The sequence below is a fragment of the Salmo salar genome, chromosome 12 (genome assembly GCF_965601325.2).
Source record: "Salmo salar chromosome 12, fSalSal1, whole genome shotgun sequence".
Lineage (NCBI taxonomy): Eukaryota > Metazoa > Chordata > Actinopteri > Salmoniformes > Salmonidae > Salmo > Salmo salar.
The window spans coordinates 12340229-12412317 of record NC_138302.1 but is presented as its reverse complement, the minus strand read 5'-3'; the positions used below and the strand labels follow the sequence as shown (position 1 = coordinate 12412317).

At 43.1% G+C, this 72089-nt stretch overlaps 1 protein-coding gene and 1 long non-coding RNA gene across 2 annotated transcripts; one reads left to right on the top strand and one right to left on the bottom strand.

The window, feature by feature from the left end:
* Positions 1–29258: 29258 nt before the first annotated feature.
* On the bottom strand, positions 29259–49011 carry LOC106596400 (myosin heavy chain, fast skeletal muscle). Its single transcript, XM_082958576.1, has 40 exons — positions 48965–49011; positions 48611–48838; positions 47517–47663; positions 47166–47322; positions 46780–46807; positions 46407–46515; positions 46161–46253; positions 45725–45785; positions 45419–45517; positions 44981–45084; positions 44448–44586; positions 44072–44190; positions 43770–43919; positions 43505–43675; positions 41530–41833; positions 41105–41169; positions 40924–41011; positions 40690–40807; positions 40411–40534; positions 39836–39972; positions 39119–39374; positions 38680–38922; positions 38176–38352; positions 37937–38082; positions 37668–37758; positions 36875–37264; positions 36627–36753; positions 36321–36439; positions 34398–34594; positions 34080–34263; positions 33778–33943; positions 33489–33613; positions 33019–33327; positions 32594–32797; positions 32315–32440; positions 32016–32186; positions 30439–30543; positions 30247–30342; positions 29698–29829; positions 29259–29376 (listed from the first exon to the last, which is right to left on the bottom strand). The coding sequence occupies exons 2-40, from the start codon at positions 48824–48826 to the stop codon at positions 29356–29358; spliced, it is 5814 nt and encodes a 1937-aa protein (XP_082814702.1). The 5' UTR covers positions 48827–48838; positions 48965–49011; the 3' UTR covers positions 29259–29355.
* On the top strand, positions 39313–39873 carry LOC106564200 (uncharacterized). The gene is made up of 3 exons (XR_001319428.3): positions 39313–39403; positions 39519–39592; positions 39787–39873. It is a non-coding gene; the product is annotated as an uncharacterized LOC106564200 (long non-coding RNA).
* Positions 49012–72089: the final 23078 nt, after the last annotated feature.

Below are 72089 nucleotides of genomic sequence, written 5' to 3'. Positions count from 1 at the left end.
GTGAATGATAAGTGAAATAATCTGTCTGTAAACAATTATTTGATAAATTACTTGTGTCATGCACAAAGTAGATGTCCTAACCGACTTGCCAAAACTATAGTTTGTTAACAAGAAGTTTGTGGTGTGGTTGAAAACTAGTTTTAATGACTCCAACCTAAGTGTACGTAAATTTCCGACTTCAACTGTACATATCCCAACCAGAATCACGGATTACAGGCAACATCCGCACTGAACTAAAGGCTAGAGCTGCTGCTTGAAATGGAGCAGGACATTGATCCGGACGCAGATAAGAAATCCCACTACACCCTCCGATGGACCATCAAACGGGCAAAGCATTAATACAGGACCAAGATCTAACCCTACAACACTGGTTCTGACGGTAGTCGGATGTGGCAGGGCTTGCAAACTATCATAGATTACCAAAGGAAACCCAGCCGCGAGCTGTCCAGTGACGCGACCTTACCAGATGAGCTAAGTACCTTCTATGCTCACTTCGAGGCAAGCAACACTGAACCATGCAATAGACCACCAGCAGTTCCGGATGGCTGTGTGATGACTGCTCTCCGTAGCCGATGTGAGTGAGACCTTTAAACATATGTATGTACGGTCACAGGGCCAGACGGAATAGCTACAGAGCATGCGCTGACCTGCTGGCAAGTCTACTTGATTAGAAGGCCTAGACTACTTCACCCTAATGTAAGCCTAATGTATTGGATACAAAACAAACACTGGCATATTGTAAAGGAGAATGTCCAATTTTAATTATATGCATGCATATCAAACAGATAATACAGTGCATTCAGAAAGTATTTAGACCCCTTCACTTTTTCACGTTTTGTAACATTACTGCCTTATTCTAAAATTGATTCAATCGGTTTTTTTCTTCATCAATCTACACACAATGCCCCATAATGTCAAAGCAAAAACAGGATTTTAGAAATGTTTGCACATTTAAAAAACAACAACTGAAAAATCACGTTTACATAAGTATTCAGACCCTTTACTCAGTACATCGTTGAAGCACCTTTGGCAGCGATTACAGCCTTGAGTCTTCTTGGGTATGACGCTACAAGCTTGGCACACCTGTATTTGTGGAGTTTCTCCCATTCTTCTCTGCAGATCCTCTCAAGCTCTGTCAGGTTTTTAGGGAACGTTGCTGCACAGCTATTTTCACGTCTCTCCAGAGAGGTTTGATCGGGTTCAAGTCCGGGCTATGGCTGGGCCACTCAAAGACATTCAGAGACTTGTCCCGAAGCCACTCCTGCATTGTCTTGGCTGTGTGCTTAGGGTCAATGTCCTGTTGGAAGGTGAAACTTCACCCCAGTCTGAGGTCTTGAGTTCTCTGGAGCAGGTTTTCATCAAGGATCTCTCTGTACTTTGCTACGTTAATTTTCCCTAGATCCTGACTAGTCTCCCAGTCTCTGCCACTGAAAAACATCCCCACAGCATGATGCTGCCACCACCATGCTTCACAATAGAGATGGTATTGGCCAGGTGATGAGCGGTGCCTGGTTTCCTCCAGAAGTGGTGGTTGGCATTCAGGCCAGAGAATCTTGTTTCTCATGATCTGAGAGTTCTTTAGGTGCCTTTTGGCAAACTCCAAGCGGGCTGTCATGTGCCTTTTACTGAGGAGTGGCTTCTGACTGGCCACTCTACCATAACGTTCTGATTGGTGGAGTGCTGCAGTGATGGTTGTCCTTCTAGAAGGTTCTCCCATCAGAGGAACACAGAAGAACTCTGGAGCTCTGTCAGAGTGACCATTGGGTTGTTGGTCACCTCCCGGACCAAGGCCCTTCTCCCCCGATTGCTCAGTTTGGCCAGACGACCAGCTCTTGGTGGTTTCAAATATCTTCCATTGAAGAATGATGGAGGCCGCAGTCAGCCGCGACCAGGAGACCCATGAGGCGACACACAATTGGCCCAGCGTCGTCCTAGTTAGGGGAGGGTTTGGCCGGCCGGGGTGTCCTTGTCCCATTGTGCTCTAGCGACTCCTTGTGGCGGGCCGGGCGCATGCACGCGGACTTCGGTCGCCAGTTGTAATGGGTTTCATCCGACACATTGGTGCGGCTGGCTTCTGGGTTAAGCGAGCGGTGCACTTATTAATGAAGCCGGTGACTGACGTGATAAATTCCTCAATGCCATCGCATTTTTTATGTCTTAACCCTTTTATTGTTTTTCCTGTATCTGTGCATGGATTCTTAGAACACAGTCCAATATACAACATAAGTCAGGTGTCAAGTTTTATTAGTCGTATGTACTTGATACACATGGTCGAAAGAAATGCTTACCTGCAGATTCGTTCTCGACAATGCAACGCCAATAAGAAATAAGAAAAGATAATACCACCTTCAAGAAAATGGCTCAGTAGAATAGAAAACATCCCAAGTGAGGGACATCAAGGAGATTAACATTCAAAAAGCTTGTTCAGTACACCTCATTCAACTAACTGTGGTCTAAATTGTAGACGATGAATAGCTGAACAAGGTAGATAATCACCCACGTCTGTATTTTAGAACGACCGTCATATGTTACAATGAGCTGACAATTCTGCATGATAGAGCATAAAGTGTGGATCTACTTTTAACATAGTGACGTTGCACACTGCTGAATAAACTCCTGGGATAGGGTGATTTTCCTAGTGGATGGGTGGTTACAAGTTCCTTACATTTTACATTTAATCATTTAGCAGACGCTCTTATCCAGAGCGACTTACAGTAGTGAATGCATACATTTCATAAAAAAATTTCCCCGTACTGGTCCCCCGTGGGAATCGAACTCACAACGCTGGCGTTGCAAACACCATGCTCTACCAACTGAGCCACACGGGACCACAGGACCACAGCTGTCTGGGTGATGGGGTGGGATGTGCTTCAACCTGAGGAGAACAGAGGGAGAAACATAAAGGCCAAGGGAGGAGAAATTAACCTCACTGCACATTTCAGTGTTGGTTCAAGTTGCTGAGAACCACACCTACCTTTGTTAATGTGCAATGGTTTAGTAAACAGTTTTGCATATTCATAGGCTTGATCAAGTTGTCACTGATTTACTTTAAATTGAGAATTTCATTATTTATATGCAATGTTGAAACACAAGGGGAGGGGAAAGTGACAAGTGGAAATGTTAGGTAAACATACACTGCATGCATGTATTGACTGATCATGTAAGAATGCACAAATAACTTGGCTGGCTAGTAAGCCAAGATTAAACACAACACAGCTAGCTGCATTTCCTTTGTTTTTAATTAGATGTTAAAATGTCTTACCTCCAAACCAGTCGGGCACGACTCTTTTGTCCTGCCACGCCAATGCCATTGAGTGAAATGAATGCATCAGTTACCATTTGTCACTGAAAACAAATTGAAATCAGCTGGCTAGCAAGTTCACCTTTTCAGAATAAAAAAACTGTCGACATTGCTGATTTTATGTTTAGTTCATTTAGTTGTTCATTCCTAAACAGCTGATAACTAGGACGAGATTGCCTGCTAGATAGCTAGCTAGCTAGCCATCGCATCTGACGAGCTATCTTTGCTTGGCTAGCAGGCTGATACACAGCAGTGACTTAACATTTGAATTCAATATGAAAGTAATTTGCTGAACATAATTTGCTGAATAAATAAACATAATACTTACAAAGTTATTCATTATTCCTCAGGAACATTTTCTCCCAAAAGTGTCTTCAGTCTGCCATTGATATAGAAGTTTTGGGAATTTTCGCTGTGTCGCAAGGTGTCATGGGATAGCTTCCCCATCAAAGGGAACGAAAAAGTATGCTGCCATGCGTGCTTTGTTTTCCAGCTCTCTCAAGTACGCTTAAAGAACTTCCGATAAACTTAGTACATACTTGCCTTTTTGCGTTCCTATGTTTGGAATAGCACTTGAAAAGTTACAGTTGACTTCCGTACCGCCTTTGTATGCATTTTAGAAGACAGCCCTCCCACAGGTAGTGAGGATAGGCAACAACACATTCGGCAAACTAACCCTCAACACGTGGGCCCCTCAGGGGTATGTCCTTAGTCCCGTCCTGTACTCCCTGTTCACCCACAACTGCTTGGGTGTGCACGACTCCAACACCCTCATTAAGCTTGCCCACAACACGACAGTGTAGGCCTGATCACCGATGACAATGAGACTGCCTACAAGGAGAAGGTTAGAGACCTGGCAGTGTGGTGCCAGGACAACAACCTCTCCCTTAACGTCAGTGACACCAAGGAGCTGATCGCGGACTACAGGAAACGGGGGGCCAAGCACGCCCCCATTCAAATCAACGTGGCTGTAATGGAGTGGGTCGAGAGCGTCAAGTTCCTCGGTGTCCACATGACTAAGGACCTATCATGGTTCGAACACACCAACACAGGAGGCTGAAAAGATTTGGCATGGGCCCTCAGATCCTCTCAAAGTTTAACAGCTGCACCATCGAGAACATCTTGACTGGCTGCATCACCGCTTGCCATCCAAAATCTCTATCACAGGCGGTGTCAAATACTTTTCACACATACTGCTGCTACTGTGTTTATTATCTATCCTGATTGCCCAGTCACTTTTACCCCTACCTACATGTACATAGTACCTCAATTACCTCAACTACCTCATACCCCTGCACATTGACTCGGTACCGGTACTCCTTGTATATAGCCTCATTATTATTATTTTATTGTGTTACAATTTTTTTTTTTTGTAGTATTTATTTATTTGCTCATCTTTTCTTACTTTTTAACTCTGCATTGTTGAGAAAGGGCCCGTAACTAAGCATTTCATGATAAAGTCTACAACTGTTGTATTCGGCACATGTGACATTTTTATTTTATTGATTTGAGTTTTTCCTAGCCACTGTGCTTATACATCTGCATGGCTTGGTCTGTGGGGCTTTAGGCTGGTAAAGTATAGCACTTTGAGACAACAGCTGATGTAAAAAATTGATTTAGAAAATACACTTGATTGAAATGTCATGTAAACATATTTAAAGATTGTCCTTTTACACACACACATTTTGGTGATCCACTGTCTGTTTCCTAAAGAGCACACACACCACGGTAGTCCATAAATCCTGCCAGCCAGCCCAGGGGAAGCCCTTCTTGAGAACTGCCTTGATCCCCTGTTTCCTAAAACACTTGCACATGTTGTCTATAAATAGGCCAACCAACTGTCAGGGGAAGCCCTACATGCTGAATCAAAGACAGACAGTCAGGGTGGAGACGATAATTGTGGTTATTTAACAGTTTGTTTTGGTAATGCTTTAGGCTCCTCCAATTTCCCTATGATTTATGCTCCTCCGATTCCCCTCCAGGATCTCTTTCAGGCACCTCCAATAAACTTTGAAGTGGCAGGCAAAAAAAGGCCTGTCATGTAGCTTCTTCTAGCCTTGGTGTTTAGTGCCCTCTATTGAAGAATAGTTATACTACATCAATCAAATCAATCAAATGTATTTTTAAAGCCCTTTTTACATCAGCAGATGTCACAAAGTGCTTATACAGAAACCCAGCATAAAACCCCAAACAGCAAGCAATGCAGAAGTAGAAGCATGGTGGCTAGGAAAAACTCCCTAGACAGGCAGGAACCTAGAAAGAAACCTAGATAGGAACCAGGCTCTGAGGCGTGGCCATTCCTCTTCTGGCTGTGCCGGGTGGCGAAAGTACATGGCCATTAAGGCCACATTATTCTTCAAGATCTTCAAACGTTCGTAGATGACCAGCAGGGTCAAATAATAATCACAGTTGTTGTAGAGGGTGCAACGGGTCAGCACCTCAGGAGTAAATACCAGTTGGCTTTTCATAGCTGAGCATTCAGAGGTCGAGACACCAGGTAAAGTAGAGGGAAAGAGACAGGGAAAGTTGAAAAGAGCAGGTCCGGGACATTCTGGTTAGAGCCAGTTTGCGCTGTTCTATGAAGGGAGTAGTACACAGCGTTGTACGAGATCTTCATTTTCTTGGCAATTTATTGCATGGAATAGCCTTCCTTCTTCAAAGTAGCCACCCTTTGCCTTGATGACAGTTTTGCACGCTCCCAGAATGATGCAGAAAAGCTAATCCATGCTTTTGTCGCTTCTAGATTAGACTACTGCAATGCTCTACTCTCTGGCTACCCTGATAAAGCATTAAATTATACTTCAGTTAGTGCTAAATATGGCTGCAGGAATCTTGACTAGAACCCCAAAAATGTATCATATTACTCCAGTGCTAGCCTCTCTGCAATGGCTTCCTGTTAAGGCTAGGGGTGATTAAGGTTTTACTGCTAACCTACAATGCAGTACAAGGACTTGCTACCTATCTCTCACCGATTTGGTCCTGCCGTGCATACCTACACGTACGCTACGGTCACAAGACGCAGGCTTCCTTAGTGTCCCTAGAATTTCGAGGCAAACAGCTAGAGGCAGGGCTTTCTCCTATAGAGCTCAATTTTTATGGAATGGTCTGCTTATCCATGTGAGAGACTTAGACTCGGTCTTGACCTTTAAGTCTTTACTGAAAACTCATCTCTTCAGTAGGTCCTAAGATTTGAGTGTAGGCTGGCCCAGGGCTGCGAAGGTGAATGGCAAGGCACTCGAATGACAAACCGCCCTTGCTGTCTTGCCTGGCTGGCTCCCCTCTCTCCACTGTGAATCTCTGCCTCTGACCCTATTACGGGGCTGAGTCACTAGCTTACTAGTGCTCTTCCATGCCATCCCTAGGAGGGGTGCATCACGTTGTGCCAGTCTATTTTCTGCTATACTCGACCTGACTGGGTTAAGTCATTGACGTGATCTTCCTGTCTGGTCTTGCGCCCCCTCGGGCTCGATCTTTGTGGACTATACTCAGCCTTGTCTCAGGGAAGTAAGTTGGTGGTCTGTTGATATCCCTCTAGTGGTGTGGAGGTTGTGTTTTGGCAAAGTTGGTGGGGTTATATACTGCCTGGTTGGCCCTGTCCCTCGTCTCAGCCTCCAGTATCTATGTTGCAATAGTCTATGTGCCTGGGGCTAGAGTCAGTCTGTTATATCTGGTATCATTCTCCTGTCTTACCTGGTGTCCTGTGTGAATTCAAATTCTCTCTTTCCCTCCCTCCCGGAGGACCTGAGCCCTATGACCATGCCTCAGTCGGAAGTTTACATACACTTAGGTTGGAGTCATTAATACTAGTTTTTCAACCACTCCACAAATGTCTTGTTAACAAACTATAGTTTTGGCAAGTCGGATAGGACATCTACTTTGTGCATGACACAAGTCATTTTTCCAACAATTGTTTACAGACAGATTATTTCAGTTGTAATTGTCACGCCCTGACCTGAGAGAGACGTTTTGTTTCTCTATTTTGGTTAGGTCAGGATGTGATTTGGGTGGGCATTCGAGATTTGTAGTTCTTTGTTCTATTCTATGTTTTCTATTTCTAAGTTTTCAGGTTCTAGTTAGGTTTTTCTATGTTGGGTTTTGTTTGGGATGATCTCCAATTAGAGGCAGCTGGTCCTCGTTGTCTCTAATTGGAGATCATACTTAAGTAGGTTTTTTTTCCACCTGGGTTTGTGGGAGATTGTTTTTGAGTAGTGTATGTTTCACCTCTGCGTCAAGGTTTGTTGTTTTTTGTCATTCAGTTTATTTATGTATTGCATAGTTTCACAGTATAAATAACATGTGGAACGACACACACGCTGCACTTTGGTCCGCTCATTCCTACGACAGCCGTGACAGTAATTCACTGTATCACAGTTCCAGAGGGTCAGAAGTTTACATCCACTAAGTTGACTGTGTCTTTAAACAGCTTGGACAATTCCAGGAAATGATGTCATGATTTTAGAAGCTTCTGATAGGCTAATTGACATCATTTGAGTTAATTGGAGGAGTACCTGTGGATGTATTTCAAGGCCTACCTTCAAACTCAGTGCCTCTTTGCTTGACATCATGGGAAAATCAAAAGAAATCAGCCAAGACCTCATAAAAACAATTGTAGACCTCCACAAGTCTGGTTCATCATTGGGAGCAATTTCCAAATGCCTGAAGGTACCACGTTCATCTGCACAAATAATAGTATGCAAGTATGAACACCATGGGACCATGCAGCCGTCATACCGCTCGGGAAGGAGACGCTTTCTGTCTCCTAGAGACGAATGTACTTTGGTGCTAAAAGTGCAAATCAATCCCAGAACAACAGCAAAGGACCTTGTGAAGATGCTGGAGGAAACAGGTACAAGAGTATCTATATCCACAGTAAAACGAGTCCTATATCGACATAACCTGAAAGGCCCCTCAGCAAGGAAGAAGCCACTGCTACAAAACCGCCATAAAAAAGACAGACTACGGTTTGCAACTACAGTCATGGCCAAAAATTTTGAGAATGACACAAATATTAATTTCCACAAAGTTTGCTGCTTCAGTGTCTTTAGACATTGTTGTCAGATGTTACTATGGAATACTGAAGTATAATTACAAGCATTTCATAAGTGTCAAATGCTTTTTTGACAATTACATGAAGTTGATGCAAAGAGTCAATATTTGCAGTGTTGACCCTTCTTGTTCAAGACCTCTGCAATTCACCCTGGCATGCTGTCAATTAACTTTTGGGCCACATCCTGACTGATGGCAGCCCATTCTTGCATAAACAATGCTTGGAGTTTGTCAGAATTTGTGGGGTTTTGTTTGTCCACCCACCTCTTGAGGATTGAACACAAGTTCTCAATGGAGAGTTTCCTGGCCATGGACACAAAATATCGATGTTTTGTCCCCGAGCCACTTAGTTATCACTTTTGCCTTATGGCAGGGTGCTCTATCATGCTGGAAAAGGCATTGTTCGTCACCAAACTGTTCCTGGATGGTTGGGAGAAGTTGCTCTCAGAGGATATGTTGGTACCATTCTTTTTCATGGCTGAGTTCTTAGGCAAAATTGTGAGTGAGCCCACTCCCTTGGCTGAGAAGCAACCCCACACATGAATGGTCTCAGGATGCTTTACTGTTGGCATGACACAGGACTGATGGTAGCGCTCACCTTGTCTTCTCCAGACAAGCTTTTTTCCCGGATGCCCCAAACAATCGGAAAGGGGATTCATCAGAGAAAATGACTTTACCCCAGTCCTCAGCAGTCCAATCCCGGTACCTTTTGCAGAATATCAGTCTGTCCCTGATGTTTTTCCTGAAGAGAAGTGGCTTCTTTGCTGCCCTTCTTGACACCAGGCCATCCTCCAAAAGTCTTCGCCTCACTGTGCATGCAGATGCACTCACACCTGCCTGCTGCCATTCCTGAACAAGCTCTGTAACGGTGGTGCCCCGATCCCGCAGCTGAATCAACTTTAGGAGACGGTCCTGGCGCTTGCTGGACTTTCTTGGGCACCCTGAAGCCTTCTTCACAACAATTGAACCACTCTCCTTGAAGTTCTTGATGATCTAATAAATGGTTGATTTAGGTGCAATCTTACTGGCAGCCTGTGAAGCCCTTTTTGTGCAACGCAATGATGACGGCAAGTGTTTCCTTGCAGTAAACCATGGTTGACAGAGGAAGAACAACGATTCCAAGCACCACCTTCCTTTTGAAGCTTCCAGTCTGTTGTTCAAACTCAATCAGCATGACAGAGTGATCTCCAGCCTTGTCCTCGTCAACACTCACACCTGTGTAAATGAGAGAATCACTGACATGATGTCAGCTGGTCCTTTTGTGGCAGGGCTGAAATGCAGTGAAAATGTTTTTGGGGGATTCAGTGTCACGAGTGCTTTCTTCAAATTCCCTGTCATAAATCAGCCAAGGCGCAGCGTGCCGGTAGTTCCACATATTTTATTTGTGAACTCGAACAAAACAATAAACAGGTGAATACTGAAACAAACGTGACGTTCTGGGGCTGCACAAACACAGCTCCACAAAAACAAGATCCCACGAAAACACAGGGAAAAACAGGCTGCCTAAGTATGGCTTCCAATCAGAGACAACAAATGACAGCTGCCTCTGATTGGAAACCATACCCGGCCAAAACATAGAACACAAAACATAGAATGCCCACCCACCTATCCCACCCTGACCTAACTAAACAGAGAAAACACAGCTCTCCTAGGTCAGAGCGTGACATTCAGTTCATTTGCATGGCAAAGAGGGACTTTGCAATTAATTGCAATTCATCTGATCACTCTTATTAACATTCTGGAGTATATGCAAATTGCGATCATACAAACTGAGGCAGCAGACTTTGTGAAAATGTATATTTATGTCATTCTCAAAACTTTTGGCCATGACTGTACACAAGGGGACAAAGATCATACTTTTTGGAGAAATGTCCTCTGGTCTGATGAAACAAAAATAGAACTGTTTGGCCACAATGGCCATCGTAAAGTTTGGAGGAAAAAGGGGGAGGCTTGCAAGCCGAAGAACACCATCCCAACCGTGAAGCACGGGGTTGGTAGCATCATGTTGTGGGGGTGCTTTACTGCAGGAGGGACTGGTGCACTTCACAAAATAGGTCTTCCAAATGGACAATGACCCCCAAGCATACTTCCAAAGTTGTGGCAAAATGGCTTAAGGACAACAAAGTCAATGTATTGGAGTGGCCATCACAAAGCCCTGACCTCAATCCCATAGAAAATTGTGGGCAGAACTGAAAAAGTGTGTGCGAGCAAGGAGGCCTACAAACCTGACTCTGTTACACCAGCTCTGTCAGGAGGAATGGGCCAAAATTCACCGAACTTATTGTGGGAAGCTTGTGGAAGGCTATCCGAAACGACCACCAAAATTCACAAGTTATAGGTGTCCTTGTTACAAAGGCATGACCCGACATACTGATTTCTAATACAGTTCCATCAGTGGTGATGTCCTTATATTCCTACAGTGAGTGTGTGCAGTTCTGTACATGTACTTTGATGAGCTCATAAAACATTTTATTTTTATGTTTAGGGTTCTATTATAGGATGTTTTTTCTAAAGCAAAGTGACTGATTGTAAGTGCTTACGTTTACTGGCTATATTCCTTCATTATTAAGGCATAATTCTATTTTGTCTGTAAGAGATGTATTTTCAAGTGTTGCCTATTTGAGAATCCACTTTTTTTTAATCTGAGCTCTTCTTGCATCCGTAAGACTGTTCAGAAAAGCTCAAACCAAATAAAAGATCTGTCTCTACTGCTTTTTGGATTTACGGCTCTTAAGTATCAAAACTAAAAGTACATGTTATGCATTAAATTCCTTATATTAAGTAGTGGTGGATGTACTTAAGTATCAAAAGTAAAAGTATGAAACGTAAGTACATCCACCACTGCTTAATATAAGGAATTTAATGTATAACATGTTCTTTTACTCAAGTATGATGATTGAGTGCTTTTTACACCACTGTACATAAGTACATTTAAAACCAGATACTTTTAGACTTTTACTCAAGTAGTGTTTTACTTGGTGACTTTTACTTGAGTAATTTTCTATTAAGGTATCTTTACTTTTACTCAAGTATAACAATTTAGTACATTTCCCACCACTGATGGTAACACTGACAGAGCTCCAGAGTTCCTCTGTGGAGATGAGAGAACCTTCCAAAAGGACAACCTTCCAGAAGGACAACCATCTCTGCAGCACTCTACCAATCAGGCCTATATGGTAGAGTGACCAGAAGGAAGCCACTCCTCAGTAAAAGACACATGACATCCTGCTTGGAGATTGCCAAAAGGCACCTAAAGGACTCTCACCTAAACGACCATGAGAAACAAGATTCTCTGGTTTGGTGAAACCAAGATTGAACGCTTTGGCCTGAATGACAAGCGTCACGTCTGGAGGAAACCTGGCACCATCCCCACGGTGAAGCATTGTGGTGGCAGCATCATGCTGTGGGGATGTTTTTCAGAGGCAGGGACTGGGAGACTAGTCAGGATCGAGGGAAAGATGAAGGGAGAAAAGTACAGAGAGATCCTTGATGAAAACCTGCTCCAGAGCGCTCAAGACCTCAGATTGGGGGGCGGGTTCACCTTCCAACAGGACAACGACCCTAAGCACACAGCCAAGACAACACAGGATTGGCTTCGGGAAAAGTCTCTGAATGTCCTTGAGTGGCCCGACCAGAGCCAGGACTTGAACCCGATCGAACATCTCTGGAGAGACCTGAAAATAGCTGTGCAGCGACGCTTCCCATCCAACCTGACAGAGCTTGAGAGGATCTGCAGAGAAGAATGTGAGAAACTCCCCAAATACAGGTGTGCCAAGCCAGTAGCATCATCCCAAGAAGACTCAAGGCTGTAATCGCTGCCAAAGGTGCTTCAAAGAAGTACTGAGTAAAGGGTCTGAATACTTATGTAAATGTAATATTTCTGTTCTTTTTTGTAACATGAACAAAAAATCTTAAAAACTTTTTTTGCTTTGCCATTATGGGGTATTGTGTGTAGATCGATGAGGGGGGAAAAAAACAATTTAATACATGTTGGAATATGGCTGTAATGTAACAAAATGTGGAAAAAGTCAAGGGGTCTGAATACTTTCCGAAGGCACGGTATGTGTGTTGTGGTGCCCTATGACAGTGTTATGACCATAGAAATAGAATGATTAGAATGGTCCTGGAACCTCTGACCTTAGCAGTTTGACAGGTGAACTCAGGCACCATGTTTTGCGGTGATATGCACGGTGTCTCCAGTGCGCATTCACAGCCCAGTGCGTCCTGTGCCAGCGCCCTGCACTTGCCGGGCTAAAGTGAGCATCCAGCCAGGACGGATTGTGCCAGCCCTACGCTCCAGACCTCCAGTACGCCTCCACAGCCCAGTACACCCTGTGCCTGCTCCTCGCACTCGCCCTGAAGTGCGTGTCACCAGTCTGGGGCCACCTGTCCCGGCTCCACGCACTAGGCCTTCAGTGACTCTCCAGACCGGTGTGTCCTGTTTCTGCTCCCCGCACTCACCCTGAGGTGCGTGTTACCAGTCTGGCGCCACCTGTGCCAGCCCCACGCATCAGGCCTCCAGTGCACCTGCCCAGTCCGGGGTGTCCTGTTCCTGCTCCCCGCACTCGCCCTGAGGTGCGTGTTACCAGTCTGGCGCCACCTGTGCCAGCCCCACGCATCAGGCCTCCAGTGCGCATTCCCAGTCCGGAGCTTCTGGCGACGGCCCACAGTCCGGAACCTCCTGAGACGGCCCACAGTCCGGAGCCTCCTGAGACGGCCCACAGTCCGGAGCCTCCTGAGACGGCCCACAGTCCGGAGCCTCCTGAGACGGCCCCCAGTCCAAAGCCTCCAGCGACGGCCCCCAGTCCGGAGCCTCCAGCGACGGCCCCCAGTCCGGAGTCTCCAGCGACGGCCCCCAGTCCGGAGCCTCCAGCGACGGCCCCCAGTCCGGAGCCTCCAGCGACGTCCCCCAGTCCGGAGTCTCCAGTGACATCCCCCAGTCCGGAGTCTCCAGCGGCGTCCCCCAGTCTGGAGTCTCCAGTGGTGGTCTGCAGTCCGGAGTCTCCAGCGGCGGTCTGCAGTCCGGAGTCTCCAGTGGTGGTCTGCAGTCCAGAGCCTCCGGCGATGATCCACGGTCTGGTGACACGAAGCGGAGGGATCAGCTGGCAGAGCGGTGGCTACACCCCGAACCAGAACCACCTCCTATGCTGGGGGATAAGCAGGAAGAGGGGGTTCTTCGTCCCGCACCAGAACCTCCTCCGATGCAGGAGGATTCGCGGGATGAGAAGGTTCTTCGTCCTGCACCAGAGCCGCCACCGACATTAGACACCCATCCTAACCCTCCCTGTCTTTTTTGTTTAGGGTTTTGCGTTCGGAGTCCGTACCTTTGGGGGGGGGGGGGTACTGTCACGTTATGGTCATAGAAAGCTTTTATTTTCTATGGTAGAGTAGGTCAGGGCGTGACGGGGGTTTTATCTAGTTTATTTATTTCTATGTTGGTTCTAGTTTCTTTTTCTATGTTGGGGTTTTGTCTAGTTTCTGTACTTCTATGTGGGGTTCTAGTTTCTATATTTCTATGTTGTTGTTTTTTGGGATGATCTCCAATTAAAGGCAGCTGGTCAATGTTGTCTCTAATTGGGGATCATATTTAAGTTGTTGGTTTTCCCACTAGGTTTTGTGGGAGATTATTTTGAGAAAGTATATGTTGCACCTCTTCGTCACGGTTTGTTGTTTTGTTCATTAGTTTATTTGTGTCTTGCATAGTTTCACAGTTATAATAAAATGTGGAACGATACACACGCTGCGCTTTGGTCCCATTCTTCAGACAACCGTGACACTTAGCAATAGCAATGTCTTTCTTTGAAAGAACAATATTCCTAACAAAATGTAGAATTCTATACTTTAAGAAAAGCATATGACATTTTGATCTAGGCATTTAATGTATACTGGCTATATACTCTATACATTACTGTATACCCCCCATGGCTTGACCTAGAAAGTCAGAAAATAGGTTTGAAATACAGCTCTTCCTTTCTTCTTTTCAACAAAGAGAATTCATGGATTCTCTCATAGTTCGAACATTTACAAAAAAAGATAAATTCCCCTCAAATCAATGTTTTGTCATGCTCACATGAATTGACCAGGGCCTCGTTTCCCAGTTGCGATGTAACTTAAGCATTGCGATGATCGCACCAAATGCATCGTTATTTTACGAGCCAATTTTTTAAGTGTTCCCCAAACAAGCACGTAGAGAAAGCGTTGCATCGTTAGACCATTTGATTGTTAAGAGACACGTTACTAACAAAGGCTCTGGGAAACACCTTGACTATTAAGGAGACATTGTAAGAAGGTTCTGAAGATTATATTAATGCTACAAAAGCTCAGAGAATTCACACATTTGAACCTTAAAAATATTACACAGCGCCATTTAGATTGGGAATAATTAGCACTCTGACAACCAACCCGTGAGACAACCAACCCTGGTATCCCCTACAAGAAGCCCCAAAGGGGGGTGAGTGACAGGATGCAATAGATGAGCAGGGGCCGGACCATCTGGAAGAACCCCATCTAGGCCTTTTCATTTCTTGGACTGTGCTCTCATCTTCATTGCAGCCAAGATTTATTGTTTGATATATCTGCCAAAGCAGCTTAATTCTGGCACTGATGCCACTGTTATTCGACAAGATATTTACTTGCCATGTTTGTGGTTGGAGAGAACATGAGCACCATGCAAACTAAATGTTTATGACATTAAGTTATTTTAATGTGCAAAGATCTTGTATGATATATGACCTGTCGTGTACACCCGGCATGAGCGCCAAACTTGCTCTGGGCAGAAGTTACCCTCAGGGAAATAAACCAAATTTGAACTTTGATTGAAAATGCAGTGATAGACATTTGGGTGACATTAAACCATAAACCAGATATCATTTTTTCATTGGAATTTGGTTATGCTTTAATTAAGATTTTTGAAAGCATAATGATCACACATTGGAAATTCAACTATCTTTTGGCTGTCTTTATGAGTGCGTGAATATAGGTTGTAATCTCATTGATTAACATCTCAACCAAATATTACCCAATTATCCACGTTGAAATGACGTGGTGTGCCCAGTGGGATGACCCTTCACAACAAGTTGATTTAGCTGAACCGGCTGAGTTAGTGCTTGGGGTGGAACAAGAGCCTGAAAACCATGTGGATGGGCTGTCCAGAACAAGAGTTGCAGGCCCCTTGTATACTGTTATTAACTGCCAGATGTCATTAAGCAGTTGAGTAAACTGTCATTATAAAACTGTTTTGTACATATTGGCACATGGGGGAATCGAATAGTAACTCTTGATCCAATACATTTTAAGGGTGCTTTAAACGATCAGTCTGTGCTTGCAAAGTAGTTTTATCACTACAGACAGGTATTTGGCTGAGACACCCCAGCTCCTTGGCTCAAGTCAGCATTTCTTTTACATGAATCAATCCATTAAAATGTCACAGCCAGTAAAAATCTAAATCTGGATATGAAATGTCAGATGCTTGTGGCATGGATCCACAAAACAACCAATCTTGGCTCAGTTAATTCAGATCTTATTTTCCAGGTCACATGTCTTGCTGTAAATCTATTACGGTGTCAGCAATGTGAGGACCGTCTGGTTGACTAATAAGGTCAGAATAATGTGCTGGCCTGTATCAGATCTCTCTGTGGTCTACAGTATAGGTATGAGGTCTTCACCTTTCAGCATGCAGTGTGAAGTCAATGGAGGACTAAATGTAATATTAATCTAATACATTTACAAGAAGAAACACTTGGATCAAATGGGGAGCTGTTGTGTTTTTCAGCAAGCTGATCAGATCTTTAGTCCAAATTATTAAAATGATTACCCCCTTTCAGTGACCTCCAACCATGTCCGTATGAAACTGCATGTCAGAAATACATGCAGCCTGAAGTCAATTGGGAGGGATTTATGACCCTCTGGGATTGCTTCATCATACCTGCTGAGCTGTTCTTGAAACTAACATTTGATCCCATACAGTCGATGGCAAAGTTACAAGAAGTGTACCAAAGCAACAGATCATTTACAAGCCCAATATGTCCATGTTCAGAAGTACGTGTGTCAGAAATACATCCAGCTTCCACAGCAATGTATCTCAGGTCATATGGCTTTGGTTTATTGGCAGATCTGCTGCAATTTGAGCTGTACACTAGAGGATATGGCCATATAGGAAACAGACGTTTAACTGATATGGCCATTAAACGGACCAGTCAAATACCTGCTTCTTTTGGACAGCTTTATTTTTAGACTTTCAAATGTAAAAACAGCAGAGATTGCAAAAAGACACAGTCAAGGACAATATGAGTAAAGTCCATAACAGAGAACATCAATAAAACTGGGAATCCCACACCCTCCCTTCAGCTGCAGCTGTTGGAACACAAGCGTCTCTGGGAGAGCAGGGGACTCTTCCTAGCCAAGCCTTTTAGAACAGAAAGACACATGACAGCCCAATCCACTAGATGGCCCCACCAAGGATCAATGTTTAGAAGTTAAACCCTTCACATCCAGTCGCACAATTGGAAGACTGATTTAAATCATGGGGGAAATGGGAAGTGTTCCTGTCTGCCAGTGAATGAGTTGAATAGAAGGTGGTGAATGGAAATTGTCCAGTTTAACTGCTGCTTTGGTAATATCCTTGACATCTATAGCAGCTGTTATATCTGGGATGACTGAAAACCTGATGATAGGAGCCCCTGCTTTATAGTCCTGCAATTTATGAACCAAAAAGTGATAACATGTCAAACAGTCATAATAACAGTCAACTTTAATATTGCAATTATATAAGTAATGTTGTACTCAACTTGTTGGATCAGAATCAGGGTTGTGTTCATTAGGTACAGTGTAGCAAAACATTAAGAAGCTGGCGGCCACAGGCTTCTTAATAAGGCATTGTTCAATGCTCAATGTTAAATAAAAAATCTTTATACCATTACATCTAAGCCAATATGTCAACAATTTCAATGAAATTCAGCAAATGAACCTGTATGGAGTTACACAAAACACTGCTCACCTCTCATGTTCTGTTCAGCCGTTAACGATAACCACATACCAGATTTTTAAACAGGATTGTTAAATGTCACAAATGTTCCAACTTAAATGGTTAATTTATAAAATTATGCTCTAAGATGCAAATGTCAAATATATGTCAACAGTCCTTCTTCCAAAGGACCCTACTATGGATTAAATGTGAAACTCCCAAAATCTTTTTTTTTTCTAGTTTGGTGAGGAATCACCCCAATAGCTTTCTAATAGCTACAATAATGTGGCATACAGACTGACTTTCTAGATAACCTTCCTTTCTCAAGTAGTTAATGTTTCCTCTTTCAGAACCTATTCATAATCCACTTCATTTTTATATGTTGAACGCTAAATATGTTCAAAATCACATTGAAGTGACATTAGTGTGGGACCAATGTGTCTGATCAACTTCCCCTCGCACTACATGGTCCTGAGGCAGGACCTTTCTCCTTGGTTTGGATTGGTATACAGCTCTATGTCAGAATTGAATTTTTGAAGCAGGTTAGAATTTACACAGCAGGTTAGGATAATTAGGTTAAGGTTAGGAAAAGAGTTAGGGTTAGCTAAAATGCAAAATGTTTAAACTTTTGATGTCATTTTGACATAAGCTGTATCCCATCTAGCCTGCAAATAATGTAAGCTTACAGAGTGGGTAACTGCTCACTGCTTCAAAAACTGCCTAATGACACCATGTATCAAGTCTGTGTTGACTGACTGTTTGGCCTACATTCCAACCTCTCCCGCCACTGTGGATTCTATTTATAGCCTTATCATAAAACTGTGAAGCCCCAGTTATGTGTTTGGTAGACCAATGCTGACAAAGTGATCTAGCCTCCAACTCATTGCAATTTGAACCCTTTGGTAAATGTGGATAAGTGTAACATTACCGAATACATGAAATGCTTTTTTCCTAAACGGGTAAAGACTTGTTACTGCTTGTCTAATAATATATTATCGAATTATTGCAAGCACCATTACGCAACAACCAAGCCAGCCTCTGGGAGAAATTCCTGCTGCTGCCACTGCATCACATGCTCTCTGCGCCTTTTAATACACCAATGGTTCACAGAATGAGTTACTTACATAGCTAGCTAGTCTAGTGGTGCCTGCAGAGTGTTAGCAAAGATACTTACGTTGCCCTATTAATTTGGGGAAAATGGTGTAGTCGACACGGATGTATTAATTTAAACACTGAATAACGTTATGCATAGAATTAAATATAGATTTTCTCTTTGAATTGCATGCTGGTACAAGTTCTAAAAAAGATGTATGCTCAGCACACGTGAGAAGTTCTTCAAGACTGCTGGAAAAGCATTCCAGTTGAAGCTGGTTGAGAGAATGCCAAGAGTGTGCAAAGCTGTCATCAAGGCATAGGGTGGCAACATTGAAGAATCTCAAATATAAAACATACTTTTTTTGCTTACTACATGATTCCATATGTGTTATTTCATAGTTTGGATGTCTTCACTATTATTCTACAATGAAGAAAACAGTCAAAATAATGAAAAACCCTTGAATGAGTAGGTGTGCCCAAACTTTTGACTGGTACTGTATATACAGTCATTGGTCCAGATACATCATTCGAACAAAAACAATTAGCCAGCTTGCTAGCTAGCCAGCCACACCATAAAGAGTTAACCTAACAGACATCTGGTGTCATCGAAACAATTATTGGTACCATGATTGTCTTTAAAAAAAAATGTACACAAAGATTGATCTCCCCTGATCAGGACACCGCGCCAGCTTTTTTGTTTCACCTGGCTAATGGTTCCTGATCTTTTGAACAGATAATACAGTGCATTCAGAAAGTATTCAGACACCTTCACTTTTTCAAATTTTGTTACATTACTGCCTTATTCTAAAATGTATTAAATCGTTTTTTTCTTCATCAATCTACACACAACACCCCAAAATGTCAAAGCAAAAACAGGATTTTAGAAATGTTTGCACATTTTAAAAAACAACAACTGAAATATCACATTTACATAAGTATTCAGACCCTTTACTCAGTACTTCATTGAAGCACCTTTGGCAGCGATTACAGCCTTGAGTCTTCTTGGGTGGGACGCTACAAGCTAGGCACACTTGTATTTGGGGAGTTTCTCCCATTCTTCTCTGCAGATCCTCTCAAGCTCTGTCAGGTTGGATGTGGAGCGTTCCTGCACAGCTATTTTCCGTTCTCTCCATAGATGTTCGATCAGGTTCAAGTCCGGGCTATGGCTGGGCCACTCAAGGACATTCAGAGACTTGTCCCGAAGCCACTCCTCCATTGTCTTGGCTGTGTACTTAGGGTCATTGTCCTGTTGGAAGGTGAATCTTTACCACGGTCGGAGGTCCTGAGCGCTCTGGAGCAGGATTTCATCAAGGATCTCTCTGTACTTTGTTACGTTCATCTTTCCCTCGATCCTGACTAGTCTCCCAGTCCCTGCCGCTGAAAAACATCCCCACAGCATGATGCTGCCACCACAATGCTTCATCGTAGAGATGGTGCCAGGTTTCCTCCAGACGTGATGCTTGGAATTCAGGCCAGAGAATCTTGTTTCTCATGATCTGAGAGTCCTTTAGGTGCCTTTTGGCAAACTCCAAGTGAGCTGTCATGTGCCTTTTACTGAGGAGTGGCTTCTGACTGGCCACTCTACCATGATGGTCTGATTGGTGGAGTGCTGCAAAGATGGTTGTCCTTCTAGAAGGTTCTCCCATCAGAGGAACACAGAGGAACTTTGGAGCTCTGTCAGAGTGGCCATTGGGTTGTTGGTCACCTCCCGGACCAAGGCCCTTCTCCCCCGATTGCTCCACATGAATATTTTTTCCCCAAAAGGGTCTTCAGTCTGCCATTGATCCAGAAGTTTTGGGAATTTTCGCTGTGTTGCAAGGTGCTATGGGATAGCTTCCCCATCAAAGGGAACGAGAAAGTATGCTCCCGTGCGCACTTTATTTTCCAGCTCTCCCAAGTACGTTTATTGAACTTCCGGTAAACTTAGTACATACTTGCCTTTTCCCGTTCCTGTTTTTGGAATCCCACTTGAAAAGTGACATATGACTTCCGTAATCCTTTTTACGCTCTAGATAGAACACAGGCATGCATTTTGGAACATCGCCGTGGACTTCCTGACGGGCCTCCCCCAGGTGGTGAGGGTTTGCAACAACACATTCGTCACACTGACCCTCAACACGTGGGCCCCTCAGGGGTGCGTGCTTAGTCCCGTCCTGTACTCCCTGTTCACCCACAACTGTGTGTCTGCGCATGACTCCCAACACCCTCATTAAGTTCGCCAACAACACGCACACACACACACACACACACACACACACACACACACACACACACACACACACACACACACACACACACACACACACACACACACACACACACACACACACACACACGATCCACTGTTTGTTTACTAAAGACCACATACACCACGGTAGTCCATAAATACAGCCAGCCAGCCCAGGGGAAGCCCTTCTTGAGTACTTTCTTGATCCCTTGTTTCCTAAAACATTTGCACATGTTGTCTATAAATAGACCAACCAACTGTCAGGGGAAGCCCTCCATGCTGACTCAAAGACAGACAGTCAGGGTGGAGAGGTTAACTGTGGTTATTTAACAGTTTGTTTTGGCAACGCTTTAGGCTACTCCAATTTCCCTATGCTTTATGCTCCTCCGATTCCCCTCCAGGATCTCTTTCAGGCACCTCCAATAAACTTAGAAGTGGCAGGCAAAAAAAGGCCTGTCATGTAGCTTCTTCTAGCCTTGGTGTTTAGTGCCCTCTATTGAAGAATAGTTATACTACATCAATCAAATCAATCAAATCAATCAAATGTATTTTTAAAGCCCTTTTTACATCAGCAGATGTCACAAAGTGCTTATACAGAAACCCAGCCTAAAACACCAAACAGCAAGCAATGCAGATGTAGAAGCATGGTGGCTAGGAAAAACTCCCTAGACAGGCAGGAACCTCGGAAGAAACCTAGAGAGGAACCAAGCTCTGAGGGGTGGCCATTCCTCTTCTGGCTGAGCCGGGTGGAGATAGTACATGGCCATTAAGGCCACATTATTCTTCAAGATGTTCAAACGTTCGTAGATGACCAGCAGGGTCAAATAATAATCACAGTTTTGTAGAGGGTGCTTCAGCTAGTGATTCAGACCCCATCATAGGGTTAGAGGCAGAGAATCCCAGTGGAGAGAGGGGAGCCGGCCAGGCAAGAAAGCAAGGGCTTTTTGTCATTTGAGTGCCTTGCCGTTCACCTTCGCATTCCTGGGCCAGACTACACTCAAATCTTAGGACCTACTGAAGAGATGAGTTTTCAGTAAAGACCTAAAAGGTCAATACCGAGTCTAGGTATCTCACATGGATAAGCAGACCATTCCATAAAAATTGAGCTCCATAGGGGAAAGCCCTGCCTCCAGCTGTTTGCTTAGAAATTCTAGGGACAATAAGGAGGCCTGCGTCTTGTGACCATAGCTAACGTGTAGTTATGTACGGTAGGACCAAATCGGAGAGATAGGTAGCAAGTCCATGTAATGCTTTGTAGGTCAGCAGTTAAACCTTAATCACCCCTAGCCTTAACCTCTCTAGGGTAGGGGGCAGTATTTTCACATCCGGATAAAAAACGTACCCGATTAAATCTGGTTATTACTACTGCCCAGAAACTAGAATATGCATATAATTGTTTGATTTGGATAGAAAACACCCTAAAGTTTCTAAAACTGTTTGAATGGTGTCTGTAAGTATAACAGAACTCATATGGCAGGCAAAAACCTGAGAAGATTCTGTACAGGAAGTGTCCTCTCTGAGCATTTCTTGGCCTTCTACACTCTCTTTATTGAAAACAGAGGATCTCTGCTGTAACGTGACACTTTGTAAGGCTCCCATAGGCTCTCAGAAGGCATCAGAACGTTGAATGATGACTCTGCTGTCCCAGGCTGAAAAACAGTATCGCATTTGGTAAGTGGTCGATCTGAGAAGAATGAGACGGGGGCGTGCGTGCACATGACGACTCCATTTTCAACTTTGAGTCTTTGAACGAAAACAGGGTTTCCCGGTCGGAATATTATCGCTATTTTACGAGAAAAATCGCCTAAAAATGTATTTTAAACAGCGTTTGACATGCTTCGAAGTACGGTAATGGAATATTTTGAATTTTTTTGTCACGATACGCATCCGCGCATCACCGTTCGGATAGTGTCTTGAACGCAAGAACAAAACAGAGGATATTTGAACATAACTATGGATTATTTTGAACCAAAACAACATTTGTGGATGAAGTAGAAGTCCTGGGAGTGCATTCTGATGAAGAACAGCAAAGGTAATCCAATTTTTCTTATAGTAAATCTGAGTTTGGTGAGTGCCAAACTTGGTGGGTGTCAAAATAGCTAGCCCGTGATGGCGAGCTATCTACTCAGAATATTGCAAAATGTGCTTTTGCCGAAAAGCTATTTTAAAATCGGACACCGCGATTGCATAAAGGAGTTCTGTATCTATAATTCTTAAAATAATTGTTATGTTTTTGTGAACGTTTATCGTGAGTAATTTAGTAAATTCACCGGAAGTGTTCGGTGGGAATGCTAGTTCTGAACGTCACATGCTAATGTAAAAACATGGTTTTTGATATAAATATGAACTTGATTGAACAAAACATGCATGTATTGTATAACATAATGTCCTAGGAGTGTCATCTGATGAAGATCATCAAAGGTTAGTGCTGCATTTAGCTGTGGTTTTGGTTTTTGTGACATTATATGCTAGCTTGAAAAATGGGTGTCTGATTATTTCTGGCTGGGTACTCTGCTGACATAATCTAATGTTTTGCTTTCGTTGTAAAGCCTTTTTGAAATCGGGCAGTGTGGTTAGATTAACGAGAGTCTTGTCTTTAAAATGGTGTAAAATAGTCATATGTTTGAGAAATTGAAGTAATAGCATTTCTAAGGTATTTCAATATCGCGCCACTCAATTCCACTGGCTGTTGAGTCCCACATACCCTAGAGAGTTAACAGGAAGCCAGTGTAGAGAGGCTAGCACTGGAGTAATATGATCATTCTTTGGGGTTCTAGTCCAGATTCTTGCAGCCGTATTTAGCACTAACTGAAGTATAATTTAGTGCTTTATCAGGGCAGCCAGAGAGTAGAGCTTTGTAGTAGTCTAATCTAGAAGTGACAAAAGCATGGATTAGCTTTTCCGCATCATTCTGGGAGCGTGCAAAACTGTCATCAAGGCAAAGGGTGGCTACTGTGGTGGTTTATTTCTTTACTATCAAATGAGGAGAGACAAACTTATCACACAAGTCAGAGTTATACTTAAACTACATCTTTAATAATAAGAGCTTTGCAATAGCAATGACTTGTCAACGATTCACCATTTCCTAATGATCCATTGAGAGTGGCAACACAATGGCTACTGAGATCTTTTATAGCAAAGATCCACCCCCTAGTCGACATAACAAACCACAGATATTAGGAACAATTCACAAAGTGAGACTTTATAAGTGAGAAAGGAGTATCCCGTAGCCAGATAACATTCACTATAAATTATCGTTCAGTTTGGCCCCTAATATGAGGTTGCTATCTTGTTCCTCTTACTCCTAGCAAAAAACACCAACTCATCCAATGGCATATATCAATTGTCAACTCTAGACACTACCACACACATCCCCCAAAGCCAAAGGAGGGAGTGACTGGCGCACAGACATTGTGGAAACCAGTTATTGGTTCCCCATTAATCACACCCTCCCATCACATGGTTTAACAGATATAATCACATATGAAGACAATGTTCCCTCCTGTCCTCTTCCCTTTCTGATATTCTGCATAGCACCAGGGACATGTAAAAGACAAGCCTGACCTCAGCAGCTCAACCAGGATATGAAGATGGTGAAGAGGAACAAGAACAGAGTGAAGAAGTGGAGTTTGTTGATCCTGAATGAAGATAATGGTTTTAAGTAACAACTGCCGAAGCACCAGCGCTGTGCTTGCCACCTACTCATCTTAGTATCTACAGTTGATGTCCTGAAAGCAACATCCAGTGAGGCTTACAAAAAAGTATCCCATTCAACATTTGGCAAGTGCCAAGCACTTTGGAACAAACGCGGAAGATCCACACTTGCAGCCGAAACAGTTGAAGATACTTGCGACCTCCAGCTGATGCACCCAAATGCTACAAGGTGGAACTCCTGGTTCATGGCTGTAGAAAGACTCCCGAGGATCGTCAAAGTCAAAGGAGATGCAGCCGTCAGAGTTCTCTGTACAGACTTCGAGGTTCCAATGTAAGTAAGGATGATGTATTATTTTGTTATAATTTAAGGTCTTGAATGTTGTCTAAATCTGTTGCAGTGTTTCCTGACCCTTTGCTTGGGGACTAATAACTGTTTCACATGTTGTAGCCATACACTATCATTGATCCATTGAGTTAACTACTCATCCAGCCGTTGATTACTGTAGTTAAGTCAGGTGAAATGGTTAGTGGTCCCCTTTTGTATAGGGTTAGGAAACACAGTATTATTATACTTTTTTTTCTTAATTGGTTCAATCCAGCTGAACTCGCCTTCCTCACAAAGTATGCTGTCACCATGAGCCCAGTCACAAAGGCCATCAACGTCCTGCAGGCTGAAACCAATGTCCAGATGGGGTGGCTACTTCCAACTATCAACATGCTGATCACAAAACTTGACCGAATCAAGTTGTCCCTGAAGTACTGTAAGCCTCTGGTGGATGCGCTACAACTGGGACTGAAGGAGTGCTTCAGCCACATGTTTAATGACCCTGAGCTGATAGCAGCTGCAATCCTTCTCCCCAAATTCAAAACAACGTGAACAAAGGATGACGCCACTATCAGAATGGGTAAGACACAATGTGGTTTATTAACAGTATTTTATTACTCATAAACAAATGTGTATGGTGTACATTTTGACACTTCAAAGATTTGAGAAACACCCATTTAAACTACAATCCTGACTTTGTGGTTCAGTCCAATGGGTAGCCTACTTAGCCCTGTTGCTTGGTTTATATTGTTGGGTTCTGAGAATATGAAATATACTTATTCAAGTCACTGAGGGAGAGAGAGTAATGTATAGCATTTACATTATGTCAGGATATGTTATTGTTAGCCATCAGGGATCCTATGGAAGGGATCCTCTGGGAGGAGAAGAGACACAGTTTGGTAGCAGGCACCATGGCAGCCGTGTGTTGAGTGCAGGGAAGCGATCACATGTGGCAGACATTGATAAGAGGAGAGAGCCATGGATTAGTGATGGAGGGGGTCGAGATCAGGTCAGGTCACGTTAAGGGAGAAATAAAAGTTTATGGCCCGTGTCACTTAGTGTCCTGCCTAGCAGTAAAGAACGATGTTTGTACAGATGTGTAGGAGGAGACTCAGCCTATGAGGAACGTTTAAATAGTCTATCACAGTGCCATTCGTTTTGTCACCAAAGCCCCATATACTACCCACCACTGCGACCTGTATGCTGTTGTTGGCTGGCGCTCGCTTCATATTTTTCACCAAACCCACTGGCTCCAGGTCATCTATAAGTCTTTGCTAGGTAAAGCCCCACCTTATCTCAGCTCACTGGTCACCATAGCAGCACCCACCCGTAGCACGTGTACCAGCAGGTATATTTCACTGGACACCCCTAAAGCCAATTCCTCTTTCGGCCTCCTTTCCTTCCAGCTCTCTGCTGCCAATGGCTGGAACGAACTGCAAAAATCACTGAAGCTGGAGACTCATATCTCCCTCACTAACTTTAAACACCAGCTGTCAGAGCAGCTCACAGATCACTGCACCTGTACATAGCCCATCTGTAAATAGCCCATCCAACTACCTCATCCCATACTTATTTATTTCATTTTTTTTTTTCCTTTGCACCCCAGTATCTTTACTTGCACACTCATCTTCTGCACATCTATCACTCCTGTGTTTAATTTCTATATTGTTATTATTTCGCCACTATGGCCTATTTATTGCTTACCTCCCTTATCCTACCTCATTTGCACACACTGTATATAGACTTTTTCTATTATATTATTGACTGTATGTTTGTTTATTCCTTGTGTAACTCTGTGTTGTTGTTTGTGTCGCACTCCTTTGCTTTATCTTGGCCAGGTCGCAGTTGTAAATGAGAACTTGATCTCAACTGGCCTACCTGGTAAAATAAAGGTGAAATAAAAATTAATAAAATAAATAAAAATCAGTGCTTGTGTGAAAATGTTTTTTGTCTAATGCAGCTGTATTGATCCTCTGGGAAGAATAAACTTGGTTAAGCTTTCATAGTGTTTGTTGAATTTTTTACTCTGAGAATTAGAACCTAACAACATATATTGTGGATGGGGATCGATTAATGTTGGCTCATAACTGCATGATTTCTCATGTCATCTTCCTTGTATTTCAGGAATGGACTACATCAAAGACCACCTGGAAGAACCCTTGCTGCAGCTAGGTGATGGCACCAGTTCATCAGATGAGGAGGACTTCTTCGCTGCCATGAAAACGTCTCAAGCACAGAAAGCTCCAAACAGCTGGACGGACACCTGGCCTGTTCAGCTGATCATATGGAGTTGCTCAAGTCCTTCCTGGCAGTCTGTAAGCTGTGTCTGAGGTTAAACACACCATTACCTGCATCAGCTGCCTTTGAAAGACTGTTCAGCATTGCAGGACTTGTTTTCAGCCCCAGGAGAGCAAGGCTGGATTCCAAAAACTTTGAAAATAGCTTTTCCTGAACATGAACCATAAATTCTTACGTTTACAGGCTATATTCCTTCATTATTAAGGCATAATTATATTTTGTCTGTAAGAGATGTATTTTGAAGTGTTGCCTATTTGAGAATCCCCCTTTTTTTTATCTGAGCTCTTCTTGCATTCGTAGGACTGTTACCTTTCGGAAAAGCTCAAACCAAATAAAAGGTCTGGCTATTTAGCTTTTTGGGATTTACGGCTCTTAAGTATCAAATTAAATTCCTTATATTAAGCAGTGGTGGAGGTACTTAAGTATCAAAAGTAAAAGTATGAAACGTAAGTACATCCACCACTGCTGCTTTAATATATGGAATTTAATGTATAACATGTACTTTTACTTTGTTACTTTTACTCAAGTATGATGATTGAATACTTTTTACACCACTGTACATAAGTACATTTAAAACCAGATACTTTTAGACTTTAACTCAAGTAATATTTTACTTGGTGACTTTTACTTGAGTAATTTTCTATTAAGGTATCTTTACTTTTACTCAAGTATAACAATTGAGTACTTTTTCCACCACTGATGGTAACACTGACAGAGCTCCAGAGTTCCTCTGTGGAGATGGGAGAACCTTCCAGAAGGACAACCTTCCAGAAGGACAACCTTCCAGAAGGACAACCATCTCTGCAGCACTCTACCAATCAGGCCTATATGGTAGAGTGGCCAGAAGGAAACCACTCCTCAGTAAAAGGCACATGACAGCCTGCTTGGAGTTTGCCAAAAGGCACCTAAAGGATTCTCACACCATGAGAAACAAGATTCTCTGGTTTGGTGAAACCAAGATTGAACGCTTTGGCCTGAATGACAAGCGTCACGTCTGGAGGAAACCTGGCACCATCCCCACGGTGAAGCATTGTGGTGGCAGCATCATGCTGTGGGGATGTTTTTCAGCGGCAGGGACTGGGAGATTAGTCAGGATCGAGGGAAAGATGAACGGAGAAAAGTACAGAGAGATACTTGATGAAAACCTGCTCCAGAGCGCTCAGGACCTCAGACTGGGGCGAAGGTTCACCTTCCAACAGGACAACGACTCTAAGCACACAGCCAAGACAACACAGGATTGGCTTCGGGAAAAGTCTCTGAATGTCCTTGAGTGGCCCGACCAGAGCCAGGACTTGAACCCGATCGAACATCTCTGGAGAGACCTGAAAATAGCTGTGCAGCGACGCTTCCCATCCAACCTGACAGAGCATGAGAGGATCTGCAGAGAAGAATGTGAGAAACTCCCCAAATACTGGTGTGCCAAGCCAGAAGCATCATCCCAAGAAGACTCAATACTGTAATCGCTGCCAAAGGTGCTTCAACAAAGTTCTGAGTAAAGGGTCTGAATACTTATGTAAATGTGACATTTCTGTTATTTTTTTATGGGGTATTGCATGTAGATTGATGGGGAGGATACAATTTTATAAGTTTTGGAATAAGGCTGTAATGTAACAAAATGTGGAAAAAGTCAAGGGGTCTGAATACTTTCCGAAGGCACGGTATTTGTTGTGGTGCCCTATAACAGTGTTATGGCCATAGAAATAGAATGACTAGAATGATCCTGGACCCTCTGACCTTAGCAGTTTAAACTGGTGAACTCATGGCTGCACATACAATGGCAAAGCTGGTACTGTGATGTAAAATGTCATTTAGAAAGTTTATACTAGGACTATTTGCTTCCTGTCTTATTTGGATGAACAAATGTTGATTACATAAAGTATCTTCTCACTGACTTTTCTGTCAAGATATCAGTTAAATCAGTCTCTGTCAGCCATTGAATAGCCTTGTGTTGTCAGACATCGCACCGTAAACGACTGGGGGCAAGGCTAGAAATTGACATGCATATTTAGTCAGTGTCTGATTTTTACACACTAGTCATTCTCTCCAATGGCAATCTACCAGCATTACCTTGAAAAAAGCAGAAGCTTAAATGCAGAGGATGGCTGAACTACATTGAATTCAGTAAAAGTAAGGCTAAGCAACAACAAACTTGCATCCAAAGCTCAGTCTGAGAATTTGGGTGGTTACATTTCTTCAGCCTCATCCCTCAGCTGTTTACAAAAAACAAACTGCTTTGTTGGGTGACCACTATTGTTGTTCAAATCACAGGTTGCTCCTTTAATGAAAGTAAAATATTTGATGTTATGAAAAATCTGTTTGCGGAGTAATAAGTCCACAGTCACAAAGGAAGTGTATGTAGGCCTACATGTTTTTAATCAATGCTCAACATTTCACCATGAAAATCATATTTTATGGAACACAGGTTAATGATAAGACTTTGGTCTTGTTTATTCAGCAACTTCTTTTCCCTGTAAGAAGAAAGAAAGAATATAATGGATCAGTAATAATAATGAACATGATACGTATATGGATAGAATATAATGGATCAGTAATAATAATGAACATGATAAATATATGGATCATGCATTTAATGCTCAGTGCTCAGCTTGAAATTGTCAATTTTGAAGTACCAACTTGAAATAATATTTTGAAATGTTCTTTTTAGAGATCTTAAATACAGTTGAGTGTAAAAGGTCAGTATTGACCTCTGTGAAGACTGAATCATAGGTGGTGTTGATGTGGTCATATCTGAACATGAATCAGGTATAGGTTGAACAGCAGTTCTGTACCTTTCCAGAGTCACGGGTCTTGGCTCTGAGCTTGTTGACCTGAGTCTCAGCGATGTCAGCACGCTCCTCAGCCTCCTCCAGCTCATGCTGAACCTTCCTAAACTTAGACATGTGCTGGTTTGCTGCTTCCTCCTGGGTGAGGAAAAGAGAGGGAGAGCAGAACATCAGCATTTAAAGTTTGAAGCTTCAGGTAGGAAATTAAAACATTATTTTCAACAAAACACATATTGGCAGATTTAGGAAAGCAATGTATACAGGGAGATAGATGATAGAGCAGAGAAAGTGAGTGTCAGAACGGGATCAAACCGCTGCCACCAGCACTACCACTAGACCAGCAAATTCATGTTCAACCCCCTCTCCTTTAAGTTTGTAACACATAGGAATAGGAGGCACTCATAAATGTGTATAATTTCATCAGCATTTACTTGCACTATCAATTATCCCTGTTGACTGATGTGCTGTAGCAACACTTCAACTAAATCGTATGGACATTACGTTTTGTAGAGAACAACTACATTTTCGAATGTATGCTTTCAGAGTCTGACTCACAGCTTCCTCAGCCTGCCTCTTGTAGGCCTTCACTTTCATCTGCAGCTTATCTACCAGGTCCTGAAGTCTGTTAACGTTCTTCTTATCCTCCTCAGTCTGTGGGAGATGAGCAAAGAATCAATGTCACAATAGTTTTATACACAAACCTCTCTGTGTTAGTGTCAAGTGTGTAAAGAATGCACTTTATCTTACCTGGTAAGTGAGCTCCTTGACTCTGCGCTCATACTTGCGAACTCCCTTGACCGCGTCTACACCTCTTCTCTGCTCTGCCTCCACCTCAGTCTCGAGCTCACGCACCTTTGTGGAAGAAATAAACGTAGGAGTTTGCTGGAGGTGGTGAAATCAGACGTAACAAATATTTGTAAAGCAGAGGTTTAGTCTTCTACCCAGTCAAGGGGGCACAGTTGTTATCTGTTCCTATGTACTCTGTAATAATAACAACAACTTTTCATTATCTAGGTCAATGGTTCTCAAAGTGGAATTTACATTTCAATTTGTTTATGTATATTTCTAGCAAGAATAGATTAAACACCCAGGGATCTTTGGAAAACGTTTAGAGGGTGCAATACAGTACAATGTAATATTATTCATCCACAATTTATGTTATTAACTCTTAGATAAACAACGGGTCTGGGAGGCTCACAACTCAATTATTCTTGTATTTGTATCCATGTTGTCATGTGCTTAGTGGCGTATGGTGCAGTACCAGAATGGCCACTAGATGCCGCCACTCGCATGTTTTAATGTTGGGACATTTCTTCTATTATGGAGCTCGTGCTATGGCAGTTGAGAGAAGTTCGCCAATTGAGCCAACAGAAAGTCAGAAGCACCGACAAATACATTTTTATATATTTATTTTGAAGGTAAGCGAGTGTAAAATCACTATATTCAAGACGGTAATGTTTCTGGAGTATGTACATATGTTTGTTGAGGTGTTATGTTGTGTTTTTAGGTTTTATGAACTTATTAATGTCCGCTAGCCTACAAGCTAATTCAGCCATTAGCCTGCTAGCTGGTTGCCCCGCATAGCAACGCTAGCTTCCCTAGCAACGGCCGGTGAATGAGACATGTAACTATAGAGAGAGAAATTATTACTATGAGATTAATTCGATGAATGTATATTATATTCTGTGTTGATATTTATTGTGAATTATTATTATTATTATTATTATGAATGAAATGGCAGATTAGAAGAAGTCTGCTGAGACAATTAAGTCTGAATGAAGCATTTAGATGAATACATTTGAATTTATTTAAAGGTATTGGACCAACTCCACTAAATAAGTGTAAAAGTATTATAATTTGTTTTGTTGTGATCATAAATTCACTTAAATTTAAGCTTTAAAACAGCAACATTTTCTTTTTGCCCCAAGGCAAAATGTGTAGAATGACAGGAAATGACCTTTAAAACTGCAACATTTTCTCTCTGATGCAAAGAGGGGGGACTTAAGAATGTTGTTTCCCAGGGCCCGAGACTTGATTAGTCCAGTCATGCACTGAAGAAGTCAAAGGAAATCTGCGTGGATGCTATTTTTATCGCACTTTAATGTAGGAGTTGTGTTCTGATGTTATGAGGGGGGGGTCCCTGATGAATTCGCTATCACAAAAGGGGTGGTCCCCGATGCAAAGAAGTTTGGGAATCCCTAATCTAGGTGGGTTATTGCGAGAACAAGTCACTAAACAATGCTCCTGTGTATTTTTATATGATCAAATACATTTCCAGCAATCATTCTTTTAATCCACCTTAATCCACCCTGCTGGTAACTCACCCTGGACTCCAGTTTCTGGAGCTGTTTCTTGCCTCCCTTCATGGCCAGATTCTCAGCCTCATCCAGGCGGTGCTGCAGGTCCTTGACTGTGACCTCCAGGTTCTTCTTCATCCTCTCCAGGTGAGAGCTGGTGTCCTGCTCCTTCTTCAGCTCCTCAGCCATCATGGCCGCCTGGAATAATAGTTTGTTTAATTTATGCACCAATCATAACGTCCCTCTCAGATCTTTGTTGTTCTTAACCAGCCCTGCTACCATTGGCACTTGGGGACAAATCAAGTTGATGTAATTCAAGGACTCACGTCAGTGATTGCCTTCTTGGCCTTCTCCTCTGCATTCCTGGCCTCCTGGACGATGTCGTCCACCTCTCCCTGCACCTGCACCAGGTCAGTCTCCAGCTTCTTCTTGGTGTTCAGAAGGCTGGTGTTCTGAAGGAGGAAGATGATTTGTTTGACTCTCAAGATAACTTGCAAGTCACAAGACTGAAATTATGAAAATCTAAGGCAAGCACTGTCAAATTCCAGGTGTGTTTAAACTGTATGCTTGGTTGAGTTTCATTAGAAATGGCTTTTGACCCATACCTGGGAGTGCAGCAGTCCAACACGCTCGCTGGCGTCTACCAGCTCAGTCTCAGCCACTTTGCGGCCTCTCTCTGTCTGCTCGAGAGCAACTCTCAGCTCCTCGATTTCAGCCACCATCAGACCGTTTCTGCGCTCCACCATGGCTGCCTGCTCCTTCATGTCTTCTGCGACACGGACGGCGTCATCAAGGTGCAATTGGGCATCCTGGGGTTCACAATGACATACGTTCATTAGGACTAGTGGAAGTAGGGGTGATAGGATCGATCAGTGATAGAAATCTTAATTGGAAAGAATTTCCCCAGTATCGCTACCTTTAGTACATAAACTACTCTATTCAAATCCTCTGTTCTATTCTTTTCTACAGATTCACAAACAAATCCCTCTCCATGTTCAGGTTTTTGAGCCTGATGTCCCAGTCCCTTTACCTTGAGCTGTCCCTGGACGTTCCTCAGCTGTTTCTGGGCCTCAGCGGCCTGCCTGTTGGAGTGGCTCAGCTGGATCTCCATCTCATTCAGGTCTCCCTCCATCTTCTTCTTCACCCTCAGGGCATCATTCCTGCTCCTGACCTCAGAGTCCAGGGTGCTCTGCATGGAGTCAACCACCCTCTGACTGTTCCTCTTGATCTGCTCCATCTCCTCATCCTTCTCAGCGATCTTCCTGTCCACCTCACCCTTGATCTGGTTCAGCTCCAGCTGCACACGCAGAATCTTGGATTCCTCGTGCTCCAGTGTTCCCTGGACAAACAGAAGCAGTCAGGCCAATTGTGTTCAATATATTTATATGTAGGAATTAAATATATATGACTACAATAAACTCCAATACAGACAGCATTTCACTGTAGCTGGCATTTGCTAGTGTTCCACTGCTTTTCCCATCAAACAGCTGTAGTTTGTACCTCTGCCTCCTCCAGAGCGGTCTGGATCTCAGACTTCTCTGTCTCCACGGTCTTCTTGGCCTTCTCCAGCTCATGGATGCTCTTGCCAGTCTCTCCAATCTGCTCAGTCAGGTCAGAGATCTCCTCTGCACACACACACACACAGCGGCAGTTTACACTTGGGAGATTTTCAGTGGATATCACCAATGCACTGAAGTTGACATTGAATCATAATAACAGTGAATTTATTAACAGCAATTAATATTGCTAATGAAACATGAGCCAAATAGAATTGCTGTCAAATGCTCACGTTGCAGATTCTTGTTCTCTCTCTTCAGAGTCTCCAGATGATCCAGAGCCTCCTCGTAGGAGTTCTTCATCTTGAAGAGTTCAGTGCTCATAGAGCGAGCCTCCTTCTGAGCTCCTTCCAGCTCAGCCTGACCCTCCTCATACTTCTGCTTCCACTCTGCCAGAACCTAGGGGAATCCATGGGATTTTCATCAGAAGTCATTGATGAAGAGTTTTGAATTATAAATATACTACAATTATACTACAAATAATCATATAGCAGACAGTAAATATCACCCTATGGTGAGGTTTATTCATTTTCACCTTGTCAAAGTTCCTCTGCTTCTTGTCGAGGTTGGCGGCCAATGCGTTGGCTCTCTCAACATCAATCATGAGGTCCTCCACCTCTCCCTGCAGCCTCTGCTTGGTCTTCTCCAGGGAGGCGCACTTGGAGTTGGTCGCCTCAATGGTCTCCTCGGCCTCCTGCAGACGCTGGGCCAGCTTCTTCCTGTTGGACAACAGAGGGAGGTTTTATGGAGTGAGAGATATGTTACAATACATATTGATGTAACATTTTGTCAGAGCCCCCTACCACTACACCTTCCACACCATATCTGAGTTTTTCTGTTATGTGCGACTCACTTGGCCTCCTCCAGCTCCTCTGTGCGCTGGATGGCATCAGTTTCATACTTAGTCCTCCACTGAGCCACCTCACTGTTGGCCTTGGACATGCCACGTTGCAGCTCTGCCTTGGCCTCCTGCTCCTCCTCAAACTGCTCCCTCAGGAGGTCACAGTCATGGCGGGCAGACTGGACACCGTGGGCCAGTGCGTTTTTAGCCTGTGAGAAAGAAGACAAGGAGAGATGAGTGAGATAGTCAAACAAATTATGTGGACTTGTTTACGTGAAGCTGTGTGGTTTGTTGCTAACGTTACTTTGCTACCTGCCAAAAATGACAGTTTTACTTTTTAATTATCGTTTTGTATTTCACTTTTTTCCCCACGCTCGACTTTTTACATTCAACTTTTTCACCCCTGATGCTTTATCTGGACATGGTTCTACACGACCTCCACCAGCCGAAGCTAAGTAGTAACATTAACATTATGCCTTCTAATTGCAGTCGCTGTACTCATAATATACAGGAGAACAATCGCCTTATGGTGAGGATAGCCGTGCTGCAAGCCCAGCTTCAGACGCAATCGTTAGGCAAGGGTAATTTAAGTTTAGGAAAGGATGAAACAGCGCCTGTGCCACCAATAAGTACAGATAGTAGTATAAATCCCTCGCACAGTCCCCGCAGCCGGACAACTTTCTCATGGCTTCTGGAAGGAAATGCTGTAGGAATGCTCAACCGGTGTCGCTCATTCTGCCGACAGAAACTTTAAACCGGTTTTCCCCATTAAAATAAGCAACGAGTCGGAGTCGGAGGCCGAGCCTTCTCTGGTCTCTCCTCCACCCGTTACGGGGTGTGAGCCGCCGAAGCCTCCCACCATTAGCTCTGACAAATTGAAAACCCTAGTCATTGGCGAATCCATTACCCGCAGTATTAGACTTATAAAGAATCATCCAGCGATCATACACTGTTTACCAGGGGGCAGGGCTACCGACGTAAAGGCTAATCTGAAGATGGTGCTGGCTAAAGATAAAACTGGCGAGTGTAGAGAGTATAGAGATATTGTTATCCACGTCGGCACCAACGATGTTAGGATGAAACAGTCAGAGGTCACCAAGCACAACATAGCTTCAGCGTGTAAATTAGCTAGAAAGATGTGTCGGCATCGAGTAATTGTCTCTGGCCCCCTCCCACTTATGGGGAGTGATGAGTCTCACAACTCAATCGCTGGTTGATAACTTTTTTCTGCCCCTCCCAAAAGATATAATTTGTAGATAATTGGCCCTCTTTCTGGGACTCACCCACAAACAGGACCAAGCCTGGGCTGCTGAGGAGTGACGGATTCCATCCAAGCTGGAGGGGTGCTCTCATCTTATCTATGAACATAGACAGGGCTCTAGCTCCACAATGAGATAGGGTGCAGGCCAGGCAGCAGGCTGTTAGCCAGCCTGTCAGCTTAGTTGAGTCTGCCTCTAACACAGTCACTATTGTCAGCTCAGCTATCCCCATTGAGACCGTTACTGTGCCTTGATCTAGGTTGGGCAAAACTAAACATGGCGGTGTTCGCTCTAGCAATCTCACTGGAATAAAGACCTCCTCCATTCCTGTCATTATTGAAAGAGATTGTGATATCTCACATCTCAAAATAGGGCTACTTAATGTTAGATCCCTCACTTCCAAGGCAGTTATAGTCATTGAACTAATCACTGATCATAATCTTGATGTCATTGGCCTGACTGAAACATGGCTTAAGCCTGATGAATTTACTGTGTTAAATGAGGCCTCACCCCCTGGTTACACTAGTCTCTGAGGGTGGAGAGACAGTAGGAGTCTCTGAGGGTAGAGAGACAGTAGAAGACTCTTGAGGGTGAAGAGACACTAGGAGTCTGAGGGTGGTGTAGTCACCGTCTATGTAAAGATATGGCTCTAAACTCTCCATTTTGGGTCCCTTACCTTGACCTCCTCCTCAATCGCCCTCTTCAGCTCCTCCACCTGCTGGGTGAAGGCCTGTTTTCCTCTGGTCAGCTGAGACACCAGGGCTTCCTTCTCCTCCAGCTGGCGACCAAACTCACCTGCAGGGACAGAGGAACATCTTGTTAATAGGGTCACTGTTTTCTAAGATTGAAAATGTATTTTGAGGTATCGTAGGGCATTGTTAGTTTCTACTGTACTATTCACCACCTATGTGGATACAGCCCACAACACGTATTGTTTTCTACTAAATGAAAGCATTGGCTTGTTGTTCATTGTTGATGGTACCATTTTCTGTCAGGAGTCTGGCCCTCTGTCCGCTGATGTCGTTGACCTGGCGAACATTCTCATCATTCTTAGTCTTGAGCTCACTCAGCTGGTCCTCAAGAGTACGGCACATCTTCTCCAGATTGCCCTGTTAGTGAAACATGTTCCATCATTACTTTTTATATGTGACTCCTGTCAACTTCAGTTCACTTGAATGGTAATGTAGTTGACCATCCTCAACACTGCTTGATCAAAACATTACTACTCACCTTAGCCTTGGCGACAGCCTCCATGTTGCTGGAGAGGTCATCAATCTCCATCTTGTACTCACTCTTCTCCTTCTCCAGCTTCTGCTTGACGCGCTGCAGGTTGTCGATCTGCTCCCCGAGCTCAGCCACACTGTCGGCCTGCTTCTTGCGCAGAGCGGCGGCTGTGGCCTCATGCTGCAGGGTGGACTCTTCAAGATCACGACGCAGCTTCTGGAACTCAGCCTCACGCTTCTTGTTCATCTCAATCTGAGCAGCAGTGGCGCCTCCGGCCTCCTCCAGCCTCTCGCTGATCTCCTCAAGTTCCCTGGAGAGATCAGCCCTCTGCTTCTCAACCTTAGCCCTGGCAGCGCGCTCAGCCTCAATTTCCTCCTCCAGCTCCTCAATACGGGCCTAGAACAGGGGTAGGAGCAGGGGGGATAAACACCACAATACAGTTAAAACAATTGAACCTCACAAAATAAATATAGTATGTATATTTTGCATAAATGTGTTTAATACAAAGACAGTTACACTAATATATTCAGTAGACAGTGTCCCATGCAGGAGCCAAACCCTCAAAGGTAAGAAGTTAGACAGAGGAGATGGATATAAGCCATTTTAACATGGATATTGTCATTGAGGGCTGAATGGGGATGGTAAGAAGCACCAACAAGAAACACCATCTTCCAACCTACTGAGCCATCAGAAGCCACCTGGAAAACTGTCTGCTGCCAGAAAAAGTGTGCATTTTTTTTCAAAGGAAATGATTGAAGTCTGTGCTTTTCTGTACTGGAGTTTATATCCTGTACTATACCTGGAGTTCCTTGATCTTCTTCTGCAGCTGAGCTCCCAGAGACTGCTCATCCTCAATCTTGCTGAGGAGCTGGGTGGTCTCAAACTCCTTCCTAAGAAACACAAACACGTTGATTGCAGAGTTGGTTTTGCTTTGATGTGTAAAGGGAGAGGATCATACCATTCACTTTGCTTTTAAGAATCACATGTAAATGGTAATTCATAATTACAATAATTAGTCAAGAACAACCATTATAGCAGGTAGTACTGTAGTCATTTGTTTGCGTTTACTTCTTGATTTTCTCATCAGCTTGCTGCTTGTCATTCTCCAGGTCCATTATGGACTCCTGGGCCAGTTTCAGATCTCCCTCCAGCTTTCTCTTGGATCTCTCAAGGTCCATACGGAGCTTCTTCTCTTGCTCCAGAGAACCCTCAAGCTAGAAGATAAAAACACATATATTGTTCAAATCTAAACAACTGAAGATATCATTTTACATACTTTCATGGCCAAAATGTCAAACCCCACTCACGTCATCCACTTGCTGTTCCAGCTTGGTCTTGGCCTTGGTCAGTGTGTTGACTTTGTCCTCCTCTGCCTGCAGGTCATCCAGTGTCTGCTGGTGGGCCTCTTGGAGGGCTTTCTTCTCCTTGGTCAGCTTGGCAACACTCTCATCCATAGATGCCATCTCCTCAGTCAGGTTTTTAACCTGAAAACGGCAACATCAAAATTAGTCTTTGGTCACTTAAAGGGGAGATTTAGTTTGTTATATATTGCATTCATTTCATTTAGATTCGCACTGCATCAACAATTACTATACTATATATTCAACACTAGATGTCAGTGTTCATCATGCCAGTGTACTGAATGGAAGTCATAAATGAGGGGGAGCAGAACATGCAATGAATGTTGGGAGTACCCCACAACTGAAATTCTACTATTGTACAAGTGAATTCCATTTCTGTTAAGCTATGTTTTGAGTTGATTATTGTTTAGATTATTGTTTGGTTAGACTGTCTATGGTAAGACACAAGACCTTGTTTTCAGTGGCGTGCTTCTCCTTCTCCACTTTGGCCAGGGTGAGCTCCAGGTCATCAATGTCCTTCTTCAGCTCAGAGCACTCATCCTCCAGCTTCCTCTTCTTGGCAGTCAACTCAGCATTGATCTCCTCCTCATCCTCCAGCCTCTCGGTCGTCTCTTTGAGTTTGGCCTCCTGCTGGATCTTGCTCTTGATGAGCCCCTCACACCTTTCCTCAGCATCGTTCAGACTCTCTCCTTCCTGGTTTCAGAACAGGAGTAAACAAATCAGAGGCCTCACTTTGTGTATCAAAATATACATTTTACTCAAAGAGGTCAGAGCAAATCTATAGAAATTCATGAGATATATAACATGGGCAATAAAAATGTGTGTTCATATGTATTTGTTTTAACGTGTATGTAAATTTGCCCGTAATCAATGCTGTTTTTTCACTCACAGATGCGACTTGGAGCGCCAGGTCATTCTTCTCCTGCGTCAGGGCCACCAACTTCTCCTCCATTTGCTTCTTCGTGGACAGAGCCTTGGCCAGGTCTGCTGTCATCTTATCATAGTTCTCCTTCATGTTGGCCAGCTCCTTCTCAGTCTCAGCGCTCTGCAGCAGGGGCTTGATCTTGAAGTACAACTTCATCCATGGCCACGTTTTCACATTCATGAATGAGCGGATGTTGTACTGGATGGCGTAAATTGATTCTCTGGTTGACAGAAAGGATGGAGTGGCATGGTGAGTGACATGCTTAAAGCTACATTCTGTGATTAGATGAACAACAAAACAGAACCAACTGCCACTGTTTGTTTACAGATAAGCAAGGGAAATGTAACTCCTCTTTAATTCACAGATAGCGGACTAGATGCAAGGACTGACAGTCATGCTAAGCTCATGAGGCATTTTATATACTTCAAGAATAAATGGGTAAATACCACACATTTAAATGACAATTGAACAGCCAAATCCCAAACTGCAGCTATAATGCTAGAATCCTTAGTTGCTACATCCATTTCTGGACTAAATGAATTAACCCAAAAGCTTTAGTAGACCATTATAAGATGTACTTTCTCATTCTGAACAGCTCACAGCATATACAGTATGTAATCATAATGCATTAGATACAGGTGGTTGACAGAAAGCTTTGCCCAGATGTCTACTATTCCTCACCTCCTCTCCATCATCTTGGTGAACTCTCTCCTCATGAGGAATCCACGGCTGAGAGCCTGGACCATGCCGACCAGAGTGGCCAGCTTCTCATCTCTCATCTCCTCCAGGACACCCAGCAGACCGGCTTTGAAGAACACCTGAGACACAGGTTAACATGGTCAATGGAACAACAGATGGTGACAGATAGAAATGTTGGAATCAAAAGAGGGGAACAACACCACTAGATTGATTTAAACATTAACTTTGATATGGTTACAAACAAATCATGGGATAGGTTGTTTCTAAATTTTGAGTTATTCTACAGTAGATTAATAATCTACACAGATACAGATAACTGAAGCCATACCACTCTAACACAATGCACATAATAATGAGTTTAGTTTCTCTTCTATACTTGTGATGCATGACTTTGAAGAAAAACACTACAATGTTTTTCCAGCTTTTCCATTAGTGAAATGAAGAAGAAAGAACAAAAGGATGGATAGATCACCTGGAGAGATTTTATATGGTTCGGGTTTAAATTATCATTCAAGTTGTGTTTTGTTGTCAGCTTTTACTGGGGGTATTTGACTGACCTTGGTGTGTCCAAACTTGTAATCCTCATGATTCACATCAATGGATCCAAGCAGCTTCTCAGAAGCCTTCTTGTTGTCCATGAACTGGCCCTCAGGGATGACACTGGCATTCAGTACTTTGTACCTGAATGAGGAGACATTTTTAACATGTCAAGTTGTAATATGTTGGTTATATTTCATTAAAGGTCAGCCAATTCTGATGCTGGGAAAACCCTTGGAGCAGATATTTTCTGTGGTGTGTGCATGTGTGTGTGCGTTTGCGTGCTTGCACGTGTGTACCTCTGTTTGAAGTCAGCATAGATGATTCTGCTGGGGAAGCCCTTTCTGCAGATCCTGATGCCCTCCAGTACACCATTACACCTGAGCTGGTGGATAACCAGGAAGTTCTCCATCAGACCTGGTAAAACAAAACAAGTCTCTTTTAATACTCATAAACAGGTTAAAGATTGGGATTGTTAAGGTTACTGGTACTGTACTGATAAGATTACATATTTAACTCAATATTTATTGTACCTGGCGTCTTTGACTCGTTGGGGATCAGGCAGCGCACAAAGTGAGGATGAGTGCTCCTCAAGTTGGTCATCAGCTTATGTAAGTTCTCCTGTAGGAGGGTTACAAACCATTTTCTCAGACATCATTTATGATAATCAATGCACCTTTTGAAGGACTGAATATACACATTTCAAAAGCTCACCCTGAACTGGGAGGACACAGTCTGCATGGAACCACCCTTCTTCTTGCCTCCTTTCTTTGCTTTATCTGTTAAAATGGGGAAAAGTAAAAGATAACTAGAAAAGTAAATTTCCTAGAGTGGGTGGAATAAATAGAATATTAATAATAAGAGTATGTAAGAAATCTAGAGTGGTCTTGTCTTCAGCAAGCACACTAATTATAAATCAGAGAATCTCTGGTTAACTTCACACTTATCTAGAGGCAAATGCTGCCAATGAGATTGTTTAAAATAACACCTATTGTTTTATTAAATTAACCGAGTGTATGAGTAAATCAACCCAGTGATAAACCTGAGAAATTGTGATACATTGAAAGACTTTAAAGAACATTTGGGTCTGAGTTGTAACTAGTATTTAGTTAAATATTATGACATGATGCTAGTCTTACCCTCAGGAGGGGGAGGGGGATACAGGGCAGCCAAAATTTTGACTGAGGACTTCTGGTACAGCTGACAAACTGAGTCGTTCAGGGGATCCTTGTTCTTCTCCAGCCACCCAGTGATGTTGTAGTCCACAGTACCGGCGTAGTGCACCAGGGAGAAGTGGGCCTCTGCCTTGCCTTTGGCAGGCTTGGGCTTCTCAAACGCATTTGTTTTTCCAAGATGCTGGGCATACAGCTTGTCCTTGAAGGTAGTGTCTGAAGACTTGGGGAACATGCACTCCTCTTCAAGGATGGAGAAGATGCCCAATGGCTTTACGAAAAGAGATGTATATCAAATTAGTGATATTTACATTTAGTTAACATGCTATTATAGGATTATATTCATTTAGGGACACATAATAGGAAACATATTGAGTTCTCAACAGTCAGTGGCATATATTAATGGGTGCCAAGGGAAGCAAGGCTTCCCAAAGAAATTGACATAATATAATGTATCTTTCGTCTCGCTTAGCACGAGGCTGAATGTCTCTCACCAGGTAAAGCATCAGAGTGAGCAGAACTGCACCCCTCTGCCTCTGTATGTGTAGCCCTTCTACCTGATTATGTCTGGTCAAAAAGAGTATGATATTGTAGCATTGAATGCAAGAGAAGCCAGAGAGCATTTGGCCTCCCTTTATATATAATTTTTCATACAAAAACAGCAAATCAGAGTTGAGCTAAACTGAGTGAGCTAATCTGTGAATGGTCCTGGTGCACCAAAAAATGTGCCAAGGAAAGTTTGGATTTGGCTTCACACCAAATCAAGCCAAATGTCATTGACAGAAAGAAAAACTTAAATTGTTGCATCTCATTGTGTTGTTGTCCTCTGGAGGATAGCTAGCTAGCTAGCTAAAATTGGCCCTTTCCTAAATTAGCCATGGATGGAGATAGGGACTTGGACTCATAGTTTTACTTAATTCTACGTACTGGCCAATGATTCTAACACCAATTCTGATCCAACTATAAAATTAATACATTGTGCTTTGGCCTGAAAGTAAGGAAGTTCAATATGTAGCTAGATGTAGAAGGCTAATGTTGACTACCTAATCGTTGCCCAGGAAAGGAAGTTAGAATAGCGAGCAAGCATTTTAGCCAGGTAGCTTAGAACAATTGTTTTTTAAGCTTTTAAGTTTCTGCAAGTAGGGTGAGTCAACATGTTTCTACTTACTCACACAAACATTAGTAACATGGACAAACACATTTAGCTTAGGTTGATTGGACTAAAATCGTTTTTGGAATCTTTTCATTCACTGTATTAGACTAAGCATAGGTTATTTGATGATATTGAAATGGTGCTGGAATATTGGAGGGGGGCAGCTCCTGTTTTCTTTGCGACTTGCAGTAACTCTCTGTGGTTCTAAATCAATAGATGTACTTGACTGACCATGCTGTAGGTCATGTAACTGTTTGTTACATGCATTATGGACTCCACGAGACAGATGTTGCTCTCCGGTTTTGTGATGAAACAAAGGTGTTGTTGAATTTATTCTACCACTGTGTCTTCTTATTGTCTCGGCCTTAGGCCTGTATATATTTCACCCATATATAACTAAGCAAGTCAGTTAAGAACAAATTCTTATTTTTCAATGACGGCCTAGGAACACTGGGTTAACTGCCTTGTTCAGGGGCAGAACAGCAGATTTTTACCTTTTCAGCTCGGGGATTCGATCTTGCAACCTTTCGGTTACTAGTCCAGCGCTCTAACAACTAGGCTACCTGCCGCCCCATATCTCATTGTCAAAGCACAAAAACTAACAGGTTATAGAGCAAAGAACGCAATTATCACAACACAGGTTGTAATATGGATTTTTTTTTTTTACTCGATTGGCATCCCCAGTGGATTTAATACTGTATATGTTGTACCACTGTGATAATATAATCACACAACGCTCTGTATGAGCTATGGTGTTATGGTCCATTATAATCCCCACAGACAGCTTACCTTCTCAATAAGCTCAATGCAGGCAGCCAAGTCCATGCCGAAGTCAATGAAGGCCCAGACGATTCCCTCCTTCTTGTACTCCTCTTGCTCCAGGACGAACATGGTGTGGTTGAAAAACTGTTGCAGTTTCTCATTGGTGAAGTTGATGCACAGCTGCTCCATGCTGTTGTACTGTTGATGGAATTTTAAAAGGGCTCATTTCAACATACAAGACTGTAATCCATCTCAATCACATCTAAGTGTCTTGTTCTGGTCTCATACTCACATCAAAGATCTCAAACCCGGCAATGTCAAGCACACCGATATAGAACTGCCTTGGATTCTTGGTGTCCAACATCTCATTGATACGGATGACCATCCACAAGAACATCCTCTCATAGATAGACTTGGCCAGAGCACTGACTGAGTTATTAACCTGCAATGATAATACCTCAAATTAATATGTGAGATATTGACCATGTCTAGTGATAAGGTGATACAAGCTTTGGAAAAACAAAAGCAATGCACTCGCCCCAACAATAATTCCGGTGCTCAGAAAATGGTAGATTCTGTGTTTGGCCGCCTTACCTGAGGCACAGTCTGTCCCTTGGTCACATACTCGTTGCCGACCTTCACTCTTGGGTAGCACAGAGCCTTCAACATCTCAGCTGAGTTCAGGCCCAGCAGGTAGGCGATTTTATCAGCCACTGGAGAGAGAACCAACAACAACAGACTCAGGGACACAAGATCACTTGTTTCTGATTTCACACTGACACAATAGTTTGGTTAACATCTTTGTGAGCTAGGTTTTGATTCACCCACATTTGTGGAGGTTGGAATTTGTTCTCCAAAAATGATCTCCTGCCTGACTTTCATGTGGCACTGTCTGTCTTAGGTGTTCTATTTCTATGTTGGGGAATGGGACTAATGTTCTACATATTGTATATCTATGAGTGGGACTCACCCTCTGTGCCGTCTGGCTCGGCCTGCTCCTCACGCTGCTTCTGCTTGAATTTCAAGTTTCCATGGTGCAATACAGCTCCTGTCAGCTTGTAGATGCCAACCTTCTCATCATTAGAGAAACCCAGGATTGTAATGGCATCCTGGCATTAAAGAGGAAGTACAACAGTGATGAACTGAACTGTAGTTTGGTCAGTTACACTACAGTTCTGTGCTGCTCACTGCAGAACAAATGGGATGGATAGATTTGACTGGCTTCTCTGTTCCACATGATAACGCTTGGCCACACATTAGTAGATGGCAGCACAAAATTAGTTTTACACAGTTCCACAGGGCACTTAGTGGTGCTCTCTTGTGGACGGCACGAAGATTTCCTTGAGGCACATGCCTAACTAACACAAGGCATTTAGAATCAAACAAAAACATAGATGAAAATTCTCAGCTGCCACCAAGTTGGAATTTCACAGTACATTCAGTGTGTATGGTGGTCCTATCCATTCCATATCTAGAGTTTGGTGAACCCTTTGTTTGACTCACATCTGTGGCATCCAGCTCTTCATTGTCATTGATGCTGGCCACAGTGATCTGTCCCTGGCTGCACATGGGGAAGTCGTAGGGGTTAGTGGTGATGAGCGCCATTTCTGTGGACAACAGAGAACAGCTTGTCAGTTAAGTCTCAGAATTCTGCTGTCCTACCTTTACAGTATCTCTCCCTCCTTTACTCAGTAGATGGACTCAATGATACATGTAGTATATAATAAATAGCATCAAAAGAGGAGACTGAGACTTGTGGACTAGTGCATCACAGTGCATTACTTGATAGATATTTCCCAGAGACCTTCCAAATGTCTAGATGCCTTGTTACCTTGTAAGTAATCATTGTAATAGTATTATTAGTGTGTACTATAAATATTTTTAACAAGTTACACAGATTGGGGTGGGAAAGAGTTCCTCTGAACCTCTACTTTGTCGTACCAACTAGCTCAGGTTTGTGGCCTGTCATCATCTGGAAGAAGATGTGGTAGCCTCTCTCATCGGGCAGTTGGAAGGACACTCTGGACTTCTCCAGCAGGTCTGAGGGTGAAAGAGAGAGAGAGAGAGGGAGAGAGAGAGAGAGAGAGAGAGAGAGAGAGTGAACGACACAAAGAGAGAGAGAAAAAGGAGAGAGAACAAGAGAGAGAGCAAGAGAGAGAACATGAGATACATTTAAATTGAATGATCTCCCCAATAAATTCTGTGTGCATTTAGGAAAGCATTGAGAAACAATCAAAACTAACTCACAGGTTTCAATATCAGCTTTAGCCAGTTTACCACCTTGGAAGTGAATCCTGATGAATTTACCCTATATCAGAGCATGGGGGTTAGAAATAGGCCAACAAATAAATTAACATTTTACTTTGATAGACCCCTTTAAACGTTACAGTTTGTTGGACAGATGTTGGATCTATTGATACAGATATAGGAGCTTGATGTAGGATCCAGTTTGCTACAGCAGGAAAATAATCCTGCAGCAACAGGAAATGTGAATTATGATGACATTTTAAAGATGAAAATTACAATTTTAGAACCTCGAATACACTACAAGTTCGAATTTTCAGCAACAAATCAGTGATCAAAATAAAATTGTAAATCTGTATAACGAAAGGGTATAACGTATCTGTATAACAAATTTTTTCCCAATATAAGGTAACTTCCACAGTATGCCCTTCATACTTACAAAGCGAGACGAGTTGTCGTTCCTCACTGTCTTGGCATTACCGTAAGACTCCAGCAGAGGGTTAGCTGCAATGATCTGATCCTCAAGAGACCCCTGATTGAGACAAACACAAGTTGCTCAAAAACTGGTAACATTGTCAAGTTAGTTTTTCTCAATTGCTTGAAAGAGGATTCACCACTGGAAAAAAAGTTTATATAGCCAACCAAACTGAAATGTGTTAAAAAGGCAAACATAACAACAACCTACCTGCATTTTGCCAGGTTCTGCTTCCTTCTTGGCACCAGACACTGCAATGGTGGCAAAGTACTGGATGACACGCTTGGTGTTGACAGTCTTTCCTGCACCGGATTCTCCACTGGTTTATATGACAGAGAAAGAGGGGTTTTAGTTACATGTCCGAGTGTAAGATTGGCTTTCACTAAGAAATAGCATAGACAAATACACTGTTAACCTGTGTTCTGACATAAGTCTTTAACAAATACTACTTCTCATCGACTCGTTATTACACATAGCCTAATGCTCTAATCCATTCATATTGTCATGTATTTCATCACACCAAGTGACCCAACTTATTACAATAGAAACACTTTCTCAAGTGACATTTTAGTAAACAACTTACGTAATCAGGACGGACTGGTTCTCCTTATCTGGAACCAAAAAACATATTGCTTATCATACTCAAGCAACATTATGGGGACATTTTTTAATTCATAGCATCATCATGAATTTTACTTTGGAACATTCTATTCAAGGGTAGTGAAATCAGATATTCCCAGAAAACTGTTAATACCTAGACTAGAAAACAGGAGATACCTTTCTGATGCATATTTTAATTTCCATTGATGCATCCATCCATCTATCCATGAGCACTTAATATCCATCTATCCAACCAACCAACCAACCAACCAACCAACCAACCAACCAACCAACCATCCATCCATCCAACCATCCATCCATCCCTCCATCCAACCATCCATTCCTCCATCCATCCATGAGAGCTCGTACCAATCATCATGAACTGAAAGGCGTTGTCAGAGACGGAGAAGATATGGGGTGGAGCCTCCATCCTCTTCTTCCCTCTGTAGGCGTTGACAACCTCTGCGTCGTACACTGGGAGCCACTTGTAGGGGTTCACCGTGGCACAGAAGAGCCCAGAGTAGGTCTGGATGAAAGCATAATTACATTTGTGGATTAGTAAAGTCAGATGTACTTTTACCTGGATTTATGTAAGGATGTGGGTATACTTTGGTATACTGATGTGGGTCTACTGTATTGATTTGTTTTGGTTTCTACCATTCATTTATGTGTGTATTTATTTTGTTCATGTATGTGAGTGTTTGAATGCAGGTTTCTTACATAGATCATCCATGCTGCATAACGCTCTTTGAGGTTATACAACACAGAGGCTTCATTCAGGTAGGTCATCATGGCCATGTCCTCAATCTTGTCATACTTAGGGGGATTCATCTCGAAGATGTCTGCATCTTTGAACTCTTTTCCTTCCTGAAATAGTCAGGAATATAGATTACACACAGATAACGGCCCAGTACATCACTGGGGCCAAGCTTCCTGCCATCCAGGACCTATATAATAGGTGGTGTCAGAGGAAAGCCCAAACAATTGACTCCAGTCTCCCAAGTCATAGACTGTTTTCTCTACTACCGCACGGCAAGCGGTACCGGAGTGCCAAGTCAAGGACCAAAAGGCTCCTTAACCGTTTCTACCCCCAAGCCATAAGACTGCTGAATAATTAATCAATAGGCCACCGGACTATTTAAATTGGACCCCCCTCCCCCCCATTTGTTTTGTACACTGCTGCTACTCGCTGTTTATTATCTATGCAAAGTCACTTCACCCCTACCTACATGTACAAATTACCTTGACTAACCTGTACTCCCACACATTGACTCATTACCAGTACCCCCTGTATATAGCCTAGTTATTGTTATTTTATTGTGTTACTTTTTATTATTTGTTTTACTTTAGTTTAGTTGGGAAATATTTTCTTAGCTCTTCTTGAACTGCGCTGTTGGTTAAGGGCTTGTAAGTAAGCATTTCACGCTAAGGTCAACACTTGTTGTATTCGGCGCATGTGACAAATAAAGTTTGATTTGATTTGATCAAAGTGGACATGACTGAATGCTTTTTGCTCATTAATATTACAGTTCAATCCAACATTTAATCCAACTACTTAGTTATCACCCACTGACACATAACTGGTGATTCTTGACTTGTCAATATCAAAAGTTCCATGCCAATTTTAAATAGCAGCTTTAAACATGATGTGTTTGAAGGTTATATTCTGCTTACAAAAACAAATACATGTTCAATCTATCTGTTGTTACTGATACATATTGTCTATTGAAATGTTTTTGATCATTTTGATGATTTTTCATGAAACAGAGTAATTACACGAACTTGACCTTGAATACTTTTCAGATCAGGCTTACCTCCTTAGTGCCGTCAGGTTTCGTGACTGTTACAGTACACTTCCCGTCGGCCCTGGCAGTGACTAAACCCTTAAGGTACAGCTCTGCCTTGTCTGTCACATAGCAGGAGTTCTTTGAATCAAAGGGTGCGGTTTGTGCCTCAATCCTCTCCCTCTCAGGCTTACGGAGGTATATGGCAGCCTTGCCGTAGATTTGCATCTCAGCGTCCGTACTCATGGTGACGGATAACTAGGAAAGAGATGAAACATGATTGACTCTGTGGTGCTTCCTCCCCAGTCAACAGAGTTAGGTGAGTGGTATCTCTCACAGAATATTCTCATCACTTTTTATGAGGAGACTCAAACCATGTCTCACCTTCTTTTTCCCCTCCTACAGATGAATGTGTACTTCTTGGAGGACTCTGTGAAACATGAGAGTGTTGTGAAAACGCAAAAGTCTAAAGCCTTATCATTTTAACCCCAGATTGTCTAAAAAACATTTAACTAAATAATAAAGCCATGTCAATTTAAACTACAGGTGCAACTGCTAACTTTCATTTTCCTAATAGCATCTCACTTACTACTGAAATAAATACCCCTGAAAACCCAGTTGCATTCTAGACTACTCCCTTAATTTACAAACAGGTGCTGGAGCACCACTTTAGACCATAAAAGGAAGTTACAGATTTGAAGTAATGCACATTTAAAGAAAACCAATGGCACTTGATTGCATATTGTCAAATCTTACAAGAGACATGCAGCACTCAATTTAAACAGTGCAGTTAGCTACTGCCTCAGTTGCTGAGTAAAGACACATTTACAACTCTAAGGAGGTGGAGAGGTCTTACCACAGAGGAAGAAGGTATCTGACTTATGGATGCTGGGGCCTCAGCCTCCTTATATCTGGTTGGAAGTGCCAACCAAGCAAAAGTTAATTATGGACCACTCTGGGAAAGGAAATGAATTGGATGAGAGACCTCTGTGTGGTTGTGTCTCACTAGCACCTCCCACTTCCAGGAGCACCACACTCCATTATTTTTTTATGTCATATTTGTCTCTGAATTGAATTTCGCTGAATTTACATAAATGAGAGATGTCATTACTAATAAATATGACAATACCAAAAGTTTGATTCATCCCAATGTTACCTCTACTGAACCTCATATACTGTAATGGAGTGAGTCCATGTTGCCCCACTACAACTATAATAGTTTTCATTAAACCTAATCTGTCTTTATTTAGTACCATTTTAGTGGCATTAATCTTCATCAACAACTTTATATATATGTTCACCTATTATTTATATTATTTAGCTTGTAAACACATCTGAACTGTCTCCTCACCTCATGCTTATAACGTAGTTGGCCGTTACCTCGTGCTTTGCTCACTTTGATTTATCACCCTGGTGGAACCATATTAAATTAATATGTAAAATCTAGAACAGAAACATTTAGGCTTTCAATTACAGCTTATAAAACCGTTAAATCTAATGTGTTATTTATCTACAGTATGATCTAGTAAAAAGATTCTTGAGACGCTTTTATTTGTCTCACATTTCAGTCGGCTAAAACGGTCCAGTAGGATTCTTATGACTTACATAACACCAGTACAGTATTTCAATCATCTTATCCAGTCATATTGCTGACAGCGAATTAACTGCCTCAAACTTTTATTACACTTTGAAGTTAACCGCTTAGTAGCTGAACTGGCTTCAATAAAACGGTTATAAAATGAATAGGGAATAGTTGCAAAAAAGTAACAGATTCCTTTACATTTACATTGCATTTTCACCACCTGAATACACCCTGTGTGTTTGGGGTGCTGTGTCCACCCAGCACATTAGTAGGGAGACCGGGGTTGGTTGTCACTTTTTACTCTGGTGTGTATTTCTCATCACCAGTATATCTTATGAGGAAACCAATGTCTTGGGTTGAAATGGGGACCCTTTTTATCCTCATATCTAATTCCAACATGGAGTTATGAGTCATCAAACACACTCTGTCCACTTGTGACAACCAGCCCCATCGCAGGGGCAGTATTATTCCACAATACTGATGATGTCACACAGTATGGGGTTATTCTTTTGGTAAGAGGAAGTGATGCAATAGAGCAAACAGAATCTTAGCAATAGCCATGTCTTTCTTTGATTGAACAATGTTCCTAACAAAATGCAGAATTTTATGCTTTAAGAAAAGCATATGACATTTTGATCTTGGCATTTAAAGTATACTGGCAGTATACTCTATACATTACTGTATACCCCCCATGGCTTGACCTAGGAAGTCAGAATATAGGTTTGAAATATAGCTCTCCCTTTCTTCTTTTTAACAAACATAATTCATGGATTATCTCATAGTTCGAACATTTACAACAACAAAAACATAAATTCCCCTCACATCAATGTTTTGTCATGCTCACATGAATTGCCCAGGGCCTCGTTTCCCAGTTGAGATGTAACTTAAGCACTGCGATGATCGCACCAGATGCATCGTTATTTTACAAGCACATTTTTTTATAGTTTCCCAAATAAGCACGTAGAGAAAGCGTTTGCTAAATGCATCGTTAGACCATGTGTCGATACTGATAGGATGGAATGAAAAGCACCTCTGCTCTGGGATCAGCTTTCTCCATTCAAATCTTACCTTAAAAACATTAGAATTATTCCACAATACTGATGACGGATCAGCTCCTAGAGAGATATTATCACCTATGGCTGCAAATAGGCAATTGAGGCGGCTTATTATGCTTGCCCAATAATAATGCACAAATCACAGATTGGGAACATAATTTGCTCACATGCTGTTGCACATCATGAAACACCAAGGCAAAAATTACAGATAGTAGCCTGGTCGCAAAATAGACTCCAGTTGATTGAACATTACATTTTATCCTTCACTTGTTTATAACACTTTTAAATTCCTTGGCAACTTTGTATTTGTAGTCAACTTTGTTCTGAAGTTATCGGCAGTCACAGTCAGACAGATAACCCAAACTTCTTGATTCTATGTTTAGCGAAGATCTGTGAATAACAATGCACTGTGGCTGCTCTACGAGTGGTCACTCGTAGATGTGCAAAGCTTCTTAAGAGACACGTTACTAACAAAGGCTCTGGGAAACACCTTGACTATTAAAGAGACATTGTAAGAAGGTTCTAAAGATTATCTTAATGCTACGAAAGCTCAGAGAATTCACACATTTGAACCTTAAAAATATTACACTGCGCCATTTAGATTGGGAATAATTAGCAATCTGACAACCAACCCGTGAGACAACCAACCCCAGTCTCCCCTACAAGAAGCCCCAAAGGGGCTACTGGACACACTAGATGAGCAGGGAGCTGACCATCTGGAAGGATCCCATCTAGGCCTTTTCATTTCTTGGACTGTGCTCTCATCTTCATTGCAGCCAAGGTTTATTGTTTGATATATCTGCCAACGCAGCCTAATTCTGGCACCGATGCCACTGTTATTAGACAAGATATTTACTCGCCGTGTTTGTGGGTGGAGAGAACATTAGCACCATGCAAACTAAATGGTTATGAGATTAAGTTATTTTAATGTGCAAATATCTTGCATGATATATGACCTGTCGTATACACCCGGCATGAGCTCCAAAACTTGCTCTGGGCAGAAGTTAACCTCAGGGAAATAAACCAAATTTGAACTTTGATTGAAAATGCAGTGATAGACATTTGGGTGACAATAAACCAAAAGTCTGATATAATTTTTTCATTGGAATTTGGTTATGCTTTATTTAAGATTTTTGAAAGCATAATGATCACACATTGTAAATACAACTATATTTTGGCTGTCTTTTTGAGTGGGTGAATATAGGTTGTAATCTCATTGATTAACATCTCAACCAAATATTACCCAATTATCCACGTTTAAATGACGTGGTGTGCCCAGTGGGATGACCCTTCACAACAAGTTGATTTAGCTGAACCGGCTGAGTTAGTGCTTGGGGTGGAACAAGAGCCTGCTAACCATGTGGATGGGCTGTCCAGAACAAGAGTTGCAGGTCCCTTGTATACTGTTATTAACTGCCAGATGTCATTAAGCAGTTGAGTAAACTGTCATTATAAAACTGTTTTGTACATATTGGCACATGGGGGAATCGAATAGTAACTCTTGATCCAATACATTTTAAGGGTGCTTTAAACGATCAGTCTGTGCTTGCAAAGTAGTTTTATCACTACAGACAGGAGTTTGGCTGAGACACCCCAGCGCCTTGGCTCAAGTCAGCATTTCTTTTACATGAATCAATCCATTAAAATGTCACAGCCAGTAAAAATCTAAATCTGGATATGAAATGTCAGATGCTTGTGGCATAGATCCACAAAACAACCAATCTTGGCTCGGTTAATTGAGATCTTATTTTCCAGGTCACATATCTCACTATAAATCTATTACGGTGGCAGCAATGTGAGGAACGTCTGGTTAACTAATAAGGTCAAAATAATGTGCTGGCCTGTATCAGATCTCTGTGGTCCACAGTATAGGTATGAGGTCTTCACCTTTCAGCATGCAGTGTGACGTCAATGGAGGGCTAAATGTAATATTAATCTAATACATTTACAAGGAGAAACACTTGGATCAAATGGGGAGCTGTTGCAATTTAAAGCAAGCTGTACAGATCTTTAGTCCAAATTATTCAAATTATTACCCCCTTTCAGTGACCTCCAACCATGGCCATGATATGAAACTGCATGTCAGAAATACATGCAGCCTGAAGTCAATTGGGATTGCTTCATGATGCCTGATGAGCTATTCTTGAAACAAACATTTGATCCCATACAGTCGATGGCAAAGTTACAGGAAGCAAACTAAAGCAACAGATCATTTACAAGCCCAATATGGCCATGTTCAGAAGTGCGTGTATCAGAAATACATCCAGCTTCCACAGCAATATATCTCAGGTAATTTGGCATTGCTTTATTGGTAGATCTGCTGCAATTTGAGCTGTGCACCAGAGGATAGGACCATATATGAAACAGACTTATAACTGATATGGCCATTAAACGGACCAGTCAAATACCTGCTTCTTTTGGACAGCTTTATTTTTAGACTTTCAAATGTAAAAACAGCAGAGATTGCAGAAAGACACAGTCAAGGACAATATGAGTAAAGTCCATAACAGAGAACATCAATAAAACTGGGAATCCCACAACCTCCCTTCAGCTGCAGCTGTTGGAACACAAGCGTCTCTGGGAGAGCAGGGGACTCTTCCTAGCCAAGCCTTTTAGAACAGAAAGACACATGACAGCCCAATCCACTAGATGGCCCCACCAAGGATCACTGTTTAGAAGTTAAACCCTTCACATCCAGTCGCACAATTGGAAGACTGATTTAAATCATGGGGGAAATGGGAAGTGTTCCTGTCTGCCAGTGAATGAGTTGAATAGAAGGTGTTGAATAGAAAGTTGTCCAGTTTAACTGCTGCTTTGGTAATATCCTTGACGTCTATGGCAGCTGTTATATCTGGGATGACTGAAGACTTGATAATAGGAGCCTCTGTTTTATAGTCCTGCAATTTATCCCACAAACAGGGCAATGTACCAAAAAGTCATAATATGTTAAAATGTCATAATAACAGTCAACTTTAATATCGCAATCATCTAAATAATGTTGTACTCAACTTGTTGGATCAGAATCAGGGTTGTGTTCATTAGGTACACCGTAGCAAAACATTAAGAAGCTGGCGGCCACAGGCTTCTTAATTAGGCATTGTTCAATGCTCAATGTTAAATAAAAAATATTTATACCATCCCATCTAAGCCAATATAACAACAATTTCAATGAAACTCAGCCAACTAACTTATATGCAGGTGCACAACACACTCCCCATCCTCTCGTCATGTTCTGTTCAGCCGTTAACGAGAACCACATACCTGATTTATAAACAGGGTCGTTAAATGTCACAAATGTTCCAAATTAAATGGTGTATTTCTCAATTATGCTTTAAGATACAAATGTCAAATATATGTCAACAATCCTTACTCCAAAGGACTCTTCAATGGATTAAATGTGAAAATCCCAAAATCTTATTTTTTTCTAGTTTGGTGAGGAATCACCCCAATAGCTTTCTAATAGCTACAATAATGTGGCATACAGATTGTGACTTTCTAGTTAACCTTCTTCTCTCAAGTAATTAATGTTTCCTCTTTCAGAACCTGTTCATAATCCATTTCATTTTTACATGTTGAACGCTAAATATGTTCAAAATCACATTGAGGTGACATTAGTGTGGGACCAATGTGTCTGATCAACTTCCCCTCGCACTCCATGGTCCTGGACCTTTCTCTTTGGTTTTGACTAGATGGTATACAGCTCTACGTCAGAATTGAGTTTTTGAATTTACACAGCAGGTTAGGAGAATTAGGTTAAGGTTAGGAAAAGCGTTAGGGTTAGTTAAAATGCAAAATGTTCAAACTTAAAGCTGTATCCCATCTAGCCTGCAACTAATGTAAGCTTACCGAGTGGGTAACTGCTCACTGCATTCAAACCTCTCCCGCCACTGTGGATTCTATTTATAGCCTTCTCATAAAACTGTGAAGCCTCTATTATGTGTATGCTGACAAAGTGATCTAGCCTCCAACTCATTGCAATTTGAACCCTCTGGTAAATGTGGGTAAGTGTAACATTACCGAATACATGAAATGCTTTTTTCCTAAACGGGTAAAGACTTGTTACTGCTTGTCTAATAATATATTATTGAATTATTGCAAGCACCACTCCGCAACAACCAAGCCAGCCTCTGTGAAGAATTCCTGCTGCTGCCACTGCATCACATGCTCTCTGCGCCTTTTAATACACCAATGGTTCACAGAATGAGTTACTTACATAGCTAGCTAGTCTAGTGGTGCCTGCAGAGTGTTAGCAAAGATACTTACGTTGCCCTGTTCATTTGGGGAAAATGGTGTAGTCGACACAGATGTATTAATTTAAACACTGAATAACGTTATGCATAGAATTAAATATAGATTTTCTCTTTGAATTGTATGCTGGTACAAGTTCAAAAAAATATGTATGCTCAGCACACGTGGGAACTTCCTCAGGATTGTTGGAAAAGCATTCCAGTTGAAGCTGGTTGAGAGAATGCCAAGAGTGTGCAAAGCTGTCATCAAGGCAAAGGGTGGCTACATTGAAGAATCTCAAATATAAAATATACTTTTTTTGGTTACTGCATGATTCCATATGTGTTATTTCATAGTTTGGATGTCTTCACTATTATTCTACAATGAAGAAAATAGTAAAAATACTTTTTTGACTGGTACTGTATATACAGTCATTGGTCCAGATACATCATTCGAACAAAAACAATTAGCCAGCTTGCTAGCTAGCCAGCCACACCATAAAGAGTTAACCTAACAGACATCTGGTGTCATCGAAACAATTATTGGTACCATGATTGTCTTAAAAAAAAACTGTACACAAAGATTGATCTCCCCTGATCTGGACACTGCACCAGCTTTTTTGTTTCACCTGGCTGATGGTTCCTGATCTTTTGAGAACATAATTTGAAGCTTGAGAGGAATGGGAGATGCAGTACTTGATGCAAATCTGAGGCAGAGGGCTCATAGTGAGGATGACTGCCTACTACTCTGAATCTGAACTGTGTGTGGAGAGCTTTCTGGCGCCCAGAGCTGCTGAGGAATCACCCACGTGGGTGCTACAGATTGTGGAGGAGGAGAAGTCCAGTGGCTATGTTACGCCCCTGAAAAAGGGGAGAAATAATCACGAGAGTGATACGGTATTATTTCCTCAGTGAGAACTTTTACTGTAATGAGGAAAAGACCGCGATTTCCCCGCGAACTTGGGTGGAGACCAGAGCAATCGATCTCAGGCTCATAGATTAAAGAGCATTTAGTAGATCACAGATTAACACTTTTCCCCTTCAATTAGGCACCACAAAATAAAGTAATTAATATAACGTTTACACATTCCTTTTACAATTCTTACCTTTTGTACGCTTGATGGATTTTAACTTTAACACAATTATGAATGTTGTCAATCTCTATCAACTAATACAGAATGCATTATCTTTTTAACCTTAGATGTTTTAAGATCCTCACATACTATGAAATTACTAATACTTTTTAATGTATAACAGGCTATGAGTATTTCCTTTAACCTGTCACACTCTCCCCGACAAAGTAAATGTTGTCCCAACATTACCAACATCGTCTTCTTCAACAGTCTGTCTGCACTGGACCTAGGAAATCCTCTTCTGTAAGGTAGTACTTGAGCAGAGGTCAAGGGTCACAGTTCAAATATAACTAACAAGTTATTTTCACAGTCCATATCTGTTGACCAGCTGTATAAACAGTCCATAAGCAGTCTTTTCTCATACCATTGATCAACAGTCCATCCATTTTAATGATCTATATGCATAGTCTGCAAATTGTCTCTTGTGACAGTCTGTGAAATCAGTCAGTAGTCCATGGTCAAACATGTCAACTCTGTAGCCTCATGTTTGCTGAAGCCCATACATGTAAGGTGGCTGAAAGTAACATTGCTGTAGTGATGGCAGCCATGGAACCATTCCTGGTGCAGAGTAGACAGGGAACAACTGTGGCTGGATACTGTAGCAGGAAGGGATACCAAGCTGATCATAGGTGATACGTCTTGGAGGGTGTCTCTCTCTTTGTGGCAGCTGGTAGGCTGGTTCCTCAGGTTCAGCAGCAGCAGTTAATGAAGGAAAGGCACTTGGTGGACGATCATCAGGCACATTTTCAGCAGGCAAGTTCATCTCCTCAGCAGGCAGGTCTTTAACTGTTGTTGTCTCCTCCAGCCGCTTTTCAACCAGAGGCTGTGCTGGTTGCGTATCAGGTACTGGCACTGCAACTGTCTGTTTCACTGGTGGGGGCCTGTGTTCCCACTCTCTTGCTGGTTCAGCATCCCTCTCCTCAGGTACTGTAGGAGATGTGGGAACCTGTAGCGGCTCATGATGAAGGTCATATTCATCCCCGCTGTCTTCATCAGAATCTAGAGGCTCTGATTCAGGCTGATGTCTCCTTTTTTTCTGACTTTTGTCATCTTTGGTCATTTCTGGTTGTGTCTCAAAAGGTAAGTGGTCACAGGACATGAGCAGGTTTCTGTGCAGGACCCTGGAGCGTCCCCTACCCTTTTCTGGTCTCAATTCATAAATCGGCAGGTCTGAACCCATTTGTCTCACTACTGTGTGAATTGTATCTTCCCAATAGTTACGGAGTTTTCCTGGTCCTCCACTTCTTACTTCTTTCAGCGGCTTTCTGAGCATTTTCATTTGCAATGGCGTATGCTTCTTCCATCCCTCGTTTCCAGTTCTCCACGTAGTCTCGCTGGTTACTGGAACCTGCCTCTGTGCACAATCCAAAGAGCATATCAACTGGAAGCCTGGGTGATCTCCCAAACAGAAGATAAAATGGTGAATAGCCAGTCACTTCGCAACGGGTGCAGTTATAGGCATAAACCAGTTTGTTCAGAGACTCCTTCCAGTTTGACTTTTGTGTCTCAGTTAGTGTCTTTAACATTTGCAACACTGTTCTGTTCATGCGTTCCACTTGACCGTTCCCCATCGGGTGATAGGGTGTTGTTCTGGACCCCGCCATGCCACTGAGTTTCTTTAATTGATGGAACAACTGATTTTCAAATTCTCCCCCTTGGTCATGGTGGATGCGGGACGGGAACCCGAACTTCAGGGCAAAGTCATTGAAGATGAGATTTGCAGCAGTTTTACCTGACTTTGATGTGGTGGCGTAGGCTTGAGTGAAACGTGTAAAATGATCAACAATCACGAGGATGTACTCATATCCCCCTTTGCATCTGTCGAGATGAAGGAAGTCTATACATACCAGTTCAAATGGCTGTGTCGTCACAATGTTTGTCAGAGGAGCTCTTGTTTCATGGGCTGGCTTTTTCTGCTTGACACAGCTACAAGTTTTAGTCACATAGTGCTCGATGTCAGCTTGCATATATGGCCAGAAGAAGCGGTCACGTACTAGTGATACAGTGCGGTCAGTACCTTGGTGTCCCATGTTATTGTGCAACTCTTCCATTACTTTACCTTTGTACTGCTCTGGTAGAACTAACTGCTTGTGGGCTGTAGTGATTCTGTACAGAATGCCATCACTGTCTATTGTCAATTTGTCCCATTCCCTGAATGGGCATTTTGTCTTTGGACTGCATTCCTTTTGCTCTTTAACTGGCGGTTTGGAACCAGACAGTTTGAAATTGAGCACAGGACGGATGACCGGACCAGATTCTTGTGCTTCTCTTATCCCATCTTTTGGGATCGAGCTGATTGTTGCAGTGGTTGTCTCACCTTCAGCTGATACTGACATAGATGCAGCTGAAAGTGACCAAGGTACAACAGCCTCTTTCTGTACCTCAACTGCTTGTATCGTGGCGGCAATGGTGTCTGGTGGAAGCTCCTCAGAACATTCTTCCATCAGTGACTCTACATCCAGTGGCATCCTTGACAAAGCATCTGCATCACCGTTCTCTTTGCCTGGCCTGTACTTTATTGTAAAGTGGAAATCAGCCAATTCTGCAACCCACCTGGAAGTGGTTGCGTTCAGTTTTGCAGTAGACAGAATGTAGCTGAGCGGGTTGTTATCGCTGTATACAGTGAAGGTCGGAGCATAGTACAAATAATCACGGAACTTATCAGTGATTGCCCATTTTAGAGGTAGAAATTCTAGCTTGCCCGAGTGGTAGTGATAGTTCTTCTCAGCTGCTGTTAAGGTTCGAGAGCCATAAGCAATGACCCTAAGCTTCCCATCTTGCTTTTGATACAGAACTGCTCCCAAGCCTTGGTGTGACGCATCAGTGTGTACAACAAATGGCTGAGTGAAATCAGGGAAACCTAAGACTGGTGGGTGAAGCAAACACTCAATCAGCTGTTCAAGTGCCTGTTGATGCTGGTCAGTCCACAGGATTGGCTTGTTTGAGGGCACCACATTACTTACTTTCTTTGTTTTTGTTTTCCGTGGGTGGTGAGGTAATTTCTCTGAATCTGCTTTCAGGAGGTCATACAGGCAGCTGGCCCTCCTAGAAAAGTCTTTGATGTACTGTCTGTAGTAAGTGAGTAAACCAAGCATTTTTCTGAGCTGGCCCACAGTCTCTGGTCTGATTTCTTTCAATGCTCTTACTGCTTCAAAATCGGCTGGGTCAACTCGGCTGCCCTCTGCAGACACTATTCTGCCCAAATAACGGACCTGGGGTTTAAAGAGATCACACTTACTTGGTTTGAGTTTAATGCCATACTCTCTGAGACGCTGCAAAACTTTTCGCACATCATTCACATGGCTGTCGAATGTTTTACTGAAAACTAGCGTGTCGTCCAGATAAGGAATGCAGATGTTATCCCGGAGCCCTTCCAAACACTCCTCCATACACCGCTGAAAAGCTGCAGGAGCGTTCATGAGGCCGAATGGCATACGTATCCACTCATAGAGTCCCCATGGAGTCACAAATGCTGTCAGTGGTCTGCTTTCTTCAGAGATGAACCCCTGGTGATACGCTTTTCCCTGGTCTAAGAGGGAGAACCAGGAATTACCACCTAAACTGTCCATGATGTCTTGGACCCGAGGGATGGGCTGGCGGTCGGGATGTGTCTTTCTGTTCAGGTCTCTGTAATCTATACACAACCGGAGGGTCCCATCCTTCTTCCGAACGCACACGACAGGTGAAGAATATGAAGAGTTTGACTTCCTAACCCAGCCCTGGGCTATGAGGTCATAAAGGTAACCCTTCATCTCCTGATACAGTGGCCTGGGCACTGACATGTATGTGCGCTTGACTGGTTCAGAGTCCTTTAGCGAAATAGTCATTTTCAATCGTTCAATGCAGCCAATGTCATTGTCTGATCTGGAGAAGGAGTGACACTCTTCTCTAAGCATTTGCCTAACAACTTCTCTCTGCTCTTCGGTTAGGTGATTTAAACCTACTGGTGGATCCCACTGTTCAGTAGCAGTACATGGGGTTCGAACGCTGGTGTGATTCACTGTGGCTGGGGTGACAGTTTTTTCAAAGACCTGGGCAGGTAACACAGTCATAATGGTTTGTACTGTACCGATTATTGTGCGTCCTAGCAGGGCAATGTCGTGGTCAGTGGGGTTAGAGACATCAAGCATGATAACTGGAAAAACACCTTTCCTGACTCTGACTAGTGTGTCAAAGAACTCAAGGTCGTCTGGCCACTGCGGGTTCAGGTCTGGCTGGAAAAGCATTGTCATGTCCTCTTTGAAAGGCTGGGAAGCTACACGGCACTCAATCTGAATGCTTCTGTGTTTTGGTACGGCAACCTTCTCTTTCTTGGTTTTCACTGCATATTCATCTGTCTGTTCTGCGCTAACAGCCTGTATAAAAGCTCTCACCTTGTTTCTTTTGAGGCTTGGGAAAGCTGTTTTTACTGTACTGTATTGTTTAGTCTTGTCGGTCATTGTCAGGATGTGCTCGATAACATTGAAACCTATGATGGGATGAGATAGGTGACAGCCTTTCATTACCAGCACTGGGATGATCAGTTCCTTTGTTTGGTCAGTTTCAGAGGCTAGCCGAAAAGTTGTTTCAATCCATCCCAGGTACGGCATTTCAGTCCCATTTGCTGCAGTCAACATTAGACCATCAGGTGAGTCCAGGATTTCTGAAACATCTCTCAGCCTTGCGTTTGGGAGAGATTCCTCTTTCCATCGTTCATCAATGACCGATACCTGAGAGCCTGTGTCCCATAGAGCTTGGAGGTGGTGGCGATTCAGGTGACACTCAATAAGGCACTGTCTGCCGACTAGCGAGGTGACCTTACGGGGTGGCAACCTTGAGCTAGGGATGGTAAAGAGTGGGCATTTTCCTCTGTGCAGGAAAACCTTTCCCTGGTAGAGTCAATTTTCAGGTGAGTGCATTTTTCCCTATGTTTAGTCCAATGTTGGTTTTGACATACTTTGGAACAGTACAGTGTCTCTTTACATGATGAACATTGTTTCAGGTTCTCAAATGAATCTTCTCTGGCACAATTTGCACATTTCTGGGACTTTTTGGTAGCTACGGTTAACACTTGTCCCTCAGCGGTAACCCTTCCCCGTTTAAAGGGGCCTCTCTTGATGGTCTGACTCCCCGGATTTTACATCCAGCTTGAAAATGTTCTCCACTCCCACATCGGAAGCAGTGTGTGCAGCGTGCATCTGTTCTGGCCTGCTGGCAGACAAAACACCTCCTTGGAGCTTGAGCAGAACGGTTGGTATACAGGTTAGGTGCATATTGATGCTGCGCAGGGTCAGGTGCTTGGGGCTGACTGTAGTTGCTGTAATAGTGCTGCTGGGAAACAGGTGGCTGGGGTTCCCTATCTGGCCTCCTAACTGGAGGTGGGGCATAGACACAAGGCGGTGACTGAAACATAGGCTGCTGTAATGTCTCCTTAATCTGAGCAATCTCTGCACTGAGACCTTTTAGAGAAGCTACACCTGTCTTAAGTTCAGCTAACTCTGTTAACAGTTCTGCGGGTATCTTAGCTTTGGCTTCCTTCACAGGGCACTTTGCAGATGGCGTATCTTCTAACTGGACTACACTTACCGTTGTAGCAGGCTGTGGGGAATTAAACCGCCTTTTGTTTCGTCTTTCTATCTCATTAGCACAAGCAATGTTAAGCTTCTCTAGCAAAACCTCATCTGATGTTTCGCTATCTAGCAGGAGAGGCTGCATGTCTATCCTGATACTGTCACTCTGGAGACCTGTAAGGACTGTGTGTAAACACATGCGCTGGACTAGAGCAGGGTCATACTTAAGCCCTGATTCTGACTCCTGGGATGCAAACAGTACTTTCTGCCTCAAATCTAAGACGCGCATCAGGAAGCTTTGAGGGGTCTCCTTGCTATGCTGTGCTTCTGAAGCTAGCTGTTTGTAAAGCTCTGTTGCACTCTTCTCTTGGAAGTGGGAACGCAGGATACATCTAAGTGTGGGAAGAGTTAGCTGGGGTTTACCCTCCAAGTAGCTGCGTAGCTGTGAGCCTGGAGAAATAGCCCTGACTACTGCGTCTACTATTTCTACCTCAGGATAGCCTCTGTTAAGTCCATTCTCGATCTGATGGGCAAGGCTGGAAAAAATCAGTTTATCTTTCTGGCCCGGTTCACCTATCTGACCAGAAATTTTAAACTCTTTGCGCCAGTATGAGCTGGGCTGTGCACTGGGTGAGAGCGGCACGCTCACCTGGAGATTAGCATGGGGTTGGGGCTGACGCAGAGAATCACTGGCTTTGGCTGCAGTAATCTGCTCAGTTCCCACCCCTTGTTGTGGGGTTGCAGTTCTCAGTTCCTCTATTCTGTGATGTGTTCCGGCTGTTTCAATATCATGGTCAGTTTGCCCTGTTTTGTTATCTATGCCACTGATCATCTCTGTCATTTTGTCTTTAAGTAGCAACAATTCCGACATGCCGCCATCTTCTAACTCTGCAGCTTCCTCTCTTTCAAGGAACCTCATAATGTGAGTCATCAATGATATGCGGGATTTGTCTTGAACATCTCTTCTCTGTTCGCCTGAGATGTCAAGGAAATCACATATCTCTAGTAACTTGTCTTTAGTCAGGGTGTGCAATTCTCCTACTACCTCTTCCTGTAGTTCTTCCAAGGCGGTCGTCATGTTGACAGAACAGGAGGAACTTTTACTGTGCAGGAGTTGACTCTGAATTAGATGGTCCTTACTGTCTCTGATGGTCGATCAATGGCCTCAGCTGACACGTACTTAACCACCAACTTCCAGCTCTCCTCGAACAGCAACACTTTCCTCACTGCAGCCTGCCTGAGTTGTTATGTGGGGATTTAGCTGGCTCGGAATTCAGCGACCAGGATGTGGAAACTGGACATCTGAGCAGCAATCTCAGCGGAGCCTCCAAAAATGTTACGCCCCTGAAAAAGGGGAGAAATAATCACGAGAGTGATACGGTATTATTTCCTCAGTGAGAACTTTTACTGTAATGAGGAAAAGACCGCGATTTCCCCGCGAACTTGGGTGGAGACCAGAGCAATCGATCTCAGGCTCATAGATTAAAGAGCATTTAGTAGTTCACAGATTATTACTTTTCCCCTTCAATTAGGCACCACTATAAAATAAAGTAATCAATATAACGTTTACACATTCCTTTTACAATTCTTACCTTTTGTACGCTTGATGGATTTTAACTTTAACACAATTATGAATGTTGTCAATCTCTATCAACTAATACAGAATGCATTATCTTTTTAACCTTAGATGTTTTAAGATCCTCACATACTATGAACTTACTAATACTTTTTAATGTATAACAGGCTATGAGTATTTCCTTTAACCTGTCACAGCTACATGACTCAGACTGGTTCCCAGACTAGCCCTCTACAAGATCGTCACTACACATTTCATCAACCACCTCTTTGATCACATTCCTCTAATGAAGGTTCTGACTGTTGTTGGATGTGGCAGCGCTTGCAAACTATCACAGATTACCAAAAGAAACCCAGTCGCGAGCTGCCCAGTGAAGCAAGTTTACCAGACGAGCTGGTAAGTACCTTCTATGCTCACTTTGAGGCAAGCAACACTGAACCATGCAAGAGACCACCAGCAGTTCTGGATGACTGTGTGATCACGCTCTCCGTAGCCGATGTGAGTAAGACCTTTAAACATATGTATGTACGGTCACAAGGCCACAGGGCCAGACGGAATAGCTACAGAGCATGCGCTGACCTGCTGGAAAGTAAACTTGGTTAGAAGGCCTAGACTACTTCATCCTAATGTAATCTAAATGCATTTGATACAAAACAAACACTGGCTAATTATAAAGGAGAATATTCAATTTAATTATATGCATGCATATCAAACAGATAATACAGTGCATTCAGAAAGTATTCACACCCCTTCACCTTTTCAAATTTTGTTACATTACAGCCTTATTCTAAAATGTATTAAAATTGTTTTTTCCCCTCGTCAATCTAAACACACCCCATAATGACAAAGCAAAAACAGGATTTTATAAATATTTGCACATTTATTTAAAAAAAACGGAAATATCACATTTACATAAGTATTCAGACCCTTTACTCGGTACTTTGTTGAAGCATCTTTGGCAGCGATTACAGCCTTGAGTCTTCTTGGGTATGACGCTACAAGCTAGGCACACCTGTATTTGGGTAGTTTCTCCCATTCTTCTCTGCAGATCCTCTCAAGCTCTGTCAGGTTGGATGTGGAGCGTTGCTGCACAGCTATTTTCAGGTCTCTCCATAGATATTTGATCGGGTTCAAGTCCGGGCTATGGCTGGGCCACTCAAGGACATTCAGAGACTTGTCCCGAAGCCACTCCTGCATTGTCTTGGCTGTGTGCTTAGGGTCATTGTCCTGTTGGAAGGTGAACCTTTACCACAGTCGGAGGTCCTGAGCACTCTGGAGCAGGATTTCATCAAGGATCTGTCTGTACTTTGTTGCGTTCATCTTTCCCTTGATCCTGACTATTCTCCCAATCTCTGCCGCTGAAAACATTCCCACAGCATGATGCTGCCACCACCATGCTTCACCGTAGAGATGGTGCCAGGTTTCCTCCAGCCACAATGCTTGGAATTCAGGCCAGAGAATCTTGTTTCTCATGATCTGAGAGTCCTTTAGGTGCCTTTTCACAAACTCCAAGTGGGCTGTCATGTGCCTTTTACTAAGGAGTAGCTTCTGACTGGCCACTCTACCATAATGGTCTGATTGGTGGAGTGCTGCAAAGATCGTTGTCCTTCTAGAAGGTTCTCTCATCAGAGGAACACAGAGGAACTCTGGAGCTCTGTCAGAGTAGCCATTGGATTGTTGGTCACCTCCCGGACCAAGGCCCTTCTCCTCCGATTGCTCAGTATGGCCGGGAGACTAGCTCTTGGTGGTTCCAAACTTCTTCCATTTAAGGATGATGGAGACAGCAGCCAGCCGCGACCAGGAGACCCATGAGGCGGCGCACAATTAGCCCAGCGTTGTCCGGATTAGGGGAGGGTTTGGCCGGCCAGGGTGTCCTCGTCCCGTCGTGCTCTAGCAACTCCTTGTGGTGGGCCGGGCGCGTGGACGCTGACTTCGGTCACCACTATTTTGTCCTACCACGCCAATGCCACTGAGTGAAATGAATTCATCAGTTGCCATCTGTCCCTGAAAACAAATTGAAATTAGCTAGCTAGCTAGCTAGCTAGCAAGTTCACCAATTCAGGATTTAAAAAAAAACTGTCGACACTGCTGATTTTATGATTAGTTAATTTAGTTGTTCATCCCTAAACAGCTGATAACTAGGACGAGATTGCCTGCTAGCTAGCTAGCCATTGCATCTGACGAGATAACTTCGCTTGGCTAGCGGGGCTGATAAACAGCAATGACTTAACATTTGAATACAAAATTCATATGAAAAAGTAATTTGCTGAACATAATTTGGTGAATAAATAAACGTAATACTTAAAGTTATTCCTCAGGAATATTTTTTCCCCAAAAGGGTCTTCAGTCTGCCATTGAAACAGAAGTTTGGGGAATTTTTGCTGTGTCGCACGGTGCTATGGGATAGCTTCCCCATCAAAGGGAACAAAAAAGTATGCTCCCGTGCGTGCTTTGTTTTCCAGCTCTCTCCCAAGTACGCTTATAGAACTTCCGGTAAACTTAGTACATACTTGCCATTTCGTGTTCCTGTGTTTGGAATCCCACTTGAAAAGTGAGTGCTTAGTCCCATCCTGCACTCCCTGTTCACCCACTACTGCGTGGCTGACTCCCAACATCCTCATTAAGTTTGTGGACAACACGACAGTGTTAGGCCTGATCACCGATGACAATAAGACAGCCTACAAGGAGAAGGTCAGAGACCTGGCAGTGTGGTTACAGGACAACAACCTCCCCCTTAACGTCAGTGACACCAAGGAGCTGATCACGGACCTCAGGAAACGGGAGGCCAAGCACGCCCCCATTCAAATCGACGTGGCTGTAATGGAGTGGGTCGAGAGCTTCAAGATCCTCAGTGTCCACATCACTAAGGACCTATCATGATTCGAACACAACAAAGGAGGCTGAAAAGATTTGGCATGGGCCCTCAAATCCTCTCAAAGTTCAACAGCTACACCGCTGAGAGCATCTTGACTGGCTGCATCACCGCTTGGTATGGCAACAACTTGGCATCCGACCGCAAGGCGCTACAGAGTGTAGTGCCTACGGTCCAGTACATCACTGGAGCTGAGCTCCTTGCCATCCAAGACCTCTATAACAGGCGGTGTCAACGACTCCAGCCACAAGTCTGGGACCAAAAGGCTCCTGAACAGCTTCTACACCGAAGCCATAAGACTGCTGAACAGTTAATCAAATGCCGACCTGGACTATTTGCGTTGAACCCCTTTTTGAAAAGTATATATATATATATATATATATATATATATACTGCTCAAAAAAATAAAGGGAACACAAAAATAACACATCCTAGATCTGAATGAATGAAATAATCTTATTAAATACTGTTATCTTTACATAGTTGAATGTGCTGACAACAAAATCACACAAAAATAATCAATGGAAATCCAATTTATCAACCCATGGAGATCTGGATTTGGAGTCACACTCAAAATTAAAGTGGAAAACCACACTACAGGCTGATCCAACTTTGATGTAATGTCCTTAAAACAAGTCAAAATGAGGCTCAGTAGTGTGTGTGGCCTCCACGTGCCTGTATGACCTCCCTACAACACCTGGGCATGCTCCTGATGAGGTGGCGGATGGTCTCCTGAGGGATCTCCTCCCAGACCTGGACTAAAGCATCCGCCAACTCCTAGACAGTCTGTGGTGCAACGTGGCGTTGGTGGATGGAGTGAGACATGATGTCCCAGATGTGCTCAATTGGTTTCAGGTCTGGGGAACGGGCGGGCCAGTCCATAGCATCAATGCCTTCCTCTTGCAGGAACTGCTGACACACTCCAGCCACATGAGGTCTAGCATTGTCTTGCATTAGGAGAAACCCAGGGCCAACCGCACTAGCATATGGTCTCACAAGGGGTCTGAGGATCTCCTCTCGGTACCTAATGGCAGTCAGGCTACCTCTGGCGAGCACATGGAGGGCTGTGCGGCCCTCCCAAAGAAATGCCACCCCACACCATGACTCACCCACCGCCAAACCGGTCATGCTGGAGGATGTTGCAGGCAGCAGAACATTCTCCATGGCGTCTCCAGACTGTCACGTCTGTCACATGTGCTCAGTGTGAACCTGCTTTCAACTGTGAAGAGCACAGGGCGCCAGTGGCGAATTTGCCACTCTTGGTGTTCTCTGGCAAATGCCAAACGTCCTGCACGGTGTTTGGCTGTAATCACAACCCCCACCTGTGGACGTCGGGCCCTCATACCACCCTCATGGAGTCTGTTTCTGACCGTTTGAGCAGACACATGCACATTTGTGGCCTGCTGGAGGTCATTTTGCAGGGCTCTGGCAGTGCTCCTCCTTGCACAAAGGCGGAGGTAGCGGTCCTGCTGCTGTGTTATTGCCCTCCTACGGCCTCCTCCACGTCTCCTGATGTACTGGCCTGTCTCCTGGTAGCGCCTCCATGCTCTGGACACTACGCTGACAGACACAGCAAACCTTCTTGCCACAACTCGCATTGATGTGCCATCCTGGATGAGCTGCACTACCTGAGCCACTTGTGTGGGTTGTAAACTCCGTCTCATGCTACCACTAGAGTGAAAGCAACGCCAGCATTCAAAAGTGACCAAAACATCAGCCAGGAAGCATAGGAACTGAGAAGTGGTCTGTGGTTAACACCTGCAGAACCACTCCTTTATTGGGGGTGTCTTGCTAATTGCCTATAATTTCCACCTGTTGTCTATTCCATTTGCACAACAGCATGTGAAATGTATTGTCAATCAGTGTTGCTTCCTAAGTTGACAGTTTGATTTCACAGAAGTGTGATTGACTTGGAGTTACATTGTGTTGTTTAAGTGTTCCCTTTATTTTTTTGAGCAGTATATATAATATATATATACTGTGTTTATTATCTATCCTGATTGCCTAGTCACTTTTACCCCTACCTACATGTACATAGTACCTCTATTACCTCAACTACCTCGTACCCCTGCACATTGACTCGGTACCTGTTCTGCTTGTATATAGCCTCTTTATTATTTTATTGTGTTACTATTTCTTTTTTAAATTAGTATTTATTTATTTGCTAATCATTTCTTACTTTTTAACTCTGCATTGTTGAGAAAGGGCTCATAAGTAAGCATTTCAAGGTAAAGTCTGTTGTATTTGGCCATATGACATTTTTTATTTTATTGATTTGAGTTTTTCCTAGCCACTGTGCTTATACATCTGCATGGCTTGGTCTTTGGGGCTTTAGGCTGGTAAAGTATAGCACTTTGAGACAACAGCTGATGTAAAAAGGGCCTTATAAAATACACTTGATTGAAATGTCATGTAAACATATTTAAAGATTTTTCATTTTGTTCCGTTTTACACACACACACACACACACACACACACACACACACACACACACACACACACACACACACACACACACACACACACACACACACGATCCACTGTCTGTTTCCTAAAGACCACACACACCACAGTAGTCCATAAATACTGCCAGCCAGCCCAGGGGAAGCCCTTCTTGAGAACTGCCTTGATCCCCTGTTTCCTAAAACACTTGCACATGTTGTCCATAAATAGGCCAACCAACTGTCAGTGGAAGCTCTACATGCTGACTCAAAGACAGACAGTCAGGGTGGAGAGGTTAACTGTGGTTATTTAACAGTTTGTTTTAGCAATGCTTTAGGCTCCTCCAATTTCCCTCCAAGATCTCTTTCAGGCACCTCCAATAAACTTTGATGTGGCAGGCAAAAAAAAGCCCCTTGTATTGGCTCTTCTAGCCTTGGCGATTAGTGCCCTCTATTGAGGAATAGTTATACTACATCAATCAAATGTATTTATTAAGCCCTTTTTACATCAGCAGATGTCACAAAGTGCTTATACAGAAACCCAGCCTAAAACACCAAACAGCAAGCAATGCAGATGTAGAAGCATGGTGACTAGGAAAACTCCCTAGAAAGGCAGGAACCTAGGAAGAAACCTAGGGAGAAACCAGGCTCTGAGGGGTGGCCATTCCTCTTCTGGCTGTGCCGGGTGGAGATAGAATAATGTGGCCTTAATGGCCATGTACTTCAAGATGTACAAACGTTCATAGATGACCAGCAGGGTCAAATAATAATCACAGTTGTTTTAGAGGGTGCAACAGGTCAGCACCTCAGGAGTAAGTGCCAGTTGGCTTTTCATAGCCGAGCATTCAGAGGTCGAGACAGCAGGTACAGTAGAGAGAGAGAGAGAGAGAGAGAGCGAGAGACCGGGAAAGTTGAATACAGCAGGTCCGGGACAAGATAGCACATTCGGTGAACAGGTCGGTGTTCCATAGCAGCAGGCAGAACAGTTGAAACTGGAGCAGCAGCACGACCAGGTGGACTGGGGACAGCCAGGAGTCATCAGGCCAGGTAGTCCTGAGGCATGGTCCTAGGGCTCAGGTCTTCTGGGAGGGGAGGGAAAGAAAGAAATAATTAGGAGGAGCATACTTAAATTCCCACAGGACACCAGGTAAGACAGGAGAATTATACCAGATATAACAGACTGACCCTAGCCCCCCGGCACATAGACTATTGCAACATAGATACTGGAGGCTGAGACGAGGGACAGGGCCAACCAGGCAGGATATAACCCCACCCACTTTGCTAAAGCACAACCCCCACACCACTAGAGGGATATCAACAGACCACCAACTTACTACCCTGAGAGAAGGCTGAGTATAGTCCACAAAGATTTCCACTGCACGAGCCCGAGGGGGCGCAAGACCAGACAGGAAGATCACATCAGTGACTCAACCCAGTCAGGTCGAGTATAGCGGGAAAAAGGCCTGGCACGACGTGACGTACCCCTCCTAGGGACGGCATGGAAGAGCACTAGGAAGCTAGTGACTCAGCTCCCGTAATAGGGTCAGAGGCAGAGAATCCCAGCGGAGAGAGGGGAGCCTGCCAGGCAAGACAGCAAGGGCGGTTTGTCATTCAAGTGCCTTGCCGTTCACCTTTGCACGCCTGGGCCAGACTACACTTAATCATAGGAGGTTGGTATACCATTGTTTGCCAGTGCTGTGATAAGATAGTGTAAAATAATGAGATTGAAGAATTTATATGCACTGCTTGTTTGTTTGGTAACTAGCCAGTCACACTTACAAAAATGTATTTGTTGCGGCAATCTTCCTGCAAACTAAATAGTGTGCCAGAAGTTTGGAAATGTTTGCCACTAGTGGTTAATCTGCAGCAAACCTTTGGCAACAATAATATTTATTGCAACTCGTGGCAAATAGTTCACCATTTCTGGAGAACACATAAGTTCCAAGACCAGTAACCGTTGACGACCAGTCAGGGGGAGAAGAAAAATCTGTTGGAAAATGGAAACCAAGCTATCTAGCTGGCTTCCTACCGAAGTTGTCCGGTGAGTGTCTACCTTCCTAATAAACTTTAAAATAGTGTTAGCTAATTGATGCCTAGATGGGATAGAGTAAAACACATTGTATTGATATCAGTTTCAATCTGTCAGCGCTATTGACTGGTTATCTAGATAGCTAACGTTAACTGGCTAGCGCTTAGCTAGTTAATGTTAGCTATATTTTTGCACAATGAATGCGATATCTAGCTAGCTAACTAATGATTTGCCTAAACACATTTTTTGGTGAATATGTTGCTGTCTTTTAACACCATATGCATGTCAATATGCTAGCGTCACGGTTCAGTAGCATGTTAGCTAGCACAACAGCAGTAGCAACAATGTGAGCACACTTGGCGTCAAAGCAAAACTTTTGCAGATACCCTTCTCCTATCCGTGGTGTTGCAAGAGGCTGCATTGAGAAGAGGATGCATCAACACCCTGGAAATATGTTTTTGGTGCACTCACTCATAACACTTTGTTTGAGTGAGAAATGTAGCCTATTCATTCTTTGTAACAATTAGATGGGTGACATGTCTGGTGAGTATGCAGGCCATGGAAGAACTGGGACATTTTCAGCTTCCAGGAAATGTTGTACAGATCCTTGTGACATGGGCCCATGCATTATCATGCTTAAACATGAGGTGATGGCGACGGATGAATGGCATGACAATGGGCCCCGGGATCTCTGTGCATTCAAATAGCCATCGCTAAAATGCAATTCTGTTCGTTGTCTGTAACTTATGCCTGCCCATACCATAACGCCACCATGGGGCACTACGTTGACATCAGCACACCACTCACCCACATGACGCCATACATGCTGTCTGCCATCTATCTGCCCGGTACAGTTGAAACTGGGATTCATCCGTGAAGAGCACACTTCTTCAGCGTGCCAGTGGCCATCAAAGGTGAGCATTTTCCAACTGAAGTCTGTATGACGCCGAATTGCAGTCAGGTCAAGACCTTGGTGAGGACAACAAGCGTATGTCCCCAGCACAAGGTGCACCTGTGTAATGATCATGCTGTTTAATCAGCTTATT

What these genes read in the sequence shown, in the direction of transcription:
- LOC106596400 (XM_082958576.1), bottom strand. Translation starts at nt 48,826, where the DNA reads ATGAGTACGGACGCTGAGATGCAAATCTACGGCAAGGCTGCCATATAC. An exon ending in GCTGATGAGAAAATCAAGAA is followed by an intron (nt 37,759 to 37,936) that starts GTAAACGCAAAC and finishes TGTGTTTCTTAG; the next exon opens with GAAGGAGTTTGAGACCACCC. An exon ending in ACGTCCAGGGACAGCTCAAG is followed by an intron (nt 32,798 to 33,018) that starts GTAAAGGGACTG and finishes TGTGAACCCCAG; the next exon opens with GATGCCCAATTGCACCTTGA.